The 64,901-nt window shown below is 40.7% G+C and overlaps 2 protein-coding genes across 5 annotated transcripts; one reads left to right on the forward strand and one right to left on the reverse strand.

Annotated features, from left to right (window-relative positions):
• The first annotated feature begins 11,037 nt into the window (after window positions 1–11,037).
• Prpf4b (pre-mRNA processing factor 4B) lies at window positions 11,038–40,019 on the forward strand. 4 transcript variants are annotated; one of them, XR_007833266.1, is made up of 16 exons: window positions 11,039–11,238; window positions 17,450–18,646; window positions 20,569–20,742; window positions 23,973–24,128; window positions 25,335–25,416; window positions 26,749–26,959; window positions 28,579–28,652; window positions 30,193–30,283; window positions 30,853–31,000; window positions 31,982–32,119; window positions 32,628–32,781; window positions 36,340–36,454; window positions 37,059–37,210; window positions 37,615–37,701; window positions 38,681–39,419; window positions 39,920–40,019. XR_007833266.1 is itself a non-coding variant. In XM_051169966.1 (15 exons), the coding sequence occupies exons 1-15, from the start codon at window positions 11,198–11,200 to the stop codon at window positions 38,882–38,884; spliced, it is 3,024 nt and encodes a 1,007-aa protein (XP_051025923.1). In that variant the 5' UTR covers window positions 11,039–11,197; the 3' UTR covers window positions 38,885–40,019. The 4 variants fall into 4 exon arrangements, 1 of the variants encoding a protein (XP_051025923.1); XR_007833267.1 differs by having other exon boundaries at window positions 38,681–38,961; window positions 39,286–40,019; XM_051169966.1 differs by having other exon boundaries at window positions 38,681–40,019.
• Window positions 40,020–48,025: 8,006 nt separating this feature from the next.
• Window positions 48,026–56,799, reverse strand: Fam217a (family with sequence similarity 217 member A). The gene is made up of 7 exons (XM_051170009.1): window positions 56,711–56,799; window positions 55,666–55,762; window positions 53,537–53,618; window positions 53,408–53,421; window positions 52,568–52,642; window positions 52,412–52,479; window positions 48,026–49,554 (listed from the first exon to the last, which is right to left on the reverse strand). Exons 2-7 carry the CDS (start codon window positions 55,726–55,728, stop codon window positions 48,327–48,329), a joined length of 1,530 nt encoding a protein of 509 aa, XP_051025966.1. The 5' UTR covers window positions 55,729–55,762; window positions 56,711–56,799; the 3' UTR covers window positions 48,026–48,326.
• Window positions 56,800–64,901: the final 8,102 nt, after the last annotated feature.

The raw sequence follows: 64,901 nt of genomic DNA on the forward strand, positions 1-64,901 counted from the left end.
ATCCAAAGATTCACATACTCTTGAAGGATTACGTACAGAGTGATTTTTTTTTCAAAGAATTAAAACAAAATCATTTAAATTAATAGTATCTTGGGAAACAGATAAAAGTAAGTCCTGCGAGTCAAAGAAATAATGGCAGAAAATAAAAGAAAGAAAAAAGGCATAAAGGGTGTGTTAAGTCCCAAATACTAAAGAGTGACTGGCACTGTTGGATGAGACAGCAGTTTCACAGATGGAACCAGCAGTAAATATGTGAAAGATAAGCTAAGGCCCGCGTGGACTGGTTAACATGAGTACGTCAACAAAGGCCTGTGTAGTTTGTTAATGAACCTCAAATTATGAATATCAACTTATGAATACAATTTAAGGTATGTTTTTTAAAAGGCGTAAATCAGAACTAATAACAATCGTGGATTAAATTTTTCTTTCTTTCTTTTAAAAAAAGAGATTTATTTATTGTTTATATAGTATTCTGCCCACAAGTGTGGCTGCACCACAGAAGAGGGCACCAGATCTCATTATGGATGGTTGTGAGTCACCATATTGTTGTTGGGAATTAAACTCAGGACCTTTGGAAGAACAGTGTTCTTAACCTCTGAGCTATCTCTCCAGCCCCTACATTTTTCTTAAAATAAATGTGTATTATAAGAAAAAGAAATCTGGTTACATTAAGCATCGTCTTTCTAAGTTGGGGAAGATGAGCTACTGATTAATTCCCACTGTTAATAGAAAGATACATGGCTAGTAAAAATATAAGCATGGCAGATTTTAAAAAAGGACCTGGTCAATAAAGCTGTTCAGGCAAAGGAAACAATATGAAAGCTTAACAAAGGAAATGTAGCAATCATCAGGAGAGATATCAATTACAACAATTTGTAAAAATTAAAAGGTGAAACAAAGCCAGTGGTAGATGCTTTTAATCCCAGCATTCGGAAAACAGAGACATGAGGATCTCTGTGAGTTTGAGGCCAGCCAGAGCTACATAGTGAGAGCTTGCCTTGAAAAAAACAAAAACAAAAACAAAAACAAAAAATAAAAAAGAAGAAACAAACCTTCATTATTATTATTTTATTTATTCATTTAAAATGTGCCAAATTAAGACATGCCATTTGTATACTAACATTAATAAAGTATTCACATATATTTATTTAATTAGCTTTAAGATGTATATGAACAAATTTGTCAGTATATAAGGTGTGTGTGACTTAGCTAAAAAGTACAAGTTGCCACAGAGTAATGGCCTGTTCTTTTCTACACCAAGCTGAGATTTAAAGTAAAAAGTGTCTATCCAAGACTGACAGGCCCAGAAAACACAAGTAATCTTTCCACACTACAAAGCCTTTAAATCAAGCTTCTAAAATTCAAACACTTACTACTGATTTAGTACCAAACATTTAATCAACAGGCTATTGCTGATATTTCAGTCTTCAAGCAATAATAAAACCCACATTAGACCATACAAGACAGCCTAGGAACGAAGGAAACTGTAATATGAACCATGTTTCCCCCTTCTCTTTGAATGTTTCTGTTTTTTTACAAGCTAGGCCAATGGCTGCTGAGATTCCATGATAAGAACAAATCACACTGGTCCTTTACTGCCCTCTAATGGAAGATGTACATACACACGGCAGCTTCAGCTGCAGGCTCACTTGCCATAGTTGTGCTTAGCTTTCCAGTAGATGTTGCTTTAGAACGATGCACTAAGACATACGAGAGCTACCATGAGTGCTTGTAGAACTGAGTTGCACACTTTACTGGCATTTGATATTTGCTTGAATAAGTAATTACTCTACAAAATAATCTCTTTTCAGGGGCTGGCGAAATGGCTCAGCAGTTAGGAGCACTTGCTGCTCTTGCAGAGGACCCAGGTTGGGTTCCTAGCATTCACGTGGCAACTCACAACCACATATAGCTCCATTTCCTGGGGATCCAACACCCTCTTCTGGTCTCCATCAGCATTTCATGAGCATAGCACACAGACATAGAAACACTCACACACATAAAATAGAAATAAATAAATCTTTAAAACAAATCTTTGTAGCATATAGAGTCACACATACCACATTTACTTGATATTATATTAAATTACATCATGTAGCCAGTTTATACACAGGAAGGTAGAAATTGATACTGTTAACTAAAACTTCAGTTTAATCATTTGTTTTGAGCACCATTGCCTTTTTAAAAGCTGAAATCAAACAAATAGTGAAGATGCATGTTTGAGGGTTTTCTAATTGCCTCTTCTCTGTTGGCTGTGCTCATGGTCTCTCTTAGGAAAGATTGAGGAGCCTGCAATTCCATGTCAGCATCTTCAAGGGCCTTGCTTGCTACTCATATCTCCTTTCTAGTTTTTCTTTTAACTACTTTTTTATTCTTCTGAAGTTTCATATGTGTACATAGTGAACTTTAGTCCTCCATGTTTTCTATGACATCATGGTAATCGAGGTTCTTATCTTCATATGTGATTTCATCACATGTACTTTATGGGTACCTATTGCTGTGTTCAGTATTGTCAGAACCTAAGTACAGAACAATAGGAGAGACACAGTCTTTCACAAAATCATGTGTAGTCTGGTAAAACAGAAACAAACACACAAGTGAATATACTGACTGGTAAAAAGTCCCCACAAACAGTGTACAAAAGGCTTGGTTGCTAGCTGAGAATTTTGAGAAAGTGACTGGATGCTGGGGGTTCTCATTTTGTCAAATGATTAATCTATTGATTGGTTCACTCAGATGGGCTGATTCAAAGGCACAGCAACTTAAGAGGTAGAGCCTAGGTAACAGAAGTTGATCCTTGGGAACTACATCTTGTTCTTGGCCACCCTTGTCTCTCTCTCTCCACTCCCTTTCTCCCCTCTCTCTCCAGCTTCTGACTACAGCAGCTTTGTTCCAGTACATTTTCTCCGCCCTAATGTTCTGCCTCACCACATACCCAGAAGCAAGGAGCCAAAGACTGAACTCTGAAATCCATTAGACTGAGCCAAAATAATCTCTCCTATTGAATCAATTTCTTTTCTTGTTTCTGTGATAAAATATCTAACAAAAGCACTTTAAGGAAGGAAGGTGAATTGTGGGAAAGGCATGGCAGCCGGAGTCTTAGGAAGCTGGTTACATTGCATTAAGCAGTCAGGAACTAGAGAGAGAAAACGTCTGTGCTTGGCTCCTTTTCATCTTTTTATTTAGTCCAGGACCCCAGATCATAGAAAGGTGCTACCCACAATTAGAATGGGTTTTCCCACTTCAATTATCCTAATCATAGGCATGTCTTGAGATTTGTTTGCATAGTGATTCTAAATATTGTCCAGTTGCCAATAAAAATTAACTATCAGCCCCCCCCACACACACACTTCCCAGTGTTTTATTAGGAAAATAATCAATTATTTTAAGGAAAATATAGGAAAGATAGGCCCACAAGTACATTGGGACCAGAGTGAAGGCCACCATTCGAATAGGAGTTCTCATGGAACTAATGTTTAAGACAATGTCTGAAGAATGAGTTGTAGTGGTCATAATGAAGAAAAATTTGTGCAAGAGAGATTAAAAGAGAAAAACAAACAAACAAACACTGGGCCGGGCGTGGTGCTGCACGCCTTTAATCCCAGCACTCGGGAGGCAGAGACAGGTGGATTGCTGTGAGTTTGAGGCCAGCCTGGTCTACAAAGTGAGTGCAGGACAGCCAAGGCTAACACAGAGAGACCCTGCCTCAGAAACAAACAACAACAACGGCAACAAAAAACTGTAGGTTTTCAGGGAAGAAAAAGCATAGTTTATTTTAGGGTTAGCGGTAAGCACACACCTGTGCTTCACTGAATTCTGTGGCTGAAAGCCGAGACTAGAACCTCACCAAGACTCTCACGAGGTGCGTTAAAAAGTTCGACATTGTTTGAAGTGCTATTGTTCTTGGCGCATGGTTTGAAGCTAAAGGATGACACAATCATACTGTGCTTTGATGGTTCCTGGGTGGGAAATAGTCTGGGGCAAAGCAAAAACTGAAACAGAAAAGGCACAGAGGAGATAACTGCAAGAATGAATTTGATCACTGTATTAGTCAGGGTTCTCTAGAGGAACAGAACAGATAGGATGGATGGATAGATAGATAGATAGATAGATAGATAGATAGATAGATAGACAGACATGATTTATTAGAGTGGCTTACAGGCTATAGTCCAGGTGTTCTGAAGGAAATAGCCTACCAAAGGAAAGTCCAAGAATCTAGTAGTTGTTAAGTCCACAAGCCTGGATGTCTCAGCTGGTCTCTAGAATATTCCAGAATACTGAAAAAGTAGGCTCTGATGCCAGTGAAGGAAAGGACTTGGCAGCAAAAGCAAACAAGCAAAGCATACGTGCTCCCTTCCTTCTTCTACATCTATTATACAAGCTGTCACCCGAAGGTGTAGCCCAGATTTAAGGTGGATAGTCCCATCTCAAAAGACTTGGGATCTTGATAATTTAATTAAGAAAAATCCCTCACAGGTGTACCCAGGTGTACCCATCCACTTGGGTCTTAGTACATCCTGTGGTCTAGCTGACAAGAACAGCCATCACAAACAGGGTCCTCCAGTACCATCTTAACAGAGCTGGGACTACCTCAACGAGACCCTCAACAAACTTGGGCCTGTTGACTTTTCCTCACAGAGTTGAGGTGAGGATGGGAATGATCATTGGATCTTCAATTGAGATCCCAATCGGTCCTTCCCTAATTCCTTCTGTCCTGCACAAAATTCTGTCCCAAAATTCCATGTTCTTGGAGGTGCTAGCAGACATAGAGGGTAGAAGGTGAGTAAGAAGGAAAGGACTCCAATTGTCCCCAGCCGGTGTGGTGGTTCACGCTGGTAATCCCAGTGCTCAGGGAGGCAGAGATAGGTGGGTTTCTGAGTTCGAGGCCAGCCTGGTCTACAAGGCAGTCCAGGAAAGCCAAGGCTACACAGAGAAAACATGTCTTAAAAAACAAAACAAACAAACAAACAAACAAGAACAGGAGGCTGTCACCCATACCCAGGTGGGATTTTTCAGTGTTGCAACATTTTGGAGGCCAGGCACACTTCCTCATATGCTCCAGTAAGTAATCCCAATAAACTCATTGGCCTATAAGCTAGACTTTGGTGGGGTCATTTCTTGGTTGGTTGTTGGTGCCCTATATTGGTAAACAGACACATTCATATCTCCTGAGGAAAAGTAATGCCACAAAGTTACAAGACCAAGGCTTAGATTGTGCCTGTGCTCCTGGAACTTGGGGGGCAGGGGTGGGGTATATTCACTATGTTTTAGTGGTGAAATTAATAGTGCTTCCTAATGAGCTTGATGATGATTATTTAAACAGCTTCCTTATTCAAGCAATAAGGAAGACAGGAGACAGTTTACTGGAGAAAAGGGATAAGAATTTAGTTTCATCCAAGTTCAGTGCAATCTTCCTTCCCTTCATTTTGTTAAGGATCAGATGACTCCATTCACCTTTTCTTAGTTAAATATGTTAGAATTTGACTTATTTCTATATTGTTCCCTATGGTGTGTTTCTCTAATCATGTCTCAACTAAGGTCACCTTGGTTTGTTTGGTTGTTTTGACTGGTTCTTTCTCTCTAATCTTGTGATTTACACTCTGTAACTTGTTTCCATTATTTCACAGTATGGCCCGGGAACCGTCTGACTATAAACCCATAGTATATACTATACTTTTTCCATGATCATAGAAATAGCTGCAAAATTCTTCTTCTTTGTAATCACCTGCTTACATGCTATAAAAAGGGCCCTCTGGTTTTAGTCCTTGTTGTTTTAAAACATGAAAATCCCAACCATTTGATTTTACCAATGAAGACTCAGAAGTCAGAGGCTGGGCTGAAAACTTGCTAGCTCAGAGAGCATCAATTTCATGGGCAATGTGGTGACTGAGACGTCTTTCTCTGATGACTCTAGGCTATGTCAAGGTGACAAAGCTAATTAGGTCACATAGGTACATTTTTATAAGATACAAAAATTATTATGAAGATGTAATACTGCAAAGTATATCCACAATAATAGCAGAGAATAAAAATATGGTACCTGTAAAAATAAGTAAAAAGGAAAAGACACCTCAACAAGGACTGAAATCTTTGCGACCTGACTTTCATTTTTGTCTGAGACCAGGTCTTCTGTAACTCAGGCTGACTCCAAGTTCACCAAGTAGAAGGGGATGACCCTGACCACTTGGTCCACCCTGCCTCCACTGCTCAAACACTAGGGTCATTGGTATGAACTACTTTTTCTGGTTCTAAGACCCAACTGTCTGTCTGTCGGTCTTTCTCCTTCCTCCTCCTCTGTTGTCGTCATCATCTTCATCATCATCGTGCTAGGAATTAAACTTAGGGCAAGACACATGCTAAGCAAAAGCTCTACCACTGAACTATCGTCCAGTTAATTTTCAATTAGACAGTTGGCTTGAGATCAGGCAGATGTACATAATTGTTTACCTGTTATTTCATTTAATTCTCAGAACAATTTTATGCAATGAGAACTTTTTTCATATTACTGATTTGCAAAATCAGTAAAGTTTAAAAACTCAAAAGTTGCTCATAGTTACATGAGGCCTTCATCTGTCCTAAATGTCTGTCCTAGATGCTGTTCTAGCTATTGTCTCATTAGCTATACAGCTAGTGCAAAGCTGGTATAAACTAGACACCTTGTAACAAAGACAAGGACCAATGCACTTACAAAAATGCTTGCTGAATTAAGTAAACCGTACTAAGTGTTACTGCCACACTGTATAGATGTTCTATTCTGAGGGTATAAAAAGACTAGAACAAAATTTCCTCCCTGCTCCATGCATCTCGAATCTGCTCTTTTCTTACATTGTTGTTAAATAGCAGGGGCAACTACCATGTGAAGGCATTTAGTGAGTGATATAAACTGTCCCTTCAAAATATATCCCTGTCTCTAACAACATTCTGTCTGTCTGTCTGTCTGTCCTCTCTCTCTCTCTCCCTTATTTATTTATTTATTTATTTTGGTTTTTCAAGACAGAGTTTCTCTGCATAGCTTTGGATGACTTGGACTTGTCTTATCGATGAGGCTGGCCTCGAACTCACAGAGACCTACCTGCCTCTGCCTCCCTGAGGGCTGTGATTACAGACGTGTGCCACTGTTTTTCAAAAATAATTCATTTTTATTTTATGTGCGTTGGTGTGGTGCCTGCATGTGTATTTGTGTGAAGGTGCCAGATCCCCTGGAACTGGAGTTACAGACAGTTGTGAGCTGCTATATGTGGATGCTGGGAATTGAACCCAGGTCCTCGAGAAGAGCAGCCAGCGCTCTTAACCACTGAGCCATTACTCCAGCACAGCATTCCCACTCTTACATCAAAATAAGATGCTACTATCCCTCAGTAAGATTACTAATTGGATTGCTTCTTCACTGAGGACATCCAAGTCCATTGTAATCTATTTCCACAAAGCAGCCGAACAAATCTTCTAAAACAAATTAAATCATGTCACCTTGTGACCCCCAAGTTACTCCATGCAGTAGATTTGTAATGAAATTCAATTTCTACCAGCTTATTTCTGGCTTTATTCTCATACCTTTAACAACCCCGCACAGCTAACATCCTGAACCTTATTTTTGTTTTTTGTTTTTTTTTGAGATAGGGTCTCTATATAGCTTTGGAATTCACTATGTAGACTAGGCTGGCCTCAAATTCACAGGTCTCTGCCTGCCTCTGCCTCCTTAGTGCTGGGATTAAAGGCATGTGCCATCATGTCCTGGCTTTTGTCATAATTTCACCTTCACTGTCCTCAGAAAATTACTAAGCCAAATTTATATTTGGGAAACATAATACAAATATGCATAAACCTTAGAAAAGATATTCTCAAACATGGATAATCATGGGTAAAAAGATTAAAATTAATTTTTTCTTAATGTAAAAAAATGAATTTCTAATTCCACTACTTGCTTCAACAAAACAAGAAAAGCCATCAAACACCTTACATCTAGTGTGGCAATAGTGTAAGGCCCCAGACCTTAGTATTGGGTTTCAGACCCCAAAACGTGACTACAGTGCATATTTAACACATCAAAGTGGACCTAGCCTCCAGGTTCTCCCAGTATCTTTTGGTCCCTGTTTCAGGGTATGGCTGGCATACCCTACCTTCTACCTTAAACTTTCTAGTTCCTTCCCTATATAACCCAGACATTTTATGCCCCCCTCCCTCCCCCTAGGGTTTCTCTGTGTAATTGCCATAGCTGGAACTCTCTTTGTAGACCAAGCTGGCCTTGAACTCACAGAGATCCACCTGCCTCTGCCTTCCAAGTGCTGGGATTAAAGGCGTGCACCACCATGCCCATCTGCTTTTATAATTTTTTTCCTTTTATACTCTTAATTCGGTTTGAATTGGTCTATTTCATCAGGGAGAAAACTTATTACTTAGCACAACTGATGCCATGTTGGCGGCACCATTCTGACCTTAGAACCTACCACATAGGTCCCAACACCAGCCAAAATGTAAACAAGGACCTAGTCCATCAAACACCTAATCCGCAGTTCTAGGATCCAGGAAAGTCCCTAACTGTACTCACCTTGCTTTTTGGGTTGGGCAGTTCTCCTCACTAACTGTTCTTGTCAACTGAAGTGTGTCAACCAGGATGTGGTTTTTATGCCTAAAGAACAAAAAAATGGTAAAGCTTGGGGCTGCATGTGTTAGGCAAGTTCCCTGTGCAGTCACCAGCAGGCAATCCACACTTTCTGTTCATCTTTAAGAGTGCCCATGTGTTCTTTGGTTGAGTTACTTGGAACATATACACAGAATATAGAATAAATCATGTTACCAAAATAAATCACAAGAAATACTTTCTACATTAGTAACTACCACTTATTCATATAGGCATTTTGCTCATTATTTCATATATCATGTTTATTCAATAAGAATTATTACCCCTCATATTATTGGTTGGTAGAACTAGGAAAAAAAATGAGCTGTTCTTAGTTGTACAGCAAATGAAGTCCTTTGCTGAGATAAATCCTATCTATGTTCATTTAAGAACATTGCTATTACATCTTATTTTGTGTATGCATGAATAGGGGTCAGAGAACAACTCACGGGGGAGGGGCTGGATATTGAACCTAGCTCCCTAAGTCTCTTGGCAGAACTATTTTCCCACTGAGTTCCTTCACCAGCCAGCCCTTACTTTGTTCTAAACATTGTTCTAGGTGTCCCTCTTCATAGTTAAAAATGGTGCAAAGCTGATACAATCTAGACCAAGAAACAAGAACAAGTCTAGTTAGAAGATGTTTACCAAACCAGAATGAAGTAAAAACTGAGAACTGTTACATGAAAAGGCAAACTATGATATTTCGTACACGGGACTGAGAAAATGTAGTATTTCATACAGGAAAAGGCTAAAAAATAAACCAACATGAATTGTTTGTTCAGTGTGAATAATGGAGGGTGGTTTTCTTTTCTTTACTTTGTGTTTGCCCAATTTTCACAAATGCATCAGAAGGGCTTCAAACCAACAAAAAGCTATATTAAGGCAGGCATTACGCCTCAAGCGTATTAATACGTTTGGCGTCTTCCCAAAGCGCCAAATTCCAAGTCTAAAATCAACTGCTGTCCAAACGGCTTTCTACTTTCTTCAAAGACACTTGGAAACATTGAGTCAAAGGATTTTACGATGCTTATAATGTGTTTGTAGTCTGTTACAATGAGTCTATTAACACGTCACCTGAGGTCGACGACAACCGCGTCTTTTAGAAGGTACGACATTAATAGCTTTCCACGGGAATATACATTATTCAAAGATATATTCCAATTATTTCAGGAATGTGCATCTCGTTTGGAATAATAAATACTTGAAGCAAGCACAGATAGGTGGCAGGAAAAGATGACGCCTCCAGAATCTCAACTTTTTGCAGTTAGCTGGAGGCGTACCAAGCGCTGCCGTCTCCAGAGTCACCAAACAGGGCGGACCTCTACTTGAAGGAACTTGGGGCACTTCAGGGAAGCGCAGAGCCCTGACGCAATCTCTGCAAGCCGCTCCGCTGGCGTGGCGCGCAAAGGAGAGGTCCGGGCTAAGGCGGGGAGGCGGGGAGGCCGGGAGGCGGAGACGCGCAGAGCAGACCCGCAGGGCGGTACTGAAGCCGCCCGGGGCGGTACTATGGAAGGAGCCACCGCGGCCCGCTTTGAACAACGCCCACGCCTTTCCCATGACGTAAGCACGCATGCGTCTTTCTAGCCAGCCAAAGACTTCCGGGAAGTTGGATTCGCGGAGCGCTCACTTCCACTCCGGTCCGCGGAAACGGGTTCTACGAATCTGGACGTTCCAACACACCAGGGCTCCAGGGGCGGAAAAAACACAAGGTACTGTTCGGCCTGTCTGCTACTTTGTAAATGTTTCCTGAATGATTAAGCTAATGTTTCACTTTTTACTAACAGTAACAGCAACAGTTTGGGATATATTTACACGTCTCTATTTCGCTCCCAAATTGGTAACAGCATGGAAATGAATTTGGTGAAAAAATAAAATCTTCAACGAAAATTTTGCCAGCATCACCTCCTTAGATTGCTTTATTCTGCTTTTTAAAATTTTAATTTATTTTTTAAAAAATTATTCGCGTTACTATTCTTCTGTTCTTTTAAGGATGGTTTGCGTAAGTCTGAAATTGGTGTCAGTTCAGTATCAGACAACGTCCATTTATCTCCTCCTTATCCCTCCCCCAAAGTCAATTCCTATATAAAGCAAACTACAAAGAACAGAAGGTCAGAAGGGGACCTGGGAGATACTCTGGCTGTTTAATTAGGCAGGTCTATGTGCCCTCTGCTAATCAGTCAGCAGCAATAAGAGACACAGAGGAATTTTCACCAACCTCTGGGCTCCATAGAGAATGAGCTTCCAAAAACCGCACTCTCTATCCCAGCATCCCACCCTTTTGATCCTCTCTCCAGCAAGTTCCTACAGGTAAACAGCTTCCAGGTGGAGTAAGGCCTTGATCTCTGCGTGTTCCGCCCCCCCGCCCCGCCCCAAGCTCCGGAAATTACATCACGACACTCCGCGTCCCGCCCCCGGACGTCGGGTTTGTCTACCCGGATTCTTAGCGCGGACTCCTGAGTGCCGCTTTTCTTTACGTGCTCTGCACATGCGCGACTGCTTTTCCCTTCTTCCTCCGCTTCCACGGGCGTCCACGGTTCGCTGAGCCGTCGCCGGCGCCGCGGAGAAGTCGGGAAGTTCAAGATGGCCGCCGCGGAGCCCCCGTCGCTGCGGGAGCAGCCGGAGTGAGTGCACCGGGCCGCTGGTCAGAGCTGGGCCGGCGGGCCGCCGCGCAGGGGACGGCAGCGACCTGCGCGACGGGCGGGAAAGTTCAGGCCTAACGGCGACAGCCAAACTTTGCCTCTCGGCGGCGCGCCGTGGGTGGTGCGACGGGAGGCGTGGGAGCGTCCCCGGCTCGGCCGCCTGTGGGGCCGCGGCTGTTGGGGTGCGGGCAGCGCGGCCTGCTGCGCGTCGTTGCCCCGGGAGGCGGGCGGGGGGGGGACAGGAGCGGCCTCTACAGGTCCACTGAGCGTGGCGGCGGCGACTGCTGCTGCCGAGGTCGCGCCTTCCTGCTCCTCCCCCGGGGACCGTGGAGATTTCTGGTCTCAGCCCCCGCCGACCTCCGTGTGGGGAACCCGAAGGGCAGTGGCGGCAGGCGGGCCAAGCTCCAGCCTCCTAACGCATCCAGTTATCCCCGCCGTCCCCCTGATGGTAAAAGCAGAGGCTGAGGTGCTAGGGTCACACTTTTTGACTGTCCCGGAAATTGTGCTAAGCAAAGTCCTTCGCCCTTTACTCTAAACTCCCAACCACAACCCGGTATTTCTCTGTCTCCATTTGCAGCCTATTTCCAACTTTGAAACTTGAGACAATGTAAGGTAGATTGCCTGGCTTTTGAGGCCTGGTAATTTCTGCCCTAGTTCCTAGACAGACTTCTAGGAAGGAAGATGGGAGAAGTATTAGGAATTGTTGGTATTTCTAAACCATACTAGTCTGCTTTTAATTACGCAAATACAAAAGTCTTTGATGCCAAGAGAGACATCCTTGAATAGGTAAAGACGCTGTTGCTTAGATAAGAGCAGTGTTTTGTTTCTCATGTTTATGCTAGGAAAGCTTAATTTAAAAGAGGCTGGCCAGCCGGCTGTGGTGGTGCATGCCTTTTAATCCTAGCCCTCAGGAGGCAGAGGCAGGTGGATCTTTGAGTTCGAGGCCAGCCTGGTCTACAAAGTAAGTCCAGGACAGCTAAGGCTACATAGAGAAACCCTATCTCAAAAACCAAAACCACACACACACACTCACACACTCACACACTCACACACACACGGAGAGGGAATGGGACTGAAGACGGTGTGGCAACAGCACCCCCTTTTACTTCTGTTGTCTATGGTTCCAGCCTCTTTAGGAAAGCGTTTGATACCGTCTCCAGCACAGAGGACAAGTGCCACCACATAGCTTGACTTTTTTGTTTCAGGTCTAATCCTGTGTTCCCCTGTCATTTGCTTTACTCAGCTTGACACACTTTTTTTTTTTATTAAATATGTTTGAACGTTGCGTTGTTGTTGTGACAAGTTGGCTTAGCAGATAACAGATAGGGTTTTTGTTTGCTTGCCCCCAAACCTGCCCCCGCCCCAGTCGGGGTTTCTCTGTGTAGCCTTGGCTATCCTAGACTGGCTTTGTAGACCAGGCTGGTCTCGAACTCACCGAGATCCACCTGCCTCTGCCTCCCCAGCGCTGGGATGTGGGCCACCACTGCCACTCCATTTACTCTAGGGAAGAGTTCATTCATATTTATTTTGAGAATGATTCAGCCATGTTATAGTTGCAAACTTAAATAATGCTATCCTTATAAACATGCATTTGTTTAGGCTCTGGCAACTGTAAATAACACTAACTGTATTTTTAAATTTTGCCCTCCCCCCCCACCCTGCCCCCCCACCCCCCGCAGAAGTTGAGTAAATGGATTTTTTTCCCTCTGCATCTTATTTTCGCTAATTTGGAAGTAATTAATGAAGAAAGTGACAATTTGGTATGAAAACTGGCATTCTGTGTGTTGCTGTCCATAGTGCGCAGGGTCTAAATGGGTTGTAGTTATACTGAATAGCTTGTGTTACAGAGAAACTATTCAAAATAGAAAATTAAGAAAGAATACACATATTACATCGTTTTAAAATTACTCAAAGGCTTGGAAGGCTTTTGTTGAATGGCCTGTATATTTGTCAGCTTCTTTAGTTCAACATAAAAGAAAAATCTATTTGCAGTCACTAGGAATCAGGTACTATGCAAATCATTCAAATAGCAGCTCATTAATTCTTGTAACAATACTGTGGAGGTAGATAATGTTATTGTGGGTATTTTATGGATGATGAAACTAACACAGAGAAATTAAGTCGTGTTCAAGGTCACACTGTGATACAGTATGGTTTTAAAGGCTGGCTTCTGACTGTTGTACTGTGGCTCCTTTTTCAGTTGCCCTTAAATTTTAAAATATTTTTTGCTAATGTCCCAGAAAGATGATTGTAGGGGCTGAGGAGGGATTAAGGATCAAACTCAGAACCCATTTGCACATGATAATAAGCAAGTACTTTACCCCTGAGCTACATTATCTGCCTGAAGTCATTGAGCAGGGCCTGATACTAGGAGTAAACCCAGCCTATCACAGAGATGCACCCGCCTCCCCTGAGCTGGCTGTGTCCTTAGGCTGCCCTCCCAAGGGTTGTATTTGCAAGCATGCCCGCCATGCCCAGCCAAAGATGTTCTTTTCATCTGACATTTCTAATACATTGAAATTTAATTCCTGAAACATGACTTGAAAAAGGTAAGAGCAGAAGCTAGGTTTAAGCCTAATTGGTCTTTGGGATCTATTCTAACATGTCTCCATCGATTATATTTTAAAAGAAGTCATTTAGTTACTTTGTTTGCATTGGCTTGACTTAGTATTAACATTTTTAAAAGATAATTGTCCTTTAAAAAATTGTCAAGCTTGTTAATCTCTAAGGAATATGTTGAATGCTTCCCAAATAAATTTATTGACTACCGTAGCCGAGCAATGGTTGTGCATGCCTTAAATTTCAGTATTCCAGAGGCAGAGGCAGGCTGATCTCTTGAGTTTGAGGATTTGCCTGTGTTACTGACTATCCAGTTTTTATAGCTGGAGAAAATGCATTAGAGGAGCATTGCCCAAGGTTAAAATAGCTGTGTATATTGGGGCAGTGTTTTGAGTCAGGTAGGTTGATTCTGGAATCATCACCCTTTGATGTTATTCCTTACAATATGTAGTAACCACCCTGCATCTCCACAGCCTGTGTTTGAACAAGTATATTTGTTTTCTTTCTTTCTTTCTATCTATCTATCTATCTATCTATCTATCTATCTATCTTGGAGGGCAGTTAGTTCATGCTAAACACTGTTACAAATAAGTATCTAACATGTTCTAAGTTGTTTTCACCATCTTACAGAAGAGATATCTGAGGTAGGAGACCCCTTAACCTTGCCAAACCCGAAATGTAGCACTCAAAAGGTAGAGGCACGCAGATCTCTTAAGTTTGAGGGCAGCCTGGTCTACAAAGCAGATTCTAGGACAGCCAGGGCTACACAGAGAAACCCCACTGTTGGAGGGGGGGCGGCAGGGGACAGCATACAGCACAACACTTTGCCATATTCTCACAAGTAGTGCAGTAGTGCAATCAAGTTTTAACTCCAGGTATCTAGCTTGGGGACTGCTTACTTTCATTTTAAGGGTGGTTTCATGTAATATGACTTATAGTTACTTTTGTAACTAAAATTCGGTACTGTGAACAATTATTTTATAACCATTTAAAACGAATGTTTTCATCTTTAAAAAGATTAGTATAATATTTCTTGAACTTCCCCCCCAATCATTATAGAGTCAAGGGGAAAAAAACCAAAAAAACAAAACAACCCCCCTATCTTCTGGATGAGCGATTGCTGAAAGGGAAAGGAGTTACCTGTGTATCCTGTGTCAGGAGCAAAGTTGAAATGCCTACCACTGGGTCGTTTGTTTGAGTCCATGTGCACCCTCCCTGCGCTATAACATAAAACAATTGCTTTGTTTGTTAGTGTTCAAAGATACTGTTCTTTCTCTTTCAAGTCTTTGATTTAAAAAAAAAAAAAAATCGTGACCTAGGAAACCACAGTATATTTGTCCTGTATCATCTTATATTCACTAGCAAGAAATTGTCCCACATGAAACCTTGACTTGTTGTAGGGCAGTTCCTCTGCACATTTCTTCAGTACTTCATCGTACCAGAAATTGAAGTTGGTAAATTTCAGGCTTCCCTTTGTTTGATGCCATGTAGTGGCTGTGTGTTTTTTACTCCTTCATTGTTGTTAACTGAAAACTTTTCACTCAGAAATATTCTGTATCCTTCTCCCCTACTAAGTTACTGAAAACTGAGACCTGACTAGAGGACAAGATTGTCCCCCAACTCCAGCCACAATCCCCAGATACGGCAGTGTTTTCTTAAATAAACCAGCCACCACTCTAACCTCGTCATTCCTTTGGGTTCCCAGTGGACCTTTAGTTCTGTCTCAGTCACTCTTGGAATCACATGTATTTTGCCATTTCACTTAAGATCTTAACCTGTTTTAGGCCAGGGTTGATGCCCTGACCACAGTGACTGAGCATGGTTTTCTCTGCATGAAAGACTTTTATGTCTGTTTTAAGTGCTGTTTCTTTCCAAGTTCTCTGCTCACTCTCTTGGCTACTGTTATGGTTGCTTTTAGTTATTAGCCCACATTTCTTCTCAGTTACATCTTTTCTTCAATGTGTCCACTTGCAAATAAGTTGGACACACATGAACGTGCGCGCGCACACACACACACACACACACACACACACACACACACATATACTCTCCCCTGTTTCTACAAACCGTCCTTAACTATCCTCAAAAATGGGTGTAGGTGATCTTTGTTCCAACACCCGCTTGTTTATATCTTTGTCACTGGTGCTTCTCCAGTGTTTTGTGGTTGTTCCCTGTGGTGTTCCTTCCCATTGTACTTTACTTTTCCTTGAGGGAGGCAAATATGTCCTTGCATATTCTTATTTTCCAGTCACCTTGCTGAATACCTGCATATACTAGTAGGTCATTTAAAAAATATTCAGAATCTGATAAATAGATTTATGATTATTTTCCTTTGCAAGCAATAAAAAAAAAAAGAAACTTACTCAAAAATACTAGGAATATGTAATTGGAGGACAGATGAACTGTATCTTCCTCCAGATTAGTGTGGTGGCCTGAACCCAAGACTATATTTAGTTTGCCTTTGGTCCCATCTTGTAGTAGTGGTGAAGGTGCCTTCAAAGGGAGAAATTAATTCTTAATGGTTGTCAGAGCTGTGATGTTTGGTAGGATTGGCCTATTAAATGTGTTATTTGTTTTGTTTTTTGGTTTTTTGGTTTTTGAGACAGGGTTTCTCTGTGTTGTCTTAGCAGTCTAAATGGGTTATTTTACTTAGGATAGTTTGCATTTACAGTGACTCCGTTGGGACACAACCCTGTCTATGTAAATCTGCAGTGCTGTTGAGCCTGTATTTAATCTGGAATTACTGAACACTTCACCTTGATAAGTGAGAGTCCTTTATTCATTAGCTCATTAAGACTCAAGCATTTAAAACCAGAACTTCTCTTAGTTGATTCTTTTTCACATAGCACCTGTGAATATGAACATAATTTGGGATAACAGTTTCTACTTGAAGTTCAGAGAGATTAAATAATTTGCTGAACAAATACTGGATCAAATCTTGCAGAGTTTCTGGTATTAGACTACTGTTGGTCTCTAGAATGCCCTTCCCTGTGCTTGTTGTAGCTAGGTAGCTACAAACCAATTGTCCTCATTCCCCGCTAGTTCTCTGAAGTCTTAGCCAATAGGAATTTGTTTATATTGTCACTGTCCTCTTCAGAAGCTTCCAGGGTACACTGACTGCTTATTTTGGATTTTGAGATTTTTTTCAAGAAGGGGTGATTAGGTGAAATGTGTTCACAGTAAGTAAACTGCTAGATTTGTTGTTGACACACCAAGTTTTCTGAATATTAAGTGGAAAAGATCAACTTCTTAGTATGTCAGTGTCTGTGTTTTATGAAAAGAGAGAGTGGCACTTTTGTTTAAAGATCTGTGAGAAATGCTCGTTTAAAATCAAATTACTGGAGTGTCTTTATAACTAAAATTAACTGGATTTATTGTTACTAGTTTGGTTTTTTTTTTTTCAGTTAAATGATTTTTTAAAAGCCACACTCTATATTTCATCTAATACTTTTAGTTCGGCTGATAAGACAGGCTGTTGTGTCTCCACCACCTCAGCTCTCTTCATATGTTTTCTTTGAAATAAAATACCCGAACTTACAACTTTTAGTGACCAACATGTCACACTGAGATTCATTTGATCATTACTATTGTTATAACTGATTGTGATTGTAAAATGTGTTTCATACATTTATAGGATGGATGATGCGGATAATTCTGAAAAGAGTGTAAATGAAGAAAATGGAGAGGTGTCAGAAGACCAATCTCAAAATAAACATAGTCGGCACAAAAAAAAGAAGCATAAACACAGAAGTAAACATAAGAAACATAAACATTCCTCAGAAGAAGATAGGGATAAAAAACACAAACATAAGCATAAGCATAAGAAACACAAAAGAAAAGAAGTTATCGATGCTTCTGACAAAGAAGGCCTGTCCCCTGCAAAAAGAACTAAACTTGATGATTTAGCTTTGCTAGAAGACTTGGAAAAACAGAGAGCCTTGATTAAAGCTGAGCTTGATAATGAGTTAATGGAGGGAAAGGTCCAGTCTGGAATGGGGCTCATTTTGCAAGGCTATGAGTCTGGCTCCGAAGAAGAAGGAGAGATTCACGAAAAAGCAAGGAATGGCAATAGGTCCAGTACCAGGTCTTCCAGTACACGGGGAAAACTTGAAATTATGGACAACAAAAATAGTGCAAAAAAACGAAGTAAGAGCAGATCCAAAGAACGGACTAGACATAGATCGGACAAAAGGAAAAGCAAAGGAGCTGTCGAAATGGTGAGAGAGAAAGCAAATAGGAGCAAGTCCAAGGAGAGAAGAAAATCCAGAAGTCCATCCAAAAGAAGCAAGTCTCAAGACCAAGCAAGAAAATCAAAGTCCCCTACCCTTAGACGGCGGTCCCAAGAGAAAATCGGGAAGGCCAGATCTCCTACTGACGAGAAGATTAAGATTGAAGAGAAAGGTAAAATAAAGGATAGGAAAAAATCGCCAATTGTAAATGAAAGAAGTCGAGATCGGTCTAAAAAATCCAGGTCCCCAGTTGACTTAAGAGATAAATCCAAAGACAGAAGGTCAAGGTCCAAAGATCGGAGGTCAAAACGGTCTGAAATTGACAAAGAAAAGAAACCAATTAAATCTCCTTCAAAAGATGCTTCTTCTGGGAAGGAAAATAGGTCACCCAGTAGAAGACCTGGCCGTAGTCCTAAAAGAAGAAGTTTATCTCCAAAACAGCGAGACAAGTCAAGAAGAAGTAGGTCTCCACTCCTCAATGACAGAAGATCTAAACAGAGCAAATCACCTTCTCGAACACTGTCTCCAGGCAGAAGGGCCAAGAGCCGGTCCTTAGAAAGGAAGCGGAGAGAACCAGAGAGGAGACGACTTTCTTCTCCAAGGTAACCTGTTCCTGAAACAGTCACGCTTTTTACTAGTGCTTTCTATTTTAAAGGAAAAAAGAGACTGTAAAGATAATTTAAATGAGATAGTGATGGGTTTCCTAACTTTAATATAATTTAGTACATTAATTGTATTAACACTTAAGTTTTTGATAGTAGTGCGGGCGTGGTCGTGCACGCCTTTAATCCCAGCACCTGGGAGGCAGAGGCAGGCGGATCACAGTGAGTTCGAGGCCAGCCTGGTCTACAAAGTGAGTCCAGGATGGCCAAGGCTACACAGAGAAACCCTGTCTTGAAAAACCAAAAAAAAAAAAAAAAAAGTTTTTGATAGTAATTTATGTACGCTTTATAAATAACTTGATGACTGTTTCAAATTCCTGACTTTATTTAGCCTCTAATTTGCTTAGTCAGCCATTAAAATCTAAGCAGTTTACTAAATCTGTATGGGATTATTTTAATTCAGTGAGAAAGAGTCCTTCATAAGCCACTTTTTTCTCTATTTGGTGGAGAGGAGTTTGAGACATGGTCTAATTGTAGCTGTGACTGACCTCAACCTTAATGCTCCACTTTAGCCTTCTAACTTTGGGAACATAGGTGGGTCCCACCATGCTGGCCCTCATTTTTATATAGTAGACCATCAAAAAAAAAAATTTGCTAGGATCATAGAACCATAGAACTAACTTCAGGGAAAATAGGAGTGGCGTTTTAGAAACTGGTTTATTGTGTATATAGACTTGTACATTTTTTAATTAATCTGCCAAGTTTTACTTACTAAGATAATGTTGCCTTGTAAAGATTGTATGAATTCCAGGCTGTTCATTCCTCTTAATGTTTGGTGTAACTATAAGTTGATCTTGAAGTCTGTATCATCACATTCCTGAGACCTTTCAAGAGTGTTTTCAAGGTGCCATCGTAAGAGATTCTTTAGTCTTCACATCTGAGTAGCATTATAGTAAAGTGCTCCCTTTTTTCTCTAGCGTTCTGTGCTGAGGCTGTTAGTTTTACTGATTGTTTTTATCTAAAGTGTTTCTTAGTCACGCTGGGTATTCCAGTTTGACAGTTTTATTAAAGACCAAACTTAAGTATTTATTCAAAACACCTTTTAAAAATATGTAGAAAAGGTACAGACTGAAGAAGAGGCCAAATAATGCAGAAGCCTGTAAGTTCTTGGATTCCCCAGCCCTCTACAACTTCTCCCAATAAGTTTATATTCTCCTAGCCCACTTCACATGTACATAAGTGGAGTCTTGCAATTTATCTCAAAGTACAGATGGTATGCATTTTTTGAAAAAATGCTGTGATGTCAGTGTATATAGTCTCATCATTAAAATAGTTTATAATAGCAATGAGCTAAAGTGTGCTGATGAACATTAGGTTTATGTTTCACTGTTGTACAGAGAGATGTCTGTTGATTATATGTGAAGGTTCTTCATAGAATAATCACAAAAGTGGATTTACCCAGACTCCTTATATGTACAGCTGTATCTTAGAAAGTACAAGTTAACTCTGGCCTTTACACATGTGCTAAGGCACACACATGCACACATAAATACACATACAATAAGCAAACAAACAAGATTCTTTACCCTAGAAATGCCAATATGTAGGCACTTCAAAATGACGAAAAGAATATTATTACCCATTTAGGCAACTTTTATCCAAAACATATAAAATTAGAGTTTCTTTTTAACATACAGTCTCTAAAGTCTTATGTTTTGAGGTCATGGGACATAAACTTTTATTATATGCCTTCTATAACACCATAATGCCAGTGAGGTCATCCCACTTTAAATGGTGACTCAAAGCAAATTAGGCAGGGTTGCTCTCAGTAAGTTTGTAAATCTTAGGACTTCTACCTATAAAACAGATTTTTTTTTTAGTTTGGTCTGTTTTTCTCTGAACTTGCATTTGTTTCCCTTAAGAACACGACCTCGAGATGATATCCTCAGTAGATGTGAGCGATCAAAAGATGCCAGCCCCATCAATAGGTGGTCTCCAACCCGAAGAAGAAGTAGGTCTCCCATTAGAAGGAGATCCCGTTCCCCATTGAGACGCAGCAGGTCTCCAAGAAGAAGAAGCAGATCTCCCCGGAGAAGGTAAAGAAGAAGGACAAATGTATTCTTGACTCGTTAATCTTTGCCTCTTTTTGAAACTTGAGTGAGCCGCATTACCAGGCTTTCCTGCAGACCGTTTTTCTCTGAAGTTGTGATGCCATAGCTTCCTTCTGCCCGCATGTGGTACTGCACACAGTTTTCTTCAGTGTAGTTTCCTTTCAAATTTATGCAAACCATTGGTCTTTAAGAACTCAGTTAAGAGGTTAAGGCTCAGCCTTCTGAAAGACCCAAATTTGGGTCCCAGCATTCATGTCATAGGATCACAACCACATTGTTACACCAGCTTAAAGAGATCAAGTGTCCTCTTCTGGCTTTCTTGACACCTGCATACATATGGCATTCATGCACATAGATAGACATATTAAAAATAATTTAAATATTGATAATAGAATCTTCTTAAACTAACAGGGTTTTTGTTTGTTTGCTTGCTTTTTATATACAAAATTGTATAAGTAACTTGATTTCTGGTTAGGATTTTCTGACTAAAAATAAACATTTCAACTCAGATTGTTAGAAAACATTTTATATAAAGTATGTATTACTTAAAGATTAATAGAAGAGACTTAAAATCCATGCACACATTAGTCTGAATTTATGCATAAATGAACATCCTTTTATCAACCTTTTAACATCTTATAAATATGGTTTAAGAAGACAGTACACCAAAGGTGGCTTACATTAGAACCACTTTATATGTTTCTGATGTTTACTTCTTAAAACTATCTTCTTAGAAATGGAAGATGTGTAGATAGAGCGCTTTTGCTCAGTGTGAGGTTTCTGCCTTTACTGAACTTTTGTGCTGCCAGTTTGTGTAATCCAGTTTGCTGACCAGACTGGAGAAGGTGGTGTTTCTCCTGCCTCCTCTTGGCAGCTTTCTTGTCTTCTCTGTTACGGATCTATTTTCTCTTTGTAGTGCCATCTTTCCTAGATGGCTAAAAGGCTTTGGCTCTCTTGGAATTGGAGTTACAGGCATTTGGGAGCGTCCTTATGTGGGCGCTGGAAACTGAGCCTAGGTCCTCTGCAAGAATGGTCAAGGCAGGCTGGAGAGATGGTTCCATGCTTAAGAGCCCTGGCTACTTTTGCAGAGGATATAGAGCCATGTGACCCACATGGTGGATCACAACTCTCCCTTTCTTCCCCTTTTCACTATAAATAAATAGATTAATTAATGTTTTAAAATTTAAAAAGAAAGTCTTAGGTCACATTAGATATACCCATGTTTGTCTTTCCCTTACCTAGTAAAACAGTAGTGTTTCTTTAAATTGGTTTTACTAAAACAGCTAGGATGGTTTGAAATAATTCTGCTTGTACAGAGCCTGACTAAGTGCCTTTAATCCCCAGATCTTACAGGGTGTCAACTGAGAACCAAGCTTGAGAATTGTTTTCTGACCTCTATTCATGTGCCTACTACATAAACACACACACACACACACACACACACACACACACACACATAAATAATAAAAATTTAAGGCTTCATAAAGTAACACATTCTGGTGCATGTAAAGTTATGAGTTGTGACAGTACATCCAGGGACAACTAGAACAGTCTAGTCATCACAGCACAGTCTAGAAGGAGAAGATCTGGCCTCTTTGATAAGTGAATCTTTTGACTCTAGTTCTTAGCAACTGTCTATTGTTCTGTCCTTGTGGTTTCAACTTAAATTTCACAGAAAACTTGTTTACACTCTTGCTTTTGAAGTTTATATTATTAGGAATACAGTTTACAATAAGCACAACTGACATAAGCAGCTTAGAAAATAAACATGGTTTAGACACAAAGGAAATCGCATTTCTACTATATTAATAAAATAAATGTCTAGCTGGTGAGATGGCTCAGTGGATACGAACACTTGCTCTACCAGCATAAAAACCTGTGTTCACACCCCCAGCACTCAGATACAAAGCTGAGCATGGCTACCTATACCTTTGACTCTGGCATTTAGGGGACAGACAGGTGGATCCTGAGAGCTGGCCGCTCTAGCTAAAAAAAGTTAGTTTCCAGGTCATTCTAAGACCATATCTCAAAGCAGTAAGGTGGAGGGCAGTAGAGAAACATCCTGCTCTGGTCTCTGCATTCCTACAGTTGGATATGTGTGCTCACCTCCACATGAACATCTACACACAAGAAAACACATGCATGCACACAGTATGGCTCAGTAGCCCATGAGTCACAGCTGTGGTTGCTGTGAGCATACAGAGTGCTGGTAGTGAGGCTCAGTTGTTGAGCGCTTGACGAGCACTCACAACCTCTAGAATAACAAAGAAACAAGCAGAAGTGTTTGTTTCTCTTGAGCTTAACTCCATGAGAAAAATAATAATAATTTGATAAGTACTATGAACTGTGTTTTAGTTGTTTAGATTTTTAAATGAGAGGCCAGAGAGATTCTTCAAAAGCACTTGCTGCTGTAGATGAGGGCCTAGGTTTGGCTCCCAGCACCATGTGGTGGCTTACTGTTGTCCGTAATTCTAGTTCCAGGGCATTGAATCTCCTTTGCAGGCTCTGCAGGCACCAGTTATTTTTACACACACACACACACACACACACACACACACGGGCCCTTACAAACAAAAGCTTCACAAACAAACTTTTAATACCTCTGGGTATCCTCAACTATTCCCACCAGTCCTCATAGCCTCCTCTTGAGTACTGGGATTCTGCAGTGTGCCGCCATGCCTGGGTACCTCTCTTTAATAGAGTAGGTCTTGAAGATGTCTTACAAGATTTCTATTATTATGACACAAAACCATGACCAAAAAGCAAGTTGGAAAGGAAAGGCTTACACTTCCAAATACATTGTTCATCATTGGAGGAAGTCAGGGCAGAAATCTAGAGGCAGGAGCTGATGCAGAGGCCGTGGGGGTTGGGGTGCTACTTACTGGCTTGCTTCCCATGGCTTGTCCGGCCTGCTTTCTTAAAGAACCCAGGACCACCAGCCCAGGGATGGCGCCACCCATTTTGGGCTGGGCCCTCTCCAACTGATCACTAATTGAAGAAAAAGTCTTATATCTGGAGCTCCTTCTTCTGATAATTCTAGCTTGTGTCAAATTGACACACAAAACCAGCCAGTACAGAAATCATTTAGATTCACAGAAAAACTGAGCACAGAGTTCAGAGTTCCCTTCGTTCTTGCCCACACATGTATGTTCTTTGCTCAATTCCAATCAGTACTTTAAAAAGTATTTATATGTCCCTCTTTTCCTTTCACATAGAGATAGGGGTCGAAGGAGCAGGTCACGTTTGAGAAGAAGGTCTCGATCACGGGGTGGTCATAGGAGAAGGAGCAGAAGCAAAGTAAAGGAAGATAAATTTAAAGGAAGTCTCTCGGAAGGAATGAAAGTTGAGCAAGAGTCTTCATCTGATGATAAGTAAGAACGGAATTGTCACCATTTCATGTTTCTCATGTAGGAAAATTGATGTGCTATAGATCTTCAGTTTCTGTCTAAATGTCATAAATGAATGCTTAATGTCATGCTGAATTTAAGGTGGCCTTTTGTGCTTATTAGTTAGGCTAATGGCATAAGTAATGATTTTCTGAATTTAAGGGTTCCGCTTTGTCTAGATTGAGTTGACTATTGGGCCATTATTTTACTGTTTTCGTTTTGCTTATCAGAAAAGGCAGACCAATTTAGGTAAGGGAAGACGTTTCTGTACAAAGCTTAGACTTTTCAGTTTGTGTCAGATGTTGAATGCTTTTCAGTTGGACTAGTTGGTAGCCTGTATTTGTTACGATAAACGCTTCAATGACTAAAGTATTAGAAAACATTTTAAAATGCAAGCGTCTAAATGCGCTATCTCAGAAGCAAAGCTAATTTAGTTGAGTATTTCTCAGTAGCACTTCTCGCCTCCCCGGAGACATGTTGTTCATGTCTGAAGACATGTTGTCATCACCTGGTGACGGAAGGCCAGGGATACTAGATCCTGCAGCACACAAGCTAGTTCCCCTCACAAAGCAATCCACCCTCAATCAGTAATGCATGGGTTAAGGAACCCCGATTGGTTCTATGACCGAGGAAGCTGGGAAAGAGAAAGGTTGTATGTAGAGCCTGATGCAGTCACAGTTTGTGTGTTCATGTCAGAACTACTCAGTGCACTCAGTAGGTCATAAAGATGTGTGGGTGGACAGTCTGGGCACTCTTGGACATTAAGCCACATTGGTCTTCTGAGAGTCAGGTGTTTACCTGTATCCTTTTTTGTTTTTTTCTTACACTGGTTTCTGCTGGCTTTGCAGGTGGCATCACAGACTGCTTGCATTTTTTTTTTTTAATAGGAAATAGAGCAGAAGTATCCAGAAAAAAATAACAGCTTTGCTTTAGAGATGAGAAAACTCCGGTCGGAGCAGTGAAAGAACTCTTCTAAGGCCAAGAGAGTCGTGGTAGCCTTTTTGCATGTAGAGATCTTTCTTGTTTTTGTTCAGTGCCATGAACAAAGTGGGGGTAAAGTTTGCTAGGCTTCCCTTAGTGCAGAGCCTTGGATAAAGAGTGATGGTTTAGACTGAGGCTTGAAGTTTAATTTTAAAATGTGCAAGTTAACAGTTTGAGAATCTCTAGAAATGTTTGACTTTTTTTCCCCAGCCTTGAAGATTTCGATGTAGAGGAAGAAGATGAAGAGGCTCTAATAGAGCAGAGACGGATACAGAGGCAGGCGATCGTGCAGGTGTGTGATGTTCTTTCTGGTGCTGAGTCCTCAGGGCAAGAAAGGCTTCTAAGCTGAGCAAAGAAGGGAGTAGTGACAGTACCCCCAGGTCACTAGAAGAGTGTGCACACATTCGTGAGACTTAAAAAGGTGCCCGTTTCTTTAGTTATTAAAACTGACTGTTGCTTGTTTCTATTTTACATAGAATGGTAATCTGAATTTCTTGTGTAAAACATGAGACTTTGAGGTATTCTTATTTTTAACAGACATGAAAATTCTTACAGTATGGGATAAATTAGAAGTTCAGTTAGCAAAATGAATTAAATTGTTACTATACAAAAAGCACTTCAGTATCTACAAAGATAATGGCAAGTTTTATAATTATAATTTTGCTTTAATTTTTTTTCTACTCATGCATGCACATGTATGTGCATGTGGAGGTATGGAGATGAGGATGATATGGGAGGAATTGTTTCTCCCCCCATGTGTGGGTGGATTCTGGAGGTTGAACTTGGCTTGCCAGCTTGGTGGCAGTTGCCTTTACCCACTGAGCTGTATTGCCAGCCCACAGTTGGGATTTAACTGAAAGTTGAGAGAGAAAGGTGTTTTACACATCTCAACAGTCATGAAGTAATAAGATGTGCTGCTTTGAAGGACAAACCACATCTCCTTGGCTGTTCTGAATCAAAAGCCTGGTACAGCCACTGAGCCATTGTGGACAACGATCCTTATAAAGTGCATTCTCCAAGGGCAAAGTTAACAACAGCCATGGCAGCTCACCTACCCACACTTAGCAAAATCTAAGGCAGGAAACCGAGGAAAGAATCAACTGCAGGGCAGACCTGGAAGGTTTTTAATGGCACTCTGTTAGAGTCTGTACTAAGCTGATAAGATACTCCTGAAAACTTGGTTGAACCTGTTTTGTTTGCTCTCAGCCAGGTTCATGATCCCTTGTGCCAGACAGGGCTCAAAACATAGGCATTTTTAAATGTTAAGACAGTAACATGAGACATCTTAGGGATCTAAAACAGATCCTGTAATTAATACATTAATATTTCTAAAATGAGGTAGATGAGCAGTCACAGCAGAGGATAGCGAACAAGGATAAGCAGCTGTGGTCTGGTCAGGTCTCAGCACCTAATGAGTGTGCACCAAGCAGATACTTTCAGGGTTTGTGAAACTGAGAGTTTTGTAAAGACTGTGCATCTGATGCAAGCCAGGTGTGGATGCCTTTGTGTTTTATATTTGCGTGGCTCTCAGTGTCCTATTGCAGCGATTTTTTTTTTTTTTTGCAAGTAATATATTTAGATAATATCTGATTTTATGAAGCTGCTGTATCTGTTGTTACTACAGAAATACAAATATCTTGCTGAAGACAGCAACATATCCGTGCCTTCTGAGCCAAGCAGCCCCCAGAGCAGCACGAGATCACGATCACCTTCGCCAGACGACATCTTAGAGCGGGTGGCTGCTGATGTAAAAGAGTATGAGCGAGAGAATGTTGACACGTTCGAGGCCTCAGTAAAAGCCAAGCATAATCTAATGACAGTCGAGCAGAATAATGGTGAGTTAGAGTATGTTAGCGAAGCTTTCTCTGCGGTTTTAGCCGTATAGCCTGATGATGATTAGCTTTTGAGAGAAAGCGTGCAGGAGTATTATGCTCAAGTAGTGCTGTGTGTTAAGGTGCTTTTTCACTTACTTTGTGTACGTACGTGTCTGTATAGTAGAGCTGCACATGCAGGCCAAGGAACAACCTCAAATGTTCTCAGGCCCTAGCCACCTTTCTTGAGACATGGTCACTCACTGGTTTGGAACTTGAGTAGGCCAGGCTGGCTGTCCAGGGAGCCCGTCTTTGTCTCCTGGTGCTGGGATCACAAGTGTATGCTACTTTTCATACAGGTTCTGGCAAGGCAAGGGCTCTACTGGTTCTCATTTCTTGTGAAGGATGTCAATATTTTATTCAATCATCTGAAAGTGTGTATGTGGATTATGTCCACTTGTGACCACCCATCTGATACTAATTTAATAAAAGTGCACATCAAGACATTTTCAGTACTGAGCCACAGAGTTTTTGAATAGTTGCCTACAAAGTCAATGTGCAAGTAAGAAAAGTTTGATTAATAGTACTGACGTTCTGTTGATGGAGGTTTTAGCTTCTGTTTTCATTTCTCAAGTATTAATGTAAGAAATGGATGCCAGCTGGGAGTGGTGGCGTAGGCCTGTAATTGCAGCCCTCAAGGAAGCAGAGGCAGATTGATCTCTTGAGTTTGAGGCCAGCCTGGTCTTAAATAATTGAGTCCAGAGCAGCCAGGGCTATACAGAGAAACCCTGTCTTGGGTGGAGTGGGATGTCTAGACCAGGAATAGATTATTTGTGTGTGCTCCTGCTATATGTTATCAAATTCTCCACTTGGTTATGTAATCTTGCCATCCCATAAACCACACCTGGGTACTTATTTATTCAGAGTCTTACTAATATAGTATTGTCTTCTTTTAGAATTTTAGCCACTGTTCTTGATAAGTACTTGTACTTAATGGTGGCTTTAATTTGTATTTCCCTTACTGTGAATTGAGCGCGTGTTCACTTGTAGAAAACTATTGTATTTATTTCTTGTTCAGTTTTCTTTACGAGTGTTAGATATCTTAGGGGCAAATTGTAAACAGGTTGATACTAATCTGTGTCTGTCCAAAGGGGGAAATTAGCCCTTTGAGATATTTAAAGAAGATTTTAAGGACAGTTTTTCTTTTCTTCTTCTTCTTTTTTTTGCTTTTCTTTTTTGGTTTTTCAAGACAAGGTTTTTCTGTGTAGTCTTGGCTCTCAAGGACTTGCTTTGTAGACCAGGCTGGCCTTGAACTCACAGAGATCTGCCTGCCTCTGCTTCCCAGAATGCTAGGATTACAGGTGTATGCCACTGCGTCCAACTCTAGCTTTTTATTCTACTCCAAGATTATCATACAGCTGTTAGCTTATTTATAAACTAGCTGGAACAAAAGTTGATGTTCATCTATATGATGTGTACTTCTAATGGAAATTTTTATATCAAATTTAATAATTTCTCAATTGAATTATTGGCTGAAAGCGAGTGAATAAGGAGATATTTGATTAATACTACTGAATTTTCTGTTGACTTGGATTTTATTTTCTGTTTTTATGTCTCAATTATTAATGCATATTTCATTTAAGGTTCATCTCAGAAGAAGCTTTTGGCACCTGATATGTTTACAGAATCTGATGACATGTTTGCTGCTTATTTTGATGTGAGTAATTTTAAATTAGTGACATAGGAAAAACTCTGTATGACTAGGGCATAGGAACAGGTACAGGGAGAGATGAAGTCCACAGTAACATCAGAAGTGCTAACATCTAGACAGGCTGTGTCAATAGGATCTCAAAACTGAAGTGTTCTAGTTTTGTTCCTTCCTGAGGCCAAAACTATTGGTTTTTAAAAGTCATATAACAGAAAAATTGGAGAACTTTAGCTAAGTTGCACACCAACCCAAAAGCCTAAATGTGTAGTGCATGTATGCACGTGTGGTAGTTAGAGACTGTAAGTGTTTTTAGTCACTAGATTTTTTGTTTTGTTTTTATTTTTGTTCTTGTTTTGCTGTAATGTTTTATCAGTGCCTTTTTCTTGAACGTTTTTTACTACAAATACACCTGAACGTCTGTGGCCATTTTCGGTTTATAAAAGGTCATAAGAAGTGCAAGGCCTTAGAAGAAACAGAGGATAAATCTAACACGAAAAATGAAAATGAAGTAGGATAAACAGTATGTGAGACCCTGCAGACATTGTGATTGGCCTAAGTAATCTGTAATGTGTCACATGGACCACAGCAAGTACACTAGAAGAAGAGGGATTAAGAGAAGATGAAATAATTAGTGTGCCATTGAAACATCAGCACCCAGCATTTGCCTATGTGATTCTGTGTTCCCTATCTTTTACCCTATTGAAATGCCTGGATAGTTAACTTATTTGGGTGCTAGCCCATAATTAGCTGGCTTTGCTGCTTTGGGTCCATGAATAGACAGCAAATCATGGCTAGAGTAAGTGGTGTAAAATTGCTCACCTAATGGTCAAGAAGAGGGAGAAAAGAGGAAGATTTTGGGTCTCATAATCTCCTTTGAATTTCTGCTAGCTATCAGCTCTTTAAAAGAGTCCACTGCCTCCCGGTAGTACCGGCCTAGGAACCAAAGAGCTTTTGTCACAAAGACTTAGGAGTGTGGGCTGGGGGCGTTTAATAAACAAACAATAGCGTTATTGCAGGATCTTCTGTGTATCATGGAGAATAATATGGAATAGAGTTCTTCACAAATATTAGATAGATGTTATTTTTAATTTTCCACACAGGCTCAACCTAGTACAGCCAGTGAATGTTACTACATTTCATGCCTGTGTGGTAAGGGTTCAAATGTCTCCATGGACAGGGAGGCAGAGAAGGAAATGATGAAAATCGGTAGGTAATGTTGGACACTGGTTGGTTTATGGAGTTCCAGTAGGTAGGAGTTTCTCCAGTCTGTCTCCAGGGAGCCAGATCTAATTTTGAACCTTAATTTTCATTTTTAGTACCCTCTTCATACCCAGAACCTTTTGGAAATCTTCCCTAAATGTTTTTCCTGTTACTAAGATGTAACACGTTTTGGTAATTATACATTGGCAACCTTGAATTTATGTAAGCAGTAGTAACCATCAGTTGTTAATTTAATAAATGCTAGTTTTGCCATTTTTGAATGTGTTATTAAGGAGCTATTTTAAGTGTGCAGCCACTGGTAACCATTCAGTTGCCTCCCTCATTTCAGAGTGCTCGTCTCCGGGCTGCTGGCATTGGGAAAGATTTCAAAGAAAATCCCAACCTCAGAGATAATTGGACAGATGCAGAAGGCTATTACCGTAAGTTTTCCTTTCTCATCAACTTAAAATTCATTGTGCAATTTCATAAACACATTGCTCAATATAATCACACATTGTTGATCACTGTCTAGAAAAGTGTGGCTCAGCCAGTCATGGCATATGAATTTTTGTTATATTCCAGTTAGCAGCCCAGAAGCATTACATATTAGTTAAAGTGAGCCTAAATTTATGTGTAGGTATTTCATCCATGAATGAACCCTCTGTAGAGAAGATGGTCTACCACTTGACCATCTTTATAATACAAGGCAAGAGAAGTGACAAAAAGGAACTCGGGGGCTAATCACTGAGCGTTTGTCTTGCAGTACTACAGCTGAAGACACTTGAGTGAGCATGTTTATAAAGTTGTCAGCAGCTGATAGGACCATGAGAGCTCTTAGAGTTGTCTGAAATAGGCACATTCTGAAAAAATGACCAAGGCAGTGGCTAGATTTTTTTATTATGTGTTAGAAACTGACGATTTCATCCAGTTTTTAAATGACTTCAATGTTTTAACAACTTCTTGATTTTATTTTTATAATCACACTTTTAATTTTTAAATTTGGCTTTAGGTGTGAACATCGGGGAAGTCCTAGATAAGCGTTATAATGTGTATGGCTACACGGGACAGGGTGTGTTCAGCAATGTTGTACGTGCCAGGGATAATGCAAGAGCCAATCAGGAAGTAGCTGTAAAGATCATCAGAAACAACGAGCTCATGTAAGTTCCGAACTGAGCAAAAACAGCAACAACAAAACACCCAAACAAGAAACTCAGTTACTTAAAAATTTTAGAGAAGATTTTTGACTGTGGAGTTTTTAATTTGCAGCCACGTGTTAGATGGGAGGTTGTATGATGTCAAGCTCATTTCACTACCTTCTCTGCACTCAGATGTCCTCAGACCTCCTTCTGTGACACCTGATGCCATCCTGTGTGATGACAGCCTTAACCTAGGAAGGGGATAAGAAAGTATATGGATTGTTACTCAGCATATAGCAGTCAGCAAATCAAAATGGATTTTAAGATACTGGCAGAAATTATTTTTGTCTTTCATCTCTTGGCTTTTTTCTTTCATAAACATAAATAATTGCCATTCCCATATATTTTTTTAATGTACATTGGTGTTTTACGTGCATGTTACGTCTATATGATGGTGTCAGATCCCTTGGAACTGGCATTACAGACTGGCATGTGGGTGCTGGGAATTGAATTAGGTTTTTTTTTTTTTAGAAGATCTGCCAAATACTCCCAACCACTGAGCGTTTTCTCCAGCCCCTATTCCCATACACATATATTTAAGTCTGTATTACAGAGTGAAGTGGTAGAGCCAGCTTTCAATGTAACAGTTTTCTTCAAGTCTTTGATGTCCTAAGTTTAGAAAAATATGTTTGACTGCAAAGTCTAACCTTCTGTGCTGTAGACACTTGTTTTTAAGATGTAGCTTATGACAGTTTATATAGTCAGATTTTCAGTAGTAAAGTTATACTTAGCGAGACATCCAATAATTATATTCTTAGAAGAACCAAAATAATAATTACATCAAGATATTTTGAGATTTGTAAAGTTTTAATTAAAAAAATGGCACATTTAGGTACTTTTTTACGTGTGCTGCGTATGGCATATCACTTATGAGGCTGTTTCTGGCGGGTGTTATTTCTAAATCTTTCTGTCCTAACTTTTTTTCTTTTCCCCTTATTGCAGGCAAAAGACTGGTTTAAAAGAACTGGAGTTCTTGAAAAAGCTTAATGATGCTGATCCTGATGACAAGTTCCATTGCCTGCGCCTCTTCAGACACTTTTACCATAAACAGCACCTCTGTCTTGTATTTGAGCCTCTCAGGTAAAGTATCAAGACCCTCTCAGTCAACTGCTCATGTGATTTATCTACCAGCCTTATTCTGGGTAAATTCAGGGAAATTTCAGGGAACTGTGGGCTCTTTCTGTTAACTGTATTATCTTGAAAATCACTAGTGTGTAAAACAAGAACTGACTTCTGTGTTGGTTAACGGACTAACCTCATGGGCCCTGTAGGCCAGCAGTCTGGGGCACAGAAGTAGGAGTGGTGGGGAAAGATACCGGTTTACCTTCAGCAACGTGGCTTCTGAGTTTTATTTTCAAGTTATGTGGGAGTTATTATGTAGCTCTTCCTTAGTTTACTTTGAAAATTGAGCTATATTACAGATATATTGCTGTTATCTTAGTACCAAATAATTTCTCAAGCATTGGGGATAATGATTCTCAGACAGTTACATAAATTGTATTTTGCACTTGATTTATGCTTGAAAGTATTTTCCCTTTGTATTTGTTTTTTTTTTTAAACCCCGTTTTCTGGTTTTGTTCTCTTTAAGTATGAATTTGCGAGAGGTATTGAAAAAATATGGTAAGGACGTTGGTCTTCATATTAAAGCTGTGAGGTCGTATAGTCAGCAGTTGTTCCTGGCATTGAAACTCCTTAAAAGATGCAACATCCTGCATGCAGATATCAAACCAGACAATATTCTGGTAAGTCAAACAACCAGGCCACCTTGTGTGTATGTCCATATTTCTTCTTAACAACTAATAATAGGATTATTGTTACACTGCAAAATACCATTACGAAGTATAATTCTATATATCAACATGACTGACTTTGCCAAATTTTTTCTTCATTTGAAATTGAGCCATGAATTTCATAGAAAACTATGGTGAGGAAAAAGGAAGTTAATTATCCAATTTAAAATTTTTGATTAATATTTATAGTATGTAGCGATGTCAAGAATAATTGTAATATTTCCTTGAATAGCTAGAGAAGGCTGTGCAGTGTTGCCTGTTGCAGTGCGTTTTGGTTTTGTGGGCATGAAGGAAACTGCTGTCTCTAAGCAGCTATTTGGGGTCCAGTGTGGAAGGTGTTTGGCTGGCTTGGTTTGCTGCTGTGAGACGTTACAGTGCTGCTCTTCAGCAGCCTCAGGTTACCTGTTCTCTTGCTATAGCTCCACTCATGCTGAGACTACAGGCACATGCTGCCATACTTGGCTCCTGTGGAGTTTCTGTTTGTTTGTTTATTTGTTTGTCTTTTGTTTTCCTTTAAAGCTGGCAAGTAAGGTTCATCTCTGGCTAGGTATTGTTGAAAGACCTTACTTTGAAGTGTGGCATCTCTGATTAGTGATTTCTGGTGCATGCAGTCAGATTTCATGGTGCCTGATGTTTTTTGAAATTTGGAGGCATCACTATGGTGTTAGCATTAATGCACAGACATAGCCCTCCCCTCCTTGGCCCCTTTCTTCACCTCTCTCTGAGAGTCACAGTCTGAAGCATAGTCACAGCTTGGTGAATTGCTTGATCATCTGCCAGGCATTTGTTCTCAACATGTGTTTTCTTTCTTTCTTTCTTTTTTTTTACTTTGTTTTCCTTTTTATTTTTACTTGGTTTTGTGTGTGTGTGTGTGTGTGTGTGTGTGTGTGTGTGTGTGTGTGTGTGTCACACACATACACTCTCAGTGAGTGCAGTGCCTACAAGGGCAGAATGGTGAGCTGCCATGTGGATTCTAGGACTCAAACACCACCCCCACTCCTGGTTCCTCTGGAACCACAAACCAGTTCCAGTGTTCTTAACAATTGAACTATCTCTGTAGCCCTCACATTCCTTTTTTGTTTGTTTGGTGCACTTTTTTTTTTTTTTAAAGTAATCAGTTCTAGAATACTGCCCCAGAGGAAGAGCCACATATATAAGGTTTTCTTTACTGGGAACTCATGTTTGAGCTGAGATTGTGCCTGGGCAGGGGATACTGAAGCCTGATGGTAGAGTGCCTGATGTATGCATAGTACCCTGGGTTCAGTCTCTGCTGCCGTACCCCTAGAATTGTGATCTCAAGCTTAGTGAATTCTGAAGCTCCTTAGTTCACATTTATTTTGTGTGATTTTATGTATCTGTGCATAAAGATGTCTGCCCATGTGTGAGCATGTAGAGGCCAAAGACGACATAGAATGTCTTTCCTCTATTGTTCTCCATCTTATTTTTATGAGATAGTCTTTCACCAAATGTGGAGCTAGATTAATCATCCAGTGAACCCCTGGGAGTGTTCTATGTCCACCATCTTAGTGCTGACAATGGAGGTGCTTACCACCGCTCCCATTTCTTATGTGTGTGCTTGGGATCTGAACTCTGGTCCTCTTGCTTGTAAAGCCAGCATTTTAACCGCTGAGGCACACACATACCATCTAGCTTACAATAATTCCTTCCAGGGTGTTAATGTTAATTATTGGTGCACATTCCATATTGATACTTGGTTTGTGTTTGTATGATACCATATTTTGTGTCTGATAATACTTAGGGGTGGGATTGCTGAGAAATTATTGGCTGGTATATTTTAAGTGGATGATGAAATTGAGTGGCCAACTTATACTTTTTACTTGTGATTGGTCTTTTAAAATTTGTGAAAAACAGCATAACTGCAGGTTAGAAGATAATTACAGAGCAAATACCTGTGTAGTGCTTTGGCAGTTAAAGATGTTTGACAGTGCCCTACAAGCTTTTGTTTTGGATCACTTTCCTTTTTCTTTAATCAGTGATAGTTTAGATTTTCACATGGATTTTGAGAACTAAATACCTGCTCTTGGAAAAAATCCCAGAGAGTACCTGGAACTGATTCCATTCCTGTCAGTGAATGAAATGAATGCCTTTAGTTTGTTTTAGCAACAGTGTGATTGATGTATAGCATTCCTCATGGGGAGTAGGTATTGCATAGCAAACCAAAGTATGTGGGGTACAGTGGGGCCTGAAGGTGTAGTGCACTGGTATAAAGCTTATATGAGGGCCCTATGCTGTACCCCAAAAACCCTACAGTCTGAGTGAGTGTAGATGCCCTACTACTAATGCATTGTAGCCAGCTCAGAAGTTCCTCTGGCACGTGGTTCCCTGTGTTTTCTGGGTGTTAAAACTTTTTGCTTGTTTTGTTTTATAAAGTATTTACCATTTTAGTACAACTTTCTACTGATTTCCAAAGTAAAAAAAATGGGTGTTGATGTGTTGTAATTTAAAATAATTTGTGTTTGGCTGGGCTTGGTGGCTCATTCCTTTAATGTCAGTACTTATAGGCAGAGGCAGGCAGACATTGTGAGTTCAAGGCCAGTCAGAGCTACATAGAAACTCTGTCTTGGGCTGGAGGCAGGAACTATCATATCTGAATTCTCTGGGTCCTAGTGATGGTCCAGTCTTACACTTTGTGATGATAACTCCCCCTCCCAGAGAATACTAGAGCTAGTTAAACTACTAATTGCCATGGGAATGGGAATAGTAGGCTAAGTTCAAGTCTCAATTCAGAATTTGTGTGTCTCTTTTGAAGGGGGGAAGGGACTCTGGAATATGAATTGTCTTCACTTGTTAATCCTGAACCTGCTTCTGATCATGAGTGACAACAGTCATGGGAGCAGCTCCAGCCTTTCTCAGCAGATGTCACTGTTACTGTGTATGTGAAAGTATTTATCAAGGAAGCGAGAGCAAATGACTAACACAGAGCCCATGATTATCAGTCTGCCAGATACGCTTAACATTCTCTTGACTAGTACTTTATACTGAAGGGATTTCATATTTTTCAGACTTAAACAAGGTAACAGATGAAGAATCATTTTAGTGTTTAGTTAATTGTCATCCTTTTTTCATTTATTGCCATTGTAATTTTCTGGCAACTGATAGTTGACTTAGATTTTTTTTTTCCTATTAATAAATGTTCTTATGTCCTCTTAGAGAGTAACTTGACTTTAAGTACTCAAGGGAAGCTTAGACCTGTTTTGCCTCATGAAATGAAGTTTTCATATCACTACCTGATTCTATATTAAATAGCGTTAACTAAAATTAAATGTACCTGGCATTCCCCATATCTCCTCACTTGGAAACAAAAGTCTTACCAGCTGTAATAAAATATTATATGAGTACTTTTTCATAATTAGGAACTTGTATAATAGAAAAGGAATTTTTGAATGAGTGACTTTTACTCTTAGTATTGGGGTTAATTTAAATTCTTAAAGACAATTTAATTTGTTTATCCCTGGCATGAATTGAATTTCCTTGAAAAATGTTTTGCAGGTTAATGAATCAAAAACAATTTTAAAGCTTTGTGACTTTGGATCGGCTTCACATGTTGCAGATAATGATATAACGCCTTACCTTGTCAGTAGATTTTACCGCGCTCCGGAGATCAGTAAGTCTCTTAGAGTGTCCTTGTGCCTGGGCCATCCTGTGGTGGAAGCCGCGCGTGTAATGTCTAAGCACTGTTTTCCATCACACTTCAGCAGCTGCATGAGTTCGTTCATGAGGAAGGGAACCGTAGCAGTTCATCCTCCTCGGGTGGAGTGAAGGTAGTTGGGACAGGAGTCTTGATCATGTCAAGCAAGAGTAGCAAAACAGTTGTGGAAAACCTTCGACTTTAGAAGACTGCTCTCTTGATTGTTCAAGGTCTGGTTATCACATTTGTGGATTGTGTGGGACCTTTGGTTTTTCTCTTCCTGTTGCCTGGGTTGAGGCTGACTAGCACCTCCAGCAAAGGCTAAAGGCGAAAAAGAAGGCATCTGTACTAGTCCATACAGTTCCTCTCCTCCCCATATTTTTAAACCTGTTGGCAATTTTGTTGTTTTGCTTTTGTTTTCGTTTCTTAAAGTATATATCTTAAGAATTAGTGAAAGTGAGCTGTGCTGTTATGGATGTGGCTGTACTCCAAGCCAAGGTAGTGCCCCATTACTGGAAAGGAAAGCTAGGGAGTTGCACATTCCTGTCCTCATATACTAAAGCCGCCATTTTGTTTTCAGTTATAGGTAAAAGCTATGACTACGGTATTGATATGTGGTCTGTAGGTTGTACCTTATATGAACTCTATACTGGAAAAATCTTATTTCCCGGCAAAACTAATAACCATATGTTGAAGCTCGCCATGGACCTCAAAGGAAAAATGCCAAATAAGGTAGGATAAGTTCCTTCCTGTAGACTAAGAGACTACTGACCCCCTACGTTCCTTTCTTGTTGCAGGGGCTTGATTTAATGGTTCTCATAGCCCAGAGCTGTCAAAAGGAGCTCCCTTTTCAGGAACAGGAGGAGGATACCCTTTTTAATGAGACAGTCACAGCTATGAGGAGAAAGGGCTGCACATTAGTTAGAATTAGTTAGTGTGTCAGGCTGCGCTGGTCAGGAGAGAAGGTGGCCGCGCAGTGCAGACTTGAAAGTACTCTTGGTTTTGAGCACAGCATGAGAGTCCTAAATAATGTTTGCATGATTTAGTGTTACATAGAGTTGGTAGTGTGCCCGGCAAGCTTGGTAGTAGTTTTAAGGCCCTTTTTTTTTTTTTTTTTTTTTTCTTTCTGTTTTTAGATGATTCGGAAAGGTGTATTCAAAGATCAACATTTTGACCAAAATCTGAACTTCATGTACATAGAGGTTGATAAAGTGACAGAGAGGGTAAGTCTGGCTTATGTGTGCTGTAGTAGTAGTTGCTGTTCTCTCTTTGCAGTGTGAGGACTGAGATGGGGATGTGCTCTACCACTGTGCTAAATGCTGATGCTATGTGCTTAATTACCCTCGAATTGCGTTTTCTGTGCTGTGTGGAACTATGGTTATCTTTTAAATGACAGAAAAATATGCAGTTCCCTTTTGCTACTGATTTCTGAATAAAACACATCATACTATGAAAACAATAAAGGGATTTAAAACAGTTCTCTAAGGTGATAATAGTTCATATGTAGGTCCTTGCACCTCTTCCTTAGATTCATTTCTTGCTCTGGCTCCCGTGTATCTTCTATATTGCTGTTGGAGGAAGTTTTCTATATTTTGAGTTTTATAGTTACAAGCCAAATTCTTCTTCATATGAACTCTGCCTTCTTCAACATTTTTCTTCTCCCTATGAGTTCATTCTTGGCCAAGAAGTACACGGGTTCAGGCAGACCTTGCCTCCTTTGCTCACAGACCCAAGAGCTGAGTCATGTCCTGAATGACCTGCTTTCCTAAACACCTTTATTCAGCATCGCTGACATGCACATTCTGTGTCAGCCTTTCCAAAGCCCAACGGAGGAAGTAATAATGGCTAATTTTTTTTTTTTTTTTTTAATCTATAATGCTGAGCCCTTGCTTTATCAGAGCACTGAGTTATATGTCCTGGTACTGACCTGGTTCAGACCATCTCTTGCCACTGAAGAGTAGAGCCAGAGAAAGCAGAGTTCTGACAGCTGATGCTCACTGCATTTTCATGGCTCATTTGGTCATCTTTTCCATATGAGTTCCTTGATTGATCTTTGGAGGATAAAGACACATAAAAATTTCAAATCTGTGATTGATCATAAGTATTCTTGCTTATGTGTTAATACTTTGGTAGACAAAAACAAAGTCTAATTTACATACATGTAACTTATTTAGAGCTATGCATTGTAAAAATTATTTTTAGGAGAAAGTTACTGTCATGAGCACCATTAATCCAACTAAGGACCTGTTGGCTGACTTGATTGGGTGCCAGCGACTTCCTGAAGATCAACGTAAAAAAGTGCACCAGCTAAAGGACTTGTTGGACCAGATCCTAATGTTGGACCCAGCTAAGCGAATTAGCATCAACCAGGCCCTGCAGCATGCATTCATCCAGGAAAAAATTTAAACGAGATGAAGAAACTCCAAGGGTTTGAGTAATTAAATACAAAGACTGAAGAAGTTTCACAGCAGTTTATTATTAATGTATATAAACTTATAAATATTTCTCCAGCAAATTTGAGAAAGCATGATATATTTGAATTAACACCAAGGGTGATATTTCTTTTAGAAATGTTAGTTAATCTGTTTTGTGTCTTATGTGAAGTTTCACTGTAGAAATGTTTTAATTGCCAAGACTGCACAAAGTTACAGTGCTAATGTACATGGTTGCAGTTCACATAAAAGACAAAAGCATCTGTTATGAGGAGCAGTGCTGGGTGGTTGATTTGTTTTTAGCAGACTTGGCTTCAGTTTGGTCTTCAGATACAATGGCCAGCATAAATGCTGTTTATATTCACATTTTCCTAGGTGTGTGTGTGCAGGCCACAGCAGCATGCCCTTGGTGTAGTCAGTGCCGAAGGGAGTCTGTTCCTTCTTGAGCCTGCCTGCAGGGATGTCTCCTCTTTTAAAGCAGGTTGTGTACAACATTCAGTACACTGAAGGTAAGCTAAACCATCAACATCACCAGTGTTTTAAGATGTTACTTTATTGGAATAATTGAAAATGAGGGATAGCTTTGTGGCAGAATTCCCTGCATGTGTGATAACTGATCTTGTTTTATTTTTGGCATCGCGACTGTAGCATAGTTACAATTTCTGTTCTGTTCATCACATTTAAAATTTGAAGCGTATGCACTTGATGGATAGAGCGCCTTCAGTGTACTGTTTCTTATTAACTTTAATTTTTTAAAATCAACTTGCTATAGACTTTATATACATTTTGTTAAATACAGTTCTAGTGACATAGAAACTGCATAGTTTTCATTTACTAATTAAAATGTCGAGGCCTACTTCTGAAAGTCCTCATATTTAAAAGTTAGACAACATAATGAGATTTTTAACTATTTGTATGTCATTTTGAAAGTGTACTGGTTTATGGTAAAAAGTGTTTTTCATTTGTTCATTGTTTGCATTATTTGTGATCATGTTGTCTTTCAATACAGGCATAAACCTTCCACTCTTGAACAAAGCAGCTGCTTTTTAAAAGCGGTAATTGCTTCTTTACCTTTTATTTCTTTTGTAAATGAAGCTTTTCTTTAAAAATGTGACTTTAAAGTGTTGTCTATTGCATAAACAGTTGACACTCACTTACTGTAAAGAGAAGATTGTTCTACTGCATGGGAAGTGGACCATGCAGATTTCTGTATGTTCTCAGTATGCATCACTAGGTAATAAAGTCTTTTGTGAACAAGGCATTTGTAGCCATTTTTAAAAGATTTGTCTTCAGTGCTGGTAAGTCAGGTAAACTGTAAATAGTAAAAGCAGTCTTTGTTTTCTCCTGAAAGTATTACCTGCTAAAAATATAATTCAGTATAGCCTGATTTTTAATTTTATAAAAAAAATAATTAGGGTCTTAATTATTTCACCCAGAGAAAGTCCACCAAATTTTGTCAGCTTTCAGTGTAGTGAGGTTATTCCTGTAGGTTATGGGGTATCACTCAGGATTTAACTAATGTTTCTGCTATTTTCTCACTTTTCCTTTTGATGGTGCGGAAAGAGAAAAAGGAAAACGGGGCACAGGCCATTCGACGCCTTCTCCAAGGGGTCTGATTTGCTGAGACACCAGCTTCACCTTCTTAACAAGGTTATTTCTGACAGCATGTGTAGATAAACATTTAGCAACAGTTTAAAACAAAATCATGTAAATCAGCTTGGTTTTGCAACACAAGGAATTTGTATTTTTAAGATAGTAGAAGAGAAATTTAAAAATCCTATGTAACCTTTTCTGTTGGGGAATGGGTACACTTACTGCTTGTCTCCCTGAGGATTATGGAGAACAATAAAATTTTGGGGTTTAAATAATATTTTTACATTGTAAATGGGATTTTTTTATTCACCCAGGCACCTAATTACAACAAGCATGCACACTTTGGTGCATTCAAGAATGGAATATCAGAATAGCAGCATTCTCCTGGTGGGTGGTGCTCCATTTAAAGACATGAAATGAACTACACAGCCAGGAAGGTGATAGATAATAAGCCTCCTATGAACCTACACCCGTCTCTTCATGGTTAGACTTACTAAGATAAGGTGATTTTCATCTGCAGGTAGAGTGAAGCCTTTTAAATGAGGCATCACGGTGCAGCATCCACCTTAATGATATGGATAGTGATTTTCCCACCATGATTTACTTTATTTTGGTGCTAGTATGCTGCATATTCAAGTCTTTTATAGTTGTTTTCACTCAAAATAGTTGATGTTTTGCCTCTGGTGATTTTCATGCCTTCATTTATAGTTATTTAATAAGCCGATTTCCACTAGAAACAGTTCATCTTATGCCTTCAAAGCTATTGCCTGCTCTTTAAAAAAACAAAGTTGCTTGTTACTTGTTCTTTGTGTTTTAGGTGCAGCTCAGTGGAAGATGACGGCAGCCAGAAGACATGAGCCAAGGTTTCTGTCCCATAAAGATCTTTTCAGTTCTCATTTAGTGTGTGTCTTATAATTTGGGTTTCATTGCCGTGGTGTTTAGAGTAGTACTGCTGCTGTGCTCGTCTGTAAAGTGCTTGTTTCTTATCATGTTTTCTACAGCTATGCCCTTCCTCTAAAATAAAAATCAAGTTTAGTCATATAAAAAGCCCACATTTCATAGATGTCAAAATTGGCTCTCAAGGGCGCCAAGAAAACAGTAATTGCCAAGTTAGTGTACATTTGAAAGTAATGTGCAAGTTGGGTGTGGTGGCCACACCTGTAGTCTCAGCACTGGGCTAGTGGAGGCAGAAGGATTTGAAGTCCAAGGTCTGCCTCAGCCCCTCTTTTCTTTTCTTTCTTATTTTCCCTTCCTTCCTTCCTTCCTTCCTTCCTTCCTTTTAATGCTTTAGCTTCAAGCAGGTGCCTAAATAGTAAGGGTAGACTAGGATTTTAATAAGCTGTTTCCAACTCCTTTAATAGCTGTTTTTTGTCTTAGTCCTTTGTGATAAACTTTTTAATGTCATAAATCTTAAAGTAGTAATAGCAGACATGGGGGATGGAAGCACACACTATACTGTCAGTTTTCCCAACCTTGAAGGACCTCTTTAAACTGTATTAGATCGACAGTGCATTCTATTTGCTGTGGTAACTGCTGAGGTGGAAGTTTGCAGTCGCATAGGACCTACCTCTGCTAGGATGAGGTCATTTGGTAATGATCCTATTTAACAAACCTTTGCTGTTCATGTGCCTGAGTAGCCGACTAGTTTTCAGACAAATCTGACATGAACTTTAGGCTTTCATACTTTATGGCAAAAATAACAGGTGATTATCAGATTCAAGGGTCATAAAACTTTCTTGTCTTCTAGAAAAATTTTAAAGCCAAATTTGTGTTTTTTTAGGAAATAAAGAATACCAAAATACATGGAGATTTGTGTAATTATTATAGACATGGGCAATCAGTCCAGAGAGCTAACATTATTGGGGCAGTGCACCTTGAAGAGGGTTTGGAAAACTCAAGCATTTTCTCTAAGGTTAGAGGAGGGATGGCCAGCATCCATGTTGGATGCTAGGTCTCTTGGCAGACTCTGTTCTCCAGGACTGTCAGAAGTGAGGGAGTTTGGCAGGTCTAAGCAGGAGCAGCATTTTGTTATAAACAGCAACCTCTCCAGTATTTATGCTGAAGTCCTGACTAACAACGTTCTGTTTCTTCATTCCCAGTGACTACTTTCTTAGCTATTTTGTTTTAAATAAATGTGATTTTTATCTTACCATTGCAATTTCTATCTTTTTTTCCTAACGAGATATTTTTGAAAGACACAAAATGCATATTTTATGGTATGTAGCAGGGTTAGTGAAATGTAGTATTGTCAATTTGGCCCCAGGTTTGTATTTCTCTTAGTCTACTCTAGCAGTATAGGTAGAAGTAGACTCTGAAATGAAACAAAAGAATTATATTATTAAAGTTTATTTATTTAGGGATGAATGCTTATTTTTTGGATAGTTGTATAGTGAGATGTGATTATATAGTATGTGATTTCTTTCCTATGATACCATGAGCAATTGGACTCTAGTATATTTTAGTATTATCTGGCCATTTTAAATTCAACATGAATTTATTCTCTATGCAATGCCCTTTCTAAATATACACTGTAAATATTTGTAAATTTTACATGTGAATGCTGTACACAAAGTTGACTATAAGGTTTGGATTTGTTTTGTTTTTGGGTACTTTGAGTTTTCATTGTGGCATCCTTATTTTCTCTTCTTCTGTATATAGGGTAAGGGACTGTTCTTCTGAAGAACCATTCCATTTAGTGATCAAGATACGGAACCTGCTCTCAGAAAATGCTTGATGTATATCCTAATTGTTCATGATACCATTTGAGTTGTAACTTGCTTTGTAGCAGCAAATGATCCCAAACAACTTAATGAAAGCTTAATAAAGCATGCCTCTTGCTACCATATTGTCTACTGGCATTCTTTACAGATACCATTTCTTACCTGGTATTATTTCTGAGCTCCTGGTTCATTAATGGCAGATATGCTTTGAAAAGAACCTCTGCTCAAATGTGACTAAGGACTTGTTCATTATAAAGTTAGACGGGAATCTTTACCTGAGAGAATCTCAGAAGAGGGCCCTGAAGTGCTTGTCTTGTAAGCATGGGGACCTGCATTCACGTTCCCAGTTCCCACATAAAAGCTGGACACTGGTTTGTTCCAGTAGCCCAGTGCTGCTGGGTGGCCGGGCACAGGGTACTCTGGACTTGGTGTCTTACAGAATTAGACCCTGCCTCAGAAATAAAGTGGAGAGTAACATGGGAAGACACCCAGCGTCAGCCTTCAGCCTTCATGTGTATCTGTGCACACACATAAGACTTAAATGTGTCCTGTGAGTCACAACGATGGGAAGGTGAGGAGGGGAAAGTCCTGCTTAAAACCTGCAGGCTTGAAAGTAGGCTGACTTCACTCACAAACGTCAAAATGTTTTCAGAGCATTAGGTAGAGAATACCAGTGTTGGATTCATGTTTTCTCTCTGGTTTTCCTCATAGTGACTTTAATCCTTTCTTGGCTGATTGCTGTGTGCAAACTAGACCTACTGGACTTTCTTACCCTTCAATTCTCCTCACTTGTTTTCTTAAACATAAACTGTTTACAGCTTTTAAAAACAAGGAACAAATAAGTCTATAGCACACGCAGAGCAGGATTCGAAGGCGTGGAAGAGTTTGCTGATCTTAGTGGTCTGTGAACTAAGTGGTCTGGTTGGGTCTCAGTAAGGGCCAGCGGCAGAGGCTCTGAGTAGTTTTGTAAAGGTCTCTGTTATTTTCTGCTTGACTTGGTAGGAGATTGAAGCTGTATAGTCACCTCATGTAGCCATGAAGGTGATTTTTATGTTAGATCTGAAAGGAGCTATGTAGCTCATTGGGTGGGTGTTCAGAAGCCCAAAGACCTTTAACATGTATCTGATGAAATACAACGTCAGACACTAAGGAAATCTCAAATACGGAAAACTAAGCATCAGGACCAGCCATGTTAATTCTAAATTATCCTGAATGGGGTTACTTCATGTTGAGTTGTGTTTTAAATGGTTCAAAAGTGATGACAGAAGTTGGCTTCTGGCAGACATGAAAGGTAGTTAGATGTATTTGTTTTTGACAGTTTTCTTCCAGCAGTGAACTTTACACTGGATTCATATATATTACCTTTTGGAGAAAGTCATATCCTGTCATTATCACGCTCCATCAGTGTCCCACCCTGCGTGCATCTCATTTCGTTTCAGGGACTCAAGCAGAGAGTTTTATCATTTATCTCACTTTTAGCCCCTCTGGCAGTGTGGTTTTTTATTTTTTGTTTTTGTTTGTTTGGTTGGTTGGTTGGTTTTGTTTTATTTTTAAAGCAGGGATTATATAGAATCATCTGGTGGTTTTGTGGTTTTTCTGGTTAGGTTGGGTTGCCTGTTTTGTTGAAACAGCCAGGCCTTGACCTTGGCATACATTGGAGGATGACTTTGAACTAATTATCCTCTTGCCTCCTCTTCCCAAGTGCTAGGATTATAAGTGTGAGCCCAATTTATGCAGTGCTGGGGTCAAACCTAGGGCTTCCTGAAGATGAAATGAGCACACTGGACAAAGCCACATCCCTCTCCTGCAGTAGCATCTTAGTATCCTATAAGAAACTGGCCATATGGCTATTGCTTCCAACAGTTTATATTTCCACATGATGACCTAGCAGTTAAATTCATGTCCAAATTTTGAGGAAAAAAAAAAGTCTCCCCTATGTTCAAAGGGACTAAAGCAGGCCTACTGTAAAAGCTCTGGGCTGCTGCAGGTCTAAATCCTGTTTGACCTCTACAGAGCTCTGAGGTGTTCTTCCTGCCTGCCACCTTCTCATCCTCTCCTCCTCCCACTCATGGCCTTGCAGGAAGTGTTAGTACCTTGAGAATTGCCATCCTCCACTGCTAGATGAGGCTCTGAGCTGGTCTGCCTTCCTGTGCCATTCTCTTGCCCTGTTGTTTTCATGTGACCTTTACTCTCTAGTCATCTAATTTTTGTGATGTATGCCATCTCCTTTACAGGTAGATCCTCAAACTGAAGCAGAGGTGAAGGAACTGTCTAAGTGTTAGAGCTGTAATTCCATAGGATATGGATTTATATTCTCAAAATGAGCAGTCAGGGAGGCAGAGGCAAGTGTATCTCTGAGTTAGAGGCCAGCCTGGTCTACAAAACAAGTCCAGGCCAGCCAAGGTTACACAGACCCTGTTTTGAAAATTTGGCCCTGCCATGATGACATGGGAGCAGGAGAGGGGGCCCTGCCCTAAGGACAAGAAACTAGGTGACCCGGCCCTACCGTGAGACACTGGAGCAGGAGAGCTGGCTCTGCCATGATGATATGGGAGCAAGAAAGCGGGCCCTGCCCTTAGGACAGGGGAGTGGCTCTGATCCAGGGCTCTGAGTGAACCTTACCCCAACATTTACCCATGTATGACCTGCTGGAACACATGAAGGGGTGGGACCTGCAGATTCAAAGGTTAAGAATCTCCTTGACACACAGCAACAATGGTATCCAACAGCAGTCCCAGTGAGGATCCTGTAATGATAGTGTAGGCCTCAAGCCAGATCCATGACTCGTAACAATGAACATTTGAAAGTAAACATATGTGGACAAAAGCCTATACCGTCTGCTACACTACAGCTTCTGTGACAAGATTTTTTGTTTTATTTTACTAGAAGGAGGAGAGGGATTTTGGTGCATGAACAAATAAATCAGATATTCAATAAAAGTTCAAAACAAAACAAATCCCCAAAGCCAAAAAACAAACAAAAACACAAAAATCTCAGAATGAGCTGTTCCTATCAAGGACAATTACCCCAAGGTTGTGGGGAAAGTCCATTTGTCAATTTGGTATTAAATATCAAGAGGAGATAATAAATAAAACAGGCTTTTGATTCCAAAAGATCTCATACAGGTTTCATTATGAATCTAAAAGTGGGGAGATGAAGGCCAGGTAACTAAAGGTAAAACAATGAATACAAGCACTAGTTGTTCAGGATTTGTAAAAATTAGAGGTTCCAAGATGGTGAATGAGAACTGTAGGGAATGTGAAAATACATGTTTTCGTGTTCTATGAAGGACTGTCACTAAGCATCTTTGGATAATGGGACTGTGACGAGTAAATCCCGTTTACCATTCCCTTTTGTGTTGTGTTGTGTTCCAGAAAATTCTGTCTTGAACCTAAAACCTAGACATGCTTTCTATGACCTGTGGCCTGTGCGTAAGAAAACCATTTGACAAATGGCAAATGAGAGGACACAAGCAATGGGTAACTTCAGCATAAATTTGAATTTCTTAATTCATCTCACCCATCCCAGTTGCAGTATTCTCATTTGGGAGGATAATACACACACACACACAAAAAAAAAAAAAAAAAAAAAACAAGCCATATTTACATGTGGCCGTGGCAGGTAGGAGATGAGGTACACCTTTTACTCCATTTCTCAAGTTCCTTGGACTGCCAAAAATTATTCAGGAAGCTTGCAGCTGAAGCCATGACTCTATTTGTTTTCCTGATTGTTGGATGCCATAAATATAAACGGTATGCCTCTCTCACCAGCTCATGAGTTTACTTTTAGCAGTTTAGTTTCTGTTAACCAGAGCTAATACAAATGTGTCCAGAGCCTCCCAATGACATATTTTTTAGTTGCTCTGGGGGCTATGAATGATTATAATTTTCTGCAGTATTTTAAAGCTATAAGGTCTAAATAGAAAAGGGTTATTTCATGCCTGAGCCTGTACTTGGGTTCAAAAGAAGTGATACTGCTCTCATGTTGGAGAGGAAATGGAAAATTTGTAGCAAGCAAGTCCAATATATATGGCATACAGGCTGCACTGCTGTCAAAATGCTGGACTGCCTTGCCTGTAAGCATATGGCACAAGGGCTAAGCAAAGTGACTCCTAGCATTATTACTATTTTGAGTGTGCATATGTTGAAATGCACCTGTGGAGTCGGGACTTTCGCATTCTCTCCTTCAAATGTGGTTGACTTTGGTTCCAGGGACCGAAGTCAAGTCATCAGGCCATCTCCTCAGTTCCAGGTAACACCTCTGCAGAGCCAAGCAAATGTCAAAGGCTAGACTAGCTATGTTTCTGGAGATAAGGAAGGAAAGAGGAAAGGTGCTGAGGTAGAAAGTGTAAGCATCTCCAGCTGTGGGAGTGGCCAGGTTCCACCCCTAAGGACCTCCAGCCACCAAGCCCCACCCCTCAGAATACCTAACCTTTCTGGGTGAATCCAGCCCCTCCAGAGTTTGCCCCAAGACCAGGCCAACATTCCCAACAATCCCAGGCCATCCTCAAAGGCTTCTCATCCCCCTCAAACCCTATAAAAAGTCTGACAACTCCCACACAGTTCTGGGCTGCTTCTCTCCTCAGCAGAGGCAACTACCCTCCTGTTTTCCCCCAATAAATCTCTGCGTGAGGTTTGTTATGTGCTGTGACTGTGGCTTTCCTTGGCTCTCAACTGCCAGGATACCTTTCCCTTTTAGAGCTGTAACACTTAACAGGAAGAACTAAGAAACTTAGGGAATTGCAACTCTTACCTGACTATAAGAGTAAAACAGTAACTACAACAGAGTAAGTCAATTGTACCATTTATTGATGATGAAATCAGATTGGAAAACAATCACAACAAAAGCGTCTTCTGAATAGTTTGCTTACTAAGTGGAGGCCTTTCTTCAAAGAATAACATACAAAGGATTGTCAGTGTCGGTGTGGGAGCCCTTGACTGTATACAGAGACAGCAGTGACGTTCACACGTTCTACCCCATATCATATCAAGGAATTACTTTGTAAGGGCGAGGTTTTTGTTTCTAATACCTGTGTCTCAATGATGAACCGTATTTTAGCTGGGTTTCATTGAATAGACTTGCTCACATTGAGATGTACGGAAGCTATTTTTGGTCAGTGGGTGAACACTTGCCCCTGGCTATAAGTGAAGGGGATAAGCAGTTTCGCTTCTGAATGTAGAAAGGTCTATTTTGTAGTATGCTTTTTCGGTGAAGTTTCTTTTTGGTCCTTGGCGCTTTAACTTCTTCTTTTGGATTTTCAGGAAAAGACAGAGGAATGGGTGAAACTGGCACTGGGGACCTTGGTGGGAAGCATCTTGTTGAGGACACTTTAGCCAGCTGTTGAGTTGCTTGGGTAGTGGAAGGCTTGGGTGAAAGTTCCTGGCAAGGGTTTAAAATGGAGTTTTTAGAATTCTTAAAGTCGTCATGAGCTGCAGCACACTGTTTGGCAGAAGATGGACATTTTAGCAACAGTCTAGAGTTCGACTTACATTTGCCAGCATTGCTCCAGTTCCATTTGGAAACATTTTGTTCTGGCTTGCTAGAACCACAATTGTTTTTCCTCTTGTCTCGGGTTTTATCTATGCCAGAGGTCTGTGGAGTCAATGTGTCAGGAAGCTTTGGCGGCCTGGCTCTCAGCGGAACGGCTTTAGAGGAAGACGGTGGCTCTGTCATCGAAAGTATGGAGCTACAGAAAGTGCTTTGTAGCCTTGGCCTCTCTCTTTGTATGGTCATATGTTGTAATCTTTCCAGTTCCAATAAACGAATTATTAAACGCTCAATGGAGCTTTCTGGAGGTTCCACCACTGCCCTCCAACTGTCACACTTTGAGAGGGCAAATCTGCGCAAGTCTAGAGTGTTGAAGGGAGCAGGGAGAAAGTCTGCATATATAGCCACTCCGTTTCCTTCCTCTGTGAGAGATCGCTCTACATGTTCTATCGTTTCCGGTTTCAAGTTCAGGTCCATCTTTTTAAAATAGCTGAGCAAAGAGTCATTCATTTTCTCATTTTCAGATAAGTCGCTTTCATCTGTGACAGTTTCCTCTACACTGATGTTTCTGTATTTGAAATTCCAATTTGAGGCAGATAAAGAGTCCCCATTGTTGTTGTCCAAAGTTGAATACGAGTTAATACGAAACTCATTTCTATCCTTCAGAAAGTCTCCATCAGCATAAGGCCAGCAGAGACCTGCTGACATTGGCTGGCCAGGATACAGACTGACTTGCTTGCTGTTCATCAAACCCGGAATACTTGCTAATGAATGGTTTAGAGTGAAAAGCCTAGGACTGTTAGCTGCATTGAAGCCAGTTTCCACTGAAGACTTTTTGAATTCTCTTTTAAAAAAAAAAAAATTTAATTAGTGGTTTGTTGACTACATTTAAAATGGTATTAAATGATGAGGCTGGAGAAATGACTCTGAAATTAAGAGCATTCGCTTTTATATAGGGTCTGGGTTCTCAGTTTTCAGCACCGACATGGTGGCTCACAACCATCCATAACTCTAGTTCCAGTAAACCCAGTGTTGTCTTCTTACCTTCAATGGGCACCGGGCACTCATACATACATGTAGGCAAAATACTCTAGATGTACAAAAAATATTAGTAACCTTCCTCAAAGATAGTTAATGTTTAGTTCCCAAAAGTATTCATGTACATAGCTACCTATGAAAGAGATGTTAGTTTCCAAGTATAGTTGAATGATACTGAATTATGTAACTATACTGTCTAAAATATACATTAAGAAAACTGATGAGCAACTCTTTCTCATTGTGCAAGCACAACTAAACCCATGATGGTGTCTTAAAATGGCTCATGGCTGTTATGAGAATGCAGTTAAGTGGCTAAGTATCCTTGCCTAGGATGCCAGAGAATGGTTACGTGTAGCTTTGAGTAGCACTGAAATTACAGTGGGATGCTTACTGACCTTGAAGTAGATGAAACTTGTAAAGAATGTATGTATGTTACCTATAACAAAGACTTCTATGTTAAACACTGTGGCTTTTCAATTTTATCAAACATTAAGCTCAACAGTGTCTGTCAAAAAATATTCAGTTGTACTTCCTTGGTAATGTTGTTCTAATGATGCCTTCTTAAGAGTAATATATCTAGGCATGATATGAAAATGATACTGGAAAAGAAATACAGAAAATGGGGGTGAGGAACCAGAACATAGAACATCAAGTTTCCAGTTAGGTTTCATTTTGTTTGTATGTTTGCTTATTTTAAAGCTAGCTAGAGAGAAGGTAGCAGTGATGCCCACCTGGTAGAGCTAGCTACTCAGGAAATTAAAGCACTCAGACAGCTTGAGCCTAAGCGTTTGAGCCTAACCTGGATAACAGTCACACACATAAACACTTAGGGGAGGGGGGAGAAGAAGAGAGATGGGGTCGGGAGGAATGGGGGGATAGAGGGAAGGAAAGAAGGGCAAGGGGGAAAGGGGAGGGAGGGAAGGGGAAGAGAGGGAGGATAACTAGAAATCCTAACATTGAAAGGTGTGATGCCCCTACTTGACATGTGGTCTCAAAGGCTTCTTAGTTCTTTCATGTCCAACATTTAATAAAAATACCAATTTAAGTCTCTAAAGAATACTTTCATTTCTAGCAAAAGTGACTGGAATGTTCACTTAGCTAAACACAGAGCGTGCCACCTTTCCTTTGAAACACCATAGGAAAAATTATTTGAAATCTCTATTAACTGTCACCAGCCGATGGAGTGAGTGAGGAAAGAGCCACACGGAGGTGGCAAAGCACATCTCGGAGTGCCCTGAGAAGTAGGACCTTCTTAGGACAGAACTCTAAATGTTTATACACCCTCAAGTTCCTGTTATTTCATTACTTTACTTGTTGATAATATACCGAGGAGAAAACTCTTAGTAAAATGTGTCATTGATACCAAACTCGTATCAGCAAAAACTCTTACAACAAAGGCCTGCATAGTAGCTACAGCATGGCTACTAAACACTGTCTTCTGGTTATTCCTTAGAACATGCCACCATTAGACAAATTTCCACACTCACTGGCAGAATGGCTACTGACACACCTGTGACTGGAAGAATGTCAAGCGTGTCCTAACCATTGCACCACGCTGCCACAGTTGGTGGGTTCACCTTTGATAAAATGCAGTGCCCTTCATTTGACCTCTCACCTAAAATTCTGGTTCCCAGCTGAGTTCTTTCTGGTATAGGAGACTTCCCTATCTCCGTCAGCACTGCCATTTCCATTAAGACTTAGTCCCTACAATTCCCTGTCATTTTGGTTGTCCCCTCGAGCCTTAACATAAGGCAAAATCTGGGGTTCAGGCAGGAAATGTTTGGACCAGGAGCGATGCTCACTGCCCCATGAGCCACTCTATTGTTATCTGTGTATTAAGAGGAGTAGAACCCAAGATGGTTATTAACTAGGAAAACTGTGTGTAAAGTGACATAGAGCAGTGCCCAGTGAAAGGTCTCAATCACACATTACTAATCTGAATTGTTAAGAAGCAGTCTGGCTGCCAACACAGAATCTAATAAGCCAGAAAATAAGAATTCAAACCCATGTGAGCTCTGATAGGATACTGCTGTCCCGACTGTGTGCTTGCATTAAGGTATCTCCACAACCTCCTCTACCACCATTAATGTGTGACTTTGACAAATGCCTTAACTCTCACTGTACCCAATGTCCTTGTCTGTAAAAGAGGAATGCTGGCAGCAGTCCATCTGGTCAGACTCACAGGAGAGTTACATGAGAGTCTATGTAGGGAGTTAAGTCGTTCCCAGCATAGAGAATTGTACTCTCATGTCTCGGTTCCTTCCCCTCCAATATAAGAAGCCCAGCTCAATGAGCGCGCACCTCACTGTGAGCGTTCAGTACACATACATGGCTGGCTTGGGCTGCCTGAAGTCACTCGCTGTTAGAGAGTGAATTTCTGTAACTTCCTATTATTTGCATAGGATAGCTTTGTTTTTTTCCTGGTTGTGCTTGATCCTCGTAGCTCAAGCAGTTAACAGGTATATTTAAATTTATTTCAGTGGACTATTAAAAATCTATTTCCTGATGGGTTTGGCAGCATATGCCTTTAATCCTAGCATGGTCCTTTGAGGCCCAGGACAGCCAGACCCTATCTATCTCAAAACAAAGCAAAATAGAACAACAAAAGACACCAAACCCAAACCAAAGCCAAAATATATAAATATATTACATATTTTTCTTACTTGCTATTCATGGTACTTCCTTTATTAACAGGAGAACTCCAGAGCTGAAATACCCCTTGGTTACTGTTCTGTTAATATAAAAAGCACACACAGTATTTAAAAGCTGTGGGAATGTCAGCAGCAGCAGTTACTAAAGATATAAGGAAGAAATCATACCTGTGCTCTTCTGTGAGTATGCTCTGATACAGTCAGCTGCAAAACCAGCTGTTCTGCCGGAGTTTTCAGGTGGTTCTATAAGGCAGCAGGAGACTTGAATACAACACAGTCCCATTTGCTAGTCATGTTTTAAGTAAAATCCAGTGTATCACAACTTTACTGTTTTTAGCACTGTCAATTAATAAGACTTAGATACCACTAGCATTACTTTTACAGTTGAATGTTTAATGTGTTGTTATAAAGGGTATATGGACAGATTATGTCCACCACAAAAGAAGATATTGACCATGTCAAATGCTTCAAGATATTTTAAGGGCACACACTACTTTCCTTTTGCCAGGAGTAGGAAACTTCATTTACTACTGCTAAGTTCCATTTACAACACTGAACTTACACTGAAAAAAGTTAATGTAAAAATCTTGGGTTTTCTTTTTTTCCTGATGCTGAGATTGGAACTAGGACCACGCACAGGCTAAGAAAGTGCTCTCCCACTAAGCTGCATTTCCAGTCACATTTTCACTTCTCACTTTGAGACAAGGGCTCACTAAGTTGCCCAAGCATTCCTGAACTGACTCTGTACCACAGATATCCCTCTGCCCCAGCAAAGGGACTACAGGCCTGTATTACCAGACCCAGCCAAAAATAATTATCTCATGACCAGTTTATAACCCTGTAAAATGGCAAAGGTTTTGACTTGTTTAAAGAATACTCCGGAAATAAAATTTCAAGCTTAGCTTTGAGAAAGAGAAAAAATTTAAAGAGCATGCAAAAAAAAAAAAAAAAAAAAAAAAAGTGTAAGCAGTATATTTTATGAATTACTTTAAACCAAAACATCCTTACCTTGTTAGTTTTGCCTGAAAGAATGTATATGGAAAAAGTCAATTAATAGTTATATAACATAGGTTAAGATTTTAAATCCTTCAATCTGTGCAATTCTTGTGTATAATGTGCACATCCAGGGCTTCTTACCACCTGGCGCAGCATCATTTCCAGGTGAGGTTTCATTTTCAGCAAGGAGCTCTTCTGAATCCAAGTTCCACTGAGAGAGACTCTAAAACAGTATTTATTTTTAGGGATAACGTTAGTGTTGATGACAAAAAGTTCGAGTATACAGTTTCACTTGTTCTCTGGGTAAAGCATGACACAGGGCACCCCCACCCCAACCCCCGCCGCCACCTCCTCCTCAGAGGCAACCAGCACATGCTGAGGAGCGTGTGCTTCCTCTTACCAAACCATCACCAGCTTGTTAGGCAGGAAACAGAAACACTTTTACGATATGTAGTTTTGTTTTAAAAGAGCGGCACATGGGGTTTAAATGCATCCTATGTTGCATACTGAGTGCTAGATCTCAGAGCCCACAGCAATTCTCTTTCAAACACAAAGTCTCCAGTCCTTGGTGTTACAGCCAGTGTAGAAGGTGATTCCAGTACTTTCTTGTGGAAGGGAGAGAAAAGTGAGGCGCCTTGGCTGAGGAAAAACTTTTGTCAGTGAATTTCTAAGCAAATGAAATGTTGTTACTAGGCAGATTCTGGACTGTGGGAGGAAAAAACACACTTCAGTACAGCATGAAGATTTAATTTACCCACAGAGGTATCGCCTGCTAGGATGGATGTTGGGTGTGTATAGGAGGCTGCAGACTACGCATCTTCGGAGATTTTGAAAATAAACAGATCACTTTCTGATGTCTGAAATAATATAAATAAGGTCTAGTCTCCTCATGGGCATTACCTAAATGGGGAACTCTCAAAAGAGTAGTTGGGGGTCCAAGGGTGCAGCTCAGTATTGGCGTGCTTGAGTATTATGCCTAAGGTTTGTATTTGGCCTTAAGCAGTGGGGAGAAAAAAACCTGTAGATTCTAATTGGGCACAATGAGGATGGGGTGGGAGTGTCAGTGGCTCCACAAGGAGACTCTCAAGGCTGGCGGATCTGGACCCAGGCAGGAGGTGGGAGGGGGTGGTGCTGCACAAATTGATGCACCAACCAAGGACATTGCAAGTGAGAACCCCTTGTTCAGATGTAGCCAATAGACAGCTCATTCTCCAGATGGAGAAGGGGAGAGTGGGAGACTGCCTCTGACATGAACTCTGGTGCCCCCGATTTGATCATTGCCCCTTGGCGGAGAGGCCCTATGCAAACACAGAGGATGGGGGTGCAAGCTATTCAGATAAGACCTGATAGGCTGTGGTCAGACAACCAGGGTGAGGGGGGCAGGGAGTGGGGAAGGGACCCCAGGGATCAGAGGTCTAGGGGAGAGGTCTATGGCAGAAGAGGGAGGGAGGATGGGAACAGGAAGATAAGAGCAGGGGGGGGGGTTACAATCAAGATGTAACTAACTATAATAAAAAATAATAAAGGTAATAATCACTCCTGAACACCCCCCCCCCTGGAAAAAAAAGATGAGGATGAGGGACTGGAACAGTGGCTCAGGGCTAATCGCATTGACTTCTCTTCCTGAGGACCAGGGTTTAGTTACTGTCTGTCGCCCCAGTTCTGGGGATTTAACAGCCTCTTCTGGCTTCATGCATGTGCATGGACATACATGCAGGCAAACTGCACGTACCCGTAAAAATAAAGACTACGATTTCCCTTTAGAAGGATGAAGGTGAAAACCAACTAATGACGTTTTGAAAAGAGCCCAGTAGATGCTCTATATTCCTGGGACAGTGACATCTGAAATGTTGTGTGTGAGAATAACACATCCTTATGTTAAAATAGGAAGGAGACATTGAGACAACTGAGCTGTTTATACATCAAATCCAAGTGCCAAATGGTAAAGACAGGTAGAGTGCCAATTTCTCGAGGGCTGCGACATGTCTATACCAAAAGACATTTTGGTATCCCAAACATCTTCACTGGTTCGTAACAAAAATACATGGGAGAAAATAAGTAGAGCCCTGCCTAGTTTCTGACAAAGTGCCACCCTTAATGAGATTGTTTCCATTTGTTAAAAGAAAAACTTTTTTTTTCTTCACTCCATAACCAAAATGTGCTAAGAGGAAAAGGCTCAGTAGAAACTGCTCACAAAGTGAAAGCAGAGAGTTGTCTCCACAGTAAGACTCAGGGGCCCTGTCTCTGCGTCCAAAGTCTCGCATTCATACCTCCTGGGAGGTGCTTGACACATGCAGGTGGCTGCCACAGTTCTCATCGCTTTTTCTTCCCATGTTGTTGGAGCTGCTCTTCTGTCCCCTTAAAGTCCTGTAGAGGTGTTGGAACGGGTACACTTAAAGAAAGTTGACATTTATACACAAAGAAGCGGGAGTTTTGTTAAGGAAAAAAAAAAATGCTTAGATGGGCTAGAAAGAAGTGTAGCTCAGTGTCTCATGCCAGCACCACCACCCCACAACCAGCCACAAACACCTTAAAAAGCAAAGTGGGGAACCATGTAACATTAGAAACAAACAGCAGACCAGACCAATACCAGGCAGAGACATAGATACATCACAAGGTCTGATTGACCGAGCATTAGGAAACGAACGCCAGATAAGATGTTAGGCACATTGGAGAAACACAAATACAGTGAGTTATCTCGAGTGTAAAAACAGACCCCCCCCCCCCCCAGCCTACTTTTACTCATTCAAAACAAAATGTGGCACCTGAAAGCAAAACTAACCTTACACATGCGTGGACAGGGCAAGAATCCCATTCACTTTTCGCTAAAAGGCTCAGAAAGCCAGGCGTTTTCGAATACTAAACTATGTGGTATCTAAGATCCCCAGGAAGTATTTAAGATAAACATATTTGATAGAGAGCTATATGATAATGCAATCACTGGAGTATTAGAAAAATTACAAATTACTGGAGCAGCCAGTAGATCCGCTAATAGTTTATAAAGTCTTGTCTCTAGGAAATGTTTGGAGTTTGTGAACCAACAGGCAGCGATCGGTCGCAATATACATGCGGGATTCTGGGGCTAAAGTGCATAAGGCAGCAAGCTGCTAAGCAGGGGCGCCGCTAGGGATCATCGAGTGTGTGCCCCACAGGAAGGCAAGAGAAAGCCGCGGAAACAAAGAGACCTTCTGTGTCCAGGGTCTACAGCCTTAGCCTTTGGTGGACCAGGAAAGCAGGTCACCCATTCCTCCTGGCTGCAGCAGGCATCCTGGCCTAAGACGTCAGAGAGTCCTCGAGGGTAGCAGGGGCTCTTACTCGTCTGCCTCGAAGGCCCACGTGTCCTGGTTGGCAGCGGCGTTGTTCTCGACCTCGCCTCTAGCTCTGGACGCTGGCTCCTCCTCGGGGTGCGCGAACGGCTCGGTGGGCACTGACGGGGCCTCTTTCTTCCTGAGGCAGGAGGACAAGGATTGGGAGCAGCGGCTGTGGGCCGTAAGCACCCCCCCTCACACACCCGCCACGCGGGGTCGCACGCACCCCGGGCCAGGCCGGGCTGCGCGAGGAGAGCTCGTCACCAGGCAACCGCGACAGAGTGCAGCCATCCTGCCTCTCCAGGTTCTACCCAGGCCTGAACCCCCTGAGGCAGCCTGCCCACCCCCACCCCCACCACCCGCTGCCTTCCCCAAGATCCTTCAGGGCCTTGCTAGTTCTTCTTATCCCCCCCTCCCCTGGGAAACTTCTGGAGCCTTTTAGTCCACCCCTGGTCCTTCTCTGGTCTTCTTAAAATTTCTGAGACCTTTTAAGGCCTCCCCAGGCCGTCCTCCATTGCTTTTCTTCCCAAGGTTCTTAGCTTCCTAGAGACCTGCGGCCCTTCTTGGTCCTGGTAAGGCTTCATAGACCTTCTGAGGTAAGCTTGAAGACTCTTGCAGTGGCCAGTTGGCCTGTGTGGTAGCCACATTCTGGCCCCCCAGACCTTCATTCCAAAATCTGTTCAAATAAAGCCACGAGGTTTGCCTGACACATCCTAAATTGAATAGATGTCAGGTATCCCACCAATGCTTATACTATACAATACAGCAGATAAAGTGGAAGAATATTATCCCAGCTGATATTAAATCCCTTGTCTTTTTTCCTGTCTAGGATACATTTATATTGTAAGAAGCCAGTTTTGTAACCCCAAATGAATATCTCTTGCTTCGACCCCAAACTAAGTGGAGAAGAGAAAAATTATATATATATATATATATATATATATATATATATATATATATAACTATAATTTAATTTATATACATATAAATGGCTTTTCCTGGAATAGTTTGGTAAAAGGAAAAATTTAAAGAACAATTCTATAAGTAAATGACTACTAAAAATTTCAGTATGATAAAGTAATGAAATTTGAGGGTTTTTTGTTGTTGTTGTTGTTGTTGTTTGTTTGTTTTGCTTTCCTTTTGAGGCAGGGTTTCTCTCTATAGTCCTGGCTAGTCGGGTACCCACTGTGACGAGCAGGCTGACAAACTCAGAGGGATCTCTGCCTCCTGAGCTGCTGAGTGCTGGGATTAAAGCGATGTGTCACCATGTCCAGCTTTGAGGAGAGAAATTTTAAAAATCATTTGTTAACAATATTTTGTCCGGTTGAACATCTAGACTTAAACCCCCAAGGGCTCAGTAAACGCTGAAATACACTGGTTCTTCAATGTCTGAAGGAAGGGAACGGGAGGCCTGTCTCTTTTATCCTCTAGAAACATACGTTCATAGGTACATATAGAACACTGAACACGATTTTAAGAGTTTCAAAGATCTTCGATTGACTCCCCAACCCCACCCAATAGATGTCTGCCTTCTTCCTGAGTCTAGTCTGTTTCCCCTCTGAAAGGTTTACAGAAACCGTTCCCACCCACCTTCCTCTGTCACAACCCTTCACGTTTACTTCTTTGTACAGCTCAGCCAGTCTTGTTTAAGAGCCCTGCTTACTTGCTGGCTTTGAAAATTACCTGTTTATCCATAGTAGTGAGGGAAGGGCCTTGCCTATGTGGTCCATTATGTTACCCCGAAGCCCCTTGCTTAAAACTGGGTGGAACCCGTAGTGGAAGCAAAAGCAACCAACGGAGAGAAAGACTAAGGTCTGTGGAGGCCTTGTTCCCTCGCAGGCATCTTGGCGGTCTAGCCTCTTCTGCCTTCATGCTGTTTCCTATCCAGTGGCTTTGACGTGTAGCTCTGTCAGATGCTCTCCCGAGGCCTGAAGAAGGAAATCTGAATTCTTCAGTCCAGCTGGAACTGATTGCTTTCACCGTTCTCCTCTAGCTCCTTGTACATGTCAATCATATCAGATACTTTTTACAATTTTGCAGAACTCTCCCTTCTATCATCTCTTCTGTTTTGGTTTTAACCTGAAGGATTAAACTGGTTCGAGCTCTATTGTCATTGTTTCTGACTGATCAAGGAAGATAAACTTATCCACTCATTCGAAGACAGCTATTTTGGGTTATATTATGGTTACTCACCCAAGTCATTTATTAACATTATAGTTTTTCATCTGCAATATCTATCTTTTCTGCACACCGAAGACAAGATCTACTATTAATCAATCTAGCAGAATTTCTGGCATATAGTAGGCATTCAGCAAATGCTTGAATTAATTTAATCACAGACAAACAATAATTGCCAGAATGCATAGTATCTTAAGGGTGCCGGCCATACTGCTGAATATTTTATATGAATTACCTATTTAATACTCAACCCAGTGAAGCAGATACAATTAGTTGCCTCTACTTTGTAACAGAGGACTCGAGCTGTAAATACATTAAGTAACTTTCCTTAATTTATAATTACTTGGAAAATAGTGAATTTGGGGCCATACACTGCCAGCTAATCATTCCTAGAGTATATGTAGTTGGGAACTTTTCTTCTGTCTCCTCTGGAGACATAAATCATACCTATGCGCACAGGCACGTGTTGCGCATGTGCAGTTTTCATGTATCTGGCTTTTACCATCTCATCTTCCTAGTTTTCATGCCTCTGGGTCTGCTTTTTTCTTTTGTCTTAGGACCGATTCCAGGTTCCTAAGTAGCACTCTGAGAGTTGCACCTCCTCTAAAATTCCCTTTTATTCTCTTTGCCTAATCTTAATAGCCCCTCTTTCCCATTCTTGTCCCCACTCGTATGATTTTCCTTTCTTCCTCTGATGACATCAAAGTCATGGCTGCATTTCTCTTCATCACCAAATATTCAAGACTGTAGTTAAAATATAAGAAAACACCTAACATGCAAGCAGAGCACTGTGTACATAATACATAAATATTTTTTTAAAAAGAACAGAAAATAGCTAAGAGAATGGTATCCTCCTCAATCCCTTGGCTCTAGAGAAATAAGACAGTGGGCCATTTTCTTAGGGGATTAGACCTAACATTAGTGTCAGTCATTGGCCGAAGAGAATTCGCCGGCCTTCAAGACCATGACCAGCATTCAGTTCTTAAGAATAGTCTCAAGATGGCCTTGCTCTAAATCTGCACCTTTTAAGCTAACACAGGGGGAGACTTTTTTTTTTTTTCTTCCTTCTTTTTTTTCTCCAAAACTGAACTAGAATAAGGAGAAAGTTGTCTGTCTGGTAGTATTTACCAATCTGTTCTACAAACCACAGCAGAAAAGGTTTGTTACTAACTTACTCATGTGTCTGAGGAGTTCAGAGGGGTGTCAGATCCCCTTGAGTTGGAATTGCCAGTTGTTGTGACCTTTCTGGTGTGGGTACTGGAAATCGAATTTAGGTCCTTTTTAAGAACAGTGCATGCTCTTAACCACTGAGCCATTTCTCCAGCTCCCAATAGAGAAGGTCTGAATCAGAGGAAAAGATAACAAGCCTTGGGCTAGGCCCTTAAGAGGGCCCAGTAAGCCCACCTTAGCGTCATCTCTCATGGCAAAGATGACAGGAAGATGCTACAGTGGAAATCACCTCAATTTACATGTCTTTTTGTTGCCGTGGGTTATTCAAAAGAATGCCAAGCACAACATTTCTCAGCTATTCTTCAGAGAAAAGAGTTCCATTTCTGCTGGTCTCTCCGTACCTTTCATATTTTGATATTCGCCTTGCACATATGCATGACTTCAGGAGCTCTTTCAGTAGGATTATGTAAATAATGACATAAAGTTGATCAATATTTTCTAATTAACAATATGCATTTTGGGTGGTGCTTAGATAAGACATTCAATGAGGGGCTAGAGAAATGGCTCAGTGGTTAAGAGCAATGGCTCCTTTTCCAGAGGATCCAGATTCGATTCCCAGCACCCACAGGGCAGCTCATACTGGAACTCTGGTTCCAGCGGATTTGATACTCTCTTCTGGCCTCCTGTAGCACCAGGCATGCATGTGAACAGACATGCTTATAGACTACACACACACACACACACACACACACACACACACACACACACATAGACACACACACAAATAAATAATTTAAAAAAATATATTCAACCAGTGGGAAATGTTTCAAATCAGTGGTGAACAAGTGATATTTAGAATGTTTTAGAATAGTAACTTGATTTTATTCAGTGCCCCTCCACCATCTACTGTACTTTTCAGTAGTAGCTAAATCCCTTTCATCCCAAACCATGCCTTTGCTTCTGAGATCGTTACTCATAGGTATCTTACCTTTGTGTGTGTTTGTATAATTTCTTTTAAAGAAACACGAGTAAACTATTTTTGCTTTGAAGGATTTCTTTTCTTTCCTTTTTTTTTTCTTTTTCTACTTTAAAGTTTTATTTTAAAATTCAATGTTTGTCAGGAGTAGCACCACATGCCTTTAATTCCAGAGATAAGTAGATGTCTGTGACTTCAAGGCCAGCCTGGTCTACAGAATGAGTTCCAGGATACCCAGAGCTACAGAGTTGAGACCCTGTCTGGAAAAACAACCCAAACAACAGCAACAACAAAATTAACCTTTAATGTTTGCCATCTTCACAATACTATCGTATTTCAGTAGCTACCATTTTGTTCCAAAAATACAAGAAAATTTGTTGTAAATCTACCTATTCCTATACTGGATGATAGTGATGTAATTGAAAACATTGCCCCAAACAGGAGAAGCACACACACTGGTGAGCCCCACATCCTGTGCAGGTGTTATAACTGGTACTTTGAACACATTCTCAGTTCTCAGTTACATGTTTCCTACTTTATTTTGCTCTTACCACTGGACCTGGGTGTGCAGGTTCCTCCTAAGACTTCTGGGTCTCTGGATGCCAGCACAGAGCTCTTTTCCTGGCCATCTGAGATAAGCTTACTTTGAGTTTGGGTCTAGTTTTCATTACGGACTTACTCTCTGGTGCTAGAACTGGTGGAGCTGGAATCCTTTTTCTGGGAGTTGGGGCCCTCCCACTTCAGCTGCTGGGATCCAAACACTCTTTTCAGGACGCTTCCTTTGAGAAACTTGGAGATGATCTTGTCTCTCTGAACATTACTGAACACTCTGCCTTCGGGGAGCCAGCTGGCCTTGTCGAGCGCACAGCTGTGGCTTGCTGGCAGCAGAAGGTGCTCTGGAGACACAGGAGCCCTCTTTGAAACAAAAACAAAAACAAAAGCAAAAGCAAAGCAAGAAAGAAAATTGCCTGTTACCTAAGAGCTGTAAAGTGAAGAAAAACAACCTGGTGCTGCCCTGCCCTGCGCTGTGGGATTAATTATTATTAATTTAGTTAATAAGGCTGCCAGCAAGGCCTAAGCACCCACTGGCCGGCATGGCAACTCACCCTTCTCCTGCAACAAGGCAAGGGCACCAGGCACAGCAGAATTCTGTCATCAAATATATGGCTTGAAAAAGTATCCATCATTGAAGAAACACACTGGGACTAAGATTAAGATAAAAGCACAAGCATTTATTGCACCTGTGACTCAGAATTGCAGCTGGGCCCTACCTAGGAGCTTGGGATCACACAGGCTAGCAGTCCGCAGTATGTGGCCAGCCTTCCTGCCCTACCGAGCTTCCATCCCAAAGTTCTTTCCACCACAGTGTGTTTAGACAAAAGCAAAGGACACTGGCTCCTACAAGTCTTACCTATGGTAAATAATAAATAAATAAATAAATAAATAAATAAATAAATAAATAAAATCACCCCAAAGAAAAATCTATCTGATAGTTTATTTCCCAATAAAGTAGATGGAACAGTTGTCTAATGTTTATACGGACAGTTCTTTTTCACACTTCCATGTAGAGTAGACTGGCCTTGAACTTACGGAGATCTGCCTGCCTCTGCCTCTTTTCCCTGAGAGCTAGGATTAAAGATGTGTGCCACCAGGCTCAGCTTGTGGCATATCTTTATCCCTTTATCTGTTGATAGCTTATTTCCCACAGTGCTTCAAAGAACACAGGCATGCAGGTCTCTCTTTCAACATAAGAGTCTTATTCCCTTTGGATTACCCACTAGCGGCATGGTAGACTCTACACTACTTCTGCCTTTAAAGTTTTGGATGAACCTTAGTACTGATTTTCTCAATGACCATTGTGCTACTTTCTTGCATGTATGTTCAACATGCATGTTCAACATATATGTGCCTGGAGTCTGTGGAGGCTCGGAGAGGGTGTTGGAACTCCTGACACTGGAGTTCTGAATGGTTGTGAGCAACCATGTGAATGCTGAGATCTGAACCTGGATCCTCTACAAGAGCAGCAAATAAAATGCTCTTAACTACTAAGTCATCTTTCCAGCCCCTGTTTTGTCTTCTCAATAATTGCCATTTTTTTTTCAAGGACAACTTTTCATAATCATGATCTCCTTCTGTTTTCAGCCAATATCCATAGCTTCAGTTAACTATGACCATTCCATCAAGTGCTGTTTAGAGTAACAAATCAGAGCATATTTGTAGGCAGGCATAACTGTGCACACCTTTAGTCTTAGCACTCACGAGGAAGAGGCAAGCCAATCTCGGCAAGTTCGAGGCCATCCTTCCTCATCTATATATGGAATTCCAGGCCAGTCAGGGCTACATAATAAAACTCTGTCAAACACACACACACATGCACATGCACAAGCACACACACACTCACACTCACACACACATTGTTTCACACTAAAGGCAGGCAACCTTTAAGAACAAACTCCTATATTAATGCAACGTCAACATGCCCTTTTATTTTCAGCCCAAGCTTTATGAAGCAAGGTGAGCATGCCCAGATGTGTTCCTGGTCACTATTCTAACCTTTCAAGCATGTGTTCCACAGCCTTGAGCTGAGCAAATGTTCCTGTCATCTGCCCTTCCTAAATTATAACTTTAACAGAGCATACTCAAGAATGTGTCCATTCTTAAAGTGATACATATATGAATATGTATCAGCTTTCCCAGTAAAAATTCCCTGTGATTTCTGCTTTGTCTTTTTGTTTGTTTGTTTTTCTCTAGGGAGCCACTGCTTTGGAAATAACCCCTGTGCTGCCCTTGCTTGCTATGGGTAATAAGTCTTTCCTCACTTTTTTGTGTTTTGGCCTGGCCATTTGGGCCTGATGCTTCCCAAGATACAGACCCATTATATTTTGTTACAGTTAGGTCAGTTTACACAGCAATAAGGAACATATTTAACACATGGCTTCTTCCTTTTCTATTTATGAAAATGAAGGCTTAGAGTAACACACTCAACTTTGCTTAGAAGAAGCCAGAGTATGTTCCAGTTGCCAACATGTTCTATCCTCCTTTCTTTGGCCCAAACTACTTATGCAATTTTGAGAAGCACACTGTGGTTCTTGTTAGTTCTATAAATTATTTTCAATTGGTCTATGTGGGGTTCTGTTTGTTTAAGCCTTCAATTTTTTAGTTTGCAAGTTGAGGATGAAACAGTAGAATTGCTTATTTCCTGCTTTGGACACAACTGTTCCATCCCATAAGCTACAGCCATATTATTTTAATGTCTTAATGAAGGTTTTGCAGCATGGTTATTATGCTGCTCACCCAGATCAGCCACTACCAACAGGGCATGGCACGGGCTCTTCCCACTCTTTCACCATCTTGCAGTGTGGCTTGCAAGCCAGTTCAATAAGAGTTGGGTGGTCGAAGGGAACCCCAGTGTCCTGGCTAGCTGGTGGGGCTGAAACCAAGGGATAACTCTCACCACAGTTATTTGCATTTTCATCCCAAACTGACGAATGATTCTCTGGTACTTCCCTATTGCACTGGCTGGGCTATAAAGTTTGGGGACTTTGTTGTTATTTAGTACTTGTGTTATCCTCTGCTCCTTGATCTACAGTGAAGAAAGACTAGCACTAAGGTGATTTTGTTTGTGTTGGCTTTGTAAATACGGAAAAAAGAACAAGAAGCAAGTCCTCTTACCTGTGTTAATTTGGACATTTCCTTAGTTTTGGACCATAAAGCTCTTCCTCAAATCTACAGGGGCAGCGCCGATGTAACCACTCTCTTTGGGGGGGCTTCTAGGTCTGTGGAGTCTTAAATATGTGCACACTTGGGTAGAAGACCTCTAGGGGGGAAAGACACCACAGGCTATGTGCACACCGGTCACCCTTCCCTTCAGGAA

This window comes from Acomys russatus, chromosome 3 (genome assembly GCF_903995435.1).
Source record: "Acomys russatus chromosome 3, mAcoRus1.1, whole genome shotgun sequence".
Taxonomy (NCBI): Eukaryota; Metazoa; Chordata; class Mammalia; order Rodentia; family Muridae; genus Acomys; species Acomys russatus.

Excerpts from the sequence above, each read along its gene's own strand:
- Prpf4b (XM_051169966.1), top strand. The coding sequence starts at position 11,198 with ATGGCCGCCGCGGAGCCCCCGTCGCTGCGGGAGCAGCCGGA. Across the intron at positions 26,960-28,578 it reads GACAGTCGAGCAGAATAATG|GTTCATCTCAGAAGAAGCTT; the intron begins GTGAGTTAGAGT and ends ATTTCATTTAAG. Across the intron at positions 37,211-37,614 it reads AAGGAAAAATGCCAAATAAG|ATGATTCGGAAAGGTGTATT; the intron begins GTAGGATAAGTT and ends TTCTGTTTTTAG.
- Fam217a (XM_051170009.1), bottom strand. The coding sequence starts at position 55,728 with ATGGGAAGAAAAAGCGATGAGAACTGTGGCAGCCACCTGCATGTGTCA. Across the intron at positions 53,619-55,665 it reads TGTCAAGCACCTCCCAGGAG|AGTCTCTCTCAGTGGAACTT; the intron begins GTATGAATGCGA and ends ATACTGTTTTAG. Across the intron at positions 52,480-52,567 it reads ATACTCACAGAAGAGCACAG|AACAGTAACCAAGGGGTATT; the intron begins GTATGATTTCTT and ends TTATATTAACAG.